The 61737-nt window shown below is 32.4% G+C and overlaps 2 protein-coding genes and 1 long non-coding RNA gene across 3 annotated transcripts; 1 reads left to right on the top strand and 2 right to left on the bottom strand.

Annotated features, from left to right (window-relative positions):
* Positions 1-6698: 6698 nt before the first annotated feature.
* Positions 6699-11694, bottom strand: LOC127724719 (uncharacterized). The gene is made up of 2 exons (XM_052231811.1): positions 11645-11694; positions 6699-8489 (listed from the first exon to the last, which is right to left on the bottom strand). The coding sequence occupies exon 2, from the start codon at positions 7797-7799 to the stop codon at positions 6801-6803; it is 999 nt and encodes a 332-aa protein (XP_052087771.1). The 5' UTR covers positions 7800-8489; positions 11645-11694; the 3' UTR covers positions 6699-6800.
* Positions 11695-28867: 17173 nt separating this feature from the next.
* LOC127724773 (uncharacterized) lies at positions 28868-45143 on the top strand. The gene is made up of 2 exons (XR_007992678.1): positions 28868-29243; positions 44379-45143. It is a non-coding gene; the product is annotated as an uncharacterized LOC127724773 (long non-coding RNA).
* Positions 45144-53620: 8477 nt separating this feature from the next.
* LOC127724739 (serine protease inhibitor dipetalogastin-like) lies at positions 53621-59750 on the bottom strand. The gene is made up of 7 exons (XM_052231835.1): positions 59645-59750; positions 59039-59136; positions 58422-58533; positions 57520-57622; positions 55806-55931; positions 54734-54847; positions 53621-53844 (listed from the first exon to the last, which is right to left on the bottom strand). The coding sequence occupies exons 1-7, from the start codon at positions 59691-59693 to the stop codon at positions 53811-53813; spliced, it is 636 nt and encodes a 211-aa protein (XP_052087795.1). The 5' UTR covers positions 59694-59750; the 3' UTR covers positions 53621-53810.
* Positions 59751-61737: the final 1987 nt, after the last annotated feature.

Below are 61737 nucleotides of genomic sequence, written 5' to 3' on the forward strand. Positions count from 1 at the left end.
ATTTTCCAAAAGACCAAAAAATAGAAAAAGCATATTTTAACAAAACGCATTTGACTAGCAGGTCAAACAACAAATGTTCTTAAACCCTGCCGACTGCCATTAGTGATTGCCAAATAAACGGATCACCAGGTGTAATAAATGGATCTTTTTTATAAATTAATACCAAATAGAAAACAATAAACTTGCGGCAAAGATGGTATACCGCAAACAAAAGGTGCAAAGATTTTTGTACACCATATCCGGATTTCGACAATTAATGTCTCTTCAGTGATGTTAGGAATCGAAACTGTATTTGGAAGGCCATATAATTTACCTCAATTTAGGATAGACTCTTGAATTTTGAGGAGTCAAAAAAGGATGAACGGATCATATAAACCCGAAGGAAAATATAATAAAAGTCCAAACGAAAAAATATAAACAAGTCTAAATTGAAAACAACGTTCAAACCTATGATTGCGTTGGATAAAAACCGCAATTTTTATACGTGTGCATGCAAAACAAATTTCTTGTTAGAGGGGTCTAAATACAGCACAAACAACATTTTCCAAAAGACCAAAAAAGTGAAAAAGTATATTTTAACAAAACGCATTTGACTAGCAGGTCGAACAACAAATGTTCTTGAACCCTGCCGACTGCCATTGGCGATTGCCAAATAAACGGATTACCAGGTGTAATAAATGGATCTTATTTATAAATTAATACCAAACAGAAAACAATAAACTTGTGGCAAAGATGGTATACCGCAAACAAAAGGTGCAAAGATTTTTGTACACCATATCCGGATTTCGACAATTAATGTCTCTTCAGTGATGTTAGGAATCGAAACGGTATTTGGAAGGCCATATAATTTACCTCAATTTATGATAAACTCTTGAATTTTGAGGAGTCAAAATAGGATGAACGGATCACATAAACCTGAAGGAAAATATTATAAAAGCCCAAACGAAAAAATATAAACAAGTCTAAATTGAAAACAACGTTCAAACCTATGATTGCGTTGGATAAAAACCGCAATTTTTATTCGTGTGTATGCAAAACAAATTTCTTGTTAGAGGGGTCTAAATACAGCACAAACAACATTTTCCAAAAGACCAAAAAAGTTAAAAAGTATATATATATATTCGAAACTATATTAAAAAAGGGAGATGAAAGATACCAAGGGGACATTTAAAATCATAAGTCTGCAATAAACTGACAAAACCATGACAAAAAACGAAAAAGACCAAAAGACGAACATCAGTATACGAAACACAACATAGAAATGAAAGACAGAGCAACACGAACCCCACCAAAAGCCGGGGTGATCTCAGGTGCTCAGACCCCACAAAACTAAGCACTTTTGTCAATCTGATTAAGAGATTGGATCTATCGTATATCGCTTTCTCGTCGGAGATGAGGATAACAAAATCAGAGATCTATATTTTAATTAGATTGCACTATTGTGTAAGCCTGTAGATGACTTAATGTGGAGAAACAATCATATACTGAGGACATCTAACTTCACATTTACCTGTCATTTGTTCCTTATTTGATTATTACTGGTTTTTGTTTTAAATTTGCCAACATTAAAGCAAAACGAAGAACTCGTCGGAGAGCAGGATAACTAAATCAGAGATCTATATTTTAATTAGATTTCAAAACTAGGAACTGATAATTATTTTTAAGAAAAGCATTTGCTTAAAAGTTTTGATATATTCTTAAATATGTACTATCCATATTGTACAAGTCTAAATTGAAAACAACGTTCAAACCTATGATTGCGATAAATACCGCAATTTTTATACGTGTGCATGTAAAACAAATTTCTTGGTAGAGGGGTCTAAATACAGCACAAACAACATTTTCCAAAAGACAAAAAAAGTGAAAAAGTATATTTTAACAAAACGCATATGACTGTCCATATTGTATACACATTAAATTATCAATAAAGTAAAAGTGTTCGACGGATGATTAACTGCAAATAACTGCAAATCAATCAATTGATACGCTATTTTGTAAAATAGCAATCAATCAACAAAAAACCGCATTAGTTGATCATTGTAGACTTATATAGACTGTTGGAAAAGAGGGCGAAAGATACCAAACGGACATTCAAACTCATAAGTCGAAAATAAACTGACAACTATGGTAAAAAAAAGAAAAAAGACCAACAGACAAACAACATTACATTAAACACAACATAGAAGCTAAAGACTGAGCAACACGAACCATACCAAAAACTGGGGGTGATCTCAGGTGCTCCGGAAGGGTAAGCATATCCTGCCCCACATGTGGCACCCGTCGTGTTGCTCATGTTAGTACAAACCCGGTGATAAGTCTAATTCGGTTGGTCACATTCAGGGAAAAGGGGACGGGAAGAGTTATGACAATTGGAACATATCCGTTGTCATCTGTGAAACGGATATTCCTTAACGGTCAACCAACTCGTGATGGCGTCCGTAAAATTTACGAAGGGATGATTTCAACTTCACCACTTGGAACTCTTGGTTTAGTAGCTTTCTTGTGAGCAGCAACCCTCTATCAAGGAAATCATGATAAGAAATCGTATCAACTGGGAGATATATACTCCGTATGCGGGCGCTGCTGAAATGTTGCTACATAGAAATGAAAAGTTCACAATTGAGAAGCTGAAATCATCTTTTTTGTCGTAAAGTTAAGTTTTCAACCGACCCTCATTGTCAATTTCTAGATGTAAGTCAAGATATGAGGCAGACTTAACTGTATCTGTAGTATCCTTTATCTCAAGTTCGATGGTAAAGTTGCGTTTAAAATAGTCACCAAATTTTGAATTATTTAGTGAGAGAACATCATCTTTTTAGCGGAAAGTGAAGTTGAAGGATACTGTTAACTTCTTTTCTTTCTTCCTAAGAAGTTCCTGTATGAAGTCAACCTTATATGAATAAAAGAAAAGTCGGCAAGAAGAGGAGCACAGTTGGTTCCTATTGGAATGCCGATTGTTTGTTGAAAAACACGTCCTTCAAACGTAACAAATATATTATCGATCAAGAAATCAAGCATCTTGATAATGTCGGTTTCAGAGAATTTTTTGTTTGAATCAGAGTGATTTGTTTACAAAGTACGATTTATCCCTCCCTAAGACAAGATGCTTGTATCCACATTGGCCATTGTTTTTTTGAAACAAAGAAGGAGCAACTCTTTCAATTTGTCTTTTAGTTTTGAATGGGGGATACTTGTGTAAAGTGTAGAAAAGTCAAATGTTTTAATACTATTGCAAGATGAAAAAGTCTTAGACTGTATGTATTCTAAAGGATCTTTGGATTTTTTTAGTATCCACATCTGATTCACTTCATCTGTAGAATATGTAGTTTCACAATAACTTTGAAGCCCAGCTTTGATTGCTGATAAATTAAAATTGATGTTAATAATTTAGAAAGAGTTTTCGTGGAGCACTCGGAAGACCCAGCAATATAACTTTGTTTGTAAAGACACTTATGTAGTTAAGGTATCCAATACAGTGAAAGAAAATCCAGTTCTTCATCTTTGGTTGAAATTCCAAAAGGAACATAGAACAGACCTATGATTATCCAGGATTTCCTCCTTTGTCAGTATCGTGGGGTTATATGTTGAGTTTTCAAGTGAATTTTCAATACCCAATTCATTTATTAAGTAGTTTATGTAATGTGATTTACACACAAAAACGATGTTGTTTGGAGCTTTATCTGCGGGACCAACAACATATTTGTCATGGAGGTAGGACAGGTGTTTTGCCACATTGGGGTCTTTAAAGATTGATGTAGCATGGGCATTCATAGACCCATTCAGTTTTTCAGAAATGATTAAATCAAATAAAACAATTTTAACATTATTTGAAATCAACCATTGGCCCATTTCATGTACAATATTTGTGAACGGCTTATACATAAACATGTAATGAGAGACTCAAATAACTTTAAATCAGAACTTTTTAAAGGTTAAATATTTCCACATTTTAACATAACTTTATATACTTTTTTCTACCTTTAATGGAAAAAAGGGATTTTTTTTTAGTGTTGCAATCATTTATACCTAGATATTTTTATTTCAAAAACTAATGCTACTTTCATTCCATTAAGACAGAAGCTATTTTATTGTCTCGCCTGCGACCTACGCCTACGATATGGAATACAACCCGCGGCAGCGGCGGCGACAGCGGCGGCGTAAACTATTTGTATAAAGCTTTATACACCAGAAGGTAAAAGCATGATGCTTCATACTTGTATGCAGATACCTTATGTTACGAAGTTTCCGTCTGTCATATGTCCATCGTCTTTGGCCTCATTTTCCGTAATGTATCCGTTTTTATTCTGTAGTTAGTCCCCACTTCGGTTTTATCATGTATATCTATTATATAGTCATTTTATAAAATTTACTGTTTGCAAAATTATAAATTATTCTAAATAATAAGGATGTTCTTGTCCCAAGCAGAAAACCCTGGCCGTGTTAGGCGCAACTTTTTGGAAGTTTTGGTCCTCGGTGCTCTTCAGTTTTGTACTTGCTTTGGCTTTCAAACTTTTTTCATCTGAGCGTCACTGGTTATTCTTGTGTGGACGAGACGCACGTCTGGCGTATTGAATTTTAAGCGTAGTACCTTTTGTTAGCTATTATTCGTGTGTTTCTTTGTCCTATATGTTCTCCCATTTATTTGTATTGTGGTCCTGTCATGTGATGTTGTCGTTTTGGTGTTGTGTTTGACGTTGCCATAAAAGCTGGAGGTTTGGCATGCCACAAACCAGGTTCAACCCACCATTTTTTTCTTAAAATGTCCTGTACCAAGTCAGGAAAATGGCCATTGTTATATTATAGTTCGTTTCTGTGTGTGTTACATTTCAATGTGTGTATTTGTTGTGTCGTTGTTCTCCTCTTGTATTTGATGCGTTTCCTTCAGTTTCAGTTTGTAACTCGGATTTGTTTTTATCTCTATCGATTTATGAGTTTCGAACAGCGGTATACTACTGTTGCCTTTATTATTCATGGTTCAGCGACTGCTTGAAAATACATTACAGTTTGTTTGTCATGTGAATTTCTCACTTAGTACGAGTAATCGGATAATTGTATTTGGTATATGGGTTCCTTGCAACGACTACATGTCCGTCAGAAAGAGTTCGCCTGACCTCGACCTCATATCATTGATCACATATCAAGGTTAAAGTTTGGTGGTCAAGTACAAATATCAGATACTATAAGCAATAGGTCAACTATATTTAGTGTATAGAATGATTGTAAGGTGTATATGTCCGACTGGCAGGTTTCATCTGACCTTGACCTTTATATCATGGTTCATTGAACAATATTTAGTTTTTGTGGTTTGATCTATTTCTCAGCTGCTATAAGCAATAGGATCACTATATTTGGCGTATGGAATGATTGTAAGGTGTACACGTCTGTCTGGCAGGTTTCATATGACACTGACCTCATTTTCATGGTTCATTGGTCAAACTAAATTTTCTATGTTTTATTCAGATTATCAGGTACATTTAGCAATAGTTAACTATATTTGGTGTATTGAATGATTGTAAGGTGTACATGTCTGTCTTCCAGTGTTCATCTGACCTTGACATCATTTTCATGGATCATTGGTCAATGTTAAGGTTTCATGGTTTTGTCAGTTTAACAGATACTTTAAGCAGTGGGTCAACCATATTTGGTGTTTGAAATGATTGTAAGGTGTACATGTCTGTCTGGCAGGGTTCACCTGACCTTGACGTAATTTTCATGGTTCATTGGTCAGTGTTAATTTTTCATGGTTTTGTCAGTTTATCAGGTACATTAGGCAGTAGGTCAACTATATTCTGTTAATGAAATGAACATGTCTGTCTGGCACGTTTTTACCTTGACCTCGTCATTATTATGCAATTATGATTAAAAAAATAAGCAGGCGCGACACTTCAGCATATACACTTTTGTTACCTAATTTGGGCTTTTGTAGGCTGGGATACAATTATTTTTACATGTTTTATATCAATTGAAAGCTGTCAGTGGTGTACACATGTGTAGTGTTATCGGCACACAGAAAAGAACTCCACTCGAACTCTCTGGTGCTAGGGCCTCTTAAACTTGCAACAAGGTTTGAATTTTAAATAAATAAGAAGATTGTGGTATGACTGCGAATAAGACAACTCTCCATCAGGCACTTAATGACACTATAGGTAACCGTACGGTCTTCAACAATGAGAAAACCCCATACCACATAGTGATATATAAAAGGCCCCGAAATGACAAATGTAAAACAATTCAAATGAGAAAACTAACGGCCAGATTAAACGCAAAATTAAAGGCGTCACTGTGACTTTGAGATGTAGAACAGAAATAAAAGCGATGTTCCTTTGCTTCGAGTTTTGTTATGTGCGTGTAAGTATTTTCTGTCATCTCTCATGATTTAATATACCATATTCCTTCTATCTAATTTCAAAAAAACCACCAGAGGTCAACTAAGCCAAAGAGAACTTTAACCTGTAATTGTATTGAAAACTTTGAAATAACAAATAACCTTCAACATTATTTTTTTTTTGGTTTCAGGTCAGATTATGCAGTGTGTCATGTTTATCTTATAGCATATTAACTATTAAGCAACTTTGTTTGACAACTACAATTCCTTCATTAAAAACAATCCCTTGTATTATAAGTAATACACATTTTTTTATTAATTCAATGTAGGTTTTACATTAGAACCAGACATGTAAAACACTATTCTTGTAATTGTTATCTTAAATTTCTTCTACAATGATTAGAAGAACTATATATATATTTAATTATTCCCACCATTTAACGATGTCATCATTGTAATTTCTTTAGATCCTCTCTCAAGAAACTTTGAAAACAAAAAGTTTTTCGTTGCCATTGGAGACAATCAATCTATTTTTATCTCTGTCAAAAAATATTGCTGACGGATAATTTAGACAGTCAGAACTCGTAAGGATTTCTCTATGTTGTTTACCATCATTGGTTAAGACTACAACATTACATGTATACTCTCCAGTTATATACAGGTTTCCATTATGGTCAAATGTAGCACCACGTGGCTGGTTCAGGATGCTTTCGTAATTGAGTTTCCATAGTGTTTCTCTAGAATGATTGGTACATATGACAAAACTTGTGTCATTCGAAAAATATATTTTGTCTTCATAAATCGCTACAAATGATTGATAAGGTAAATTCCCTCTCACGAAATTTGATATTGTATAATCTTTTTTGTTAATTTGATATATACCCATGTTTTCTACAACACAGAACATCATTTCACCAGTACTTGCTATGCTGTAAGGTTTTCCCGGTAGTTTGATAAACTTCACTCTCTTCCTGGTTGGTAAATGAATTATGTTGATTCCACAGTAGTTAGAATTACCTGATGTCACAAGAACATTGTCATTGTCAAGACATATTACATCATATGAGTCGCTATATTTCATTGGAATAGAGGCTAGACAGGACCCATGAACATCCAATAGGCTTAGTTTACTTTCTGAGTAGTGTGTTAAAAGCAAATGTTTATCTGACGTGACACAGAAACCTCGTATTACACCACCATTTGATGATGTCAATGTTTTTATTCGTTTCAATGTGATGTCTTGAATAGACAGTGGTTTTTGAACTGCTAAGAGTTGTGCTTGTTTGTTTTTCCTGTTCCTAAGCAACAACCTCTCTTGCTTTGTAAGAATCTCTACAGAACCGAATACTTTTAGTTCAGTTAAGTAATTACCTATATGTGTATCTACTGCAGATTTTACAAGTATTTGCTGTAAAAGACCATTGTCAAGTAATGACTGCATACTTTTTTCATTTTCTGATATTTTACTATGCATTTCTTTTATTCCGAGAAAAGTTTGGAGTTCTGACGCGTAAATTGAATATCATTCAAGTCTGTTATATTCTTATATATTATGTTTTCAGTTTCGTGAACCAACAATATTGTCCTTCGGATTTTTTCAGTCGTTTGCCTGACTGTTTGTTCGATTTCCGTTTTGAACTTTTCTTCTAGCTTGTCAAGGTGATTATTGGCTAGTAATCTCATTTGACGGATCTCAGAAAGTTGTTTCTCCTTTTCTTCTTCGATATCCGATATATTCGCCTCTCGGTCATTTTTAATTTCTTGAATATTTTCTAGCATATCAATCATAATTTGTTCTAAGTCCTTGTATATTTCAGAGGTTTTAATATCTATCAAAATATCATCTAGCGGAACAGCTCCACATTTCCCATGAAATTTGATACACTTGTAGCAAAAACCGATTTCGTGAGTTGGACAATACAGCTGGTAATTTTCGTTGTGTTCTTGACAACTATGACGAAGTTCCGATATAAAGGGAGGTAATTTCTGGTAATCTTCAATGGGTATCAGCTTATGATTACGTAATAATTTGGCAATGCCGTGATGCTCCTTACATTCTGAACAAAGGGACTGTTCACATTCAGAACACCAATGAGTTGATAGATTTGAAAGATGTCTTAATTCGCAGATATTACAGAAAATGGTATGGTAGCCATTTGTGTTTCTGAAATAAGAAAAACTTAACATATTCAAATATAATAGATGAATTCAAGATTCATAAAAAAAACACCTAATGAGTAATCTCAAATCAATGTCAGATGCAGATTTTATATTGTATTAGAGTGCTTTTTTTATACGAATGTTTTGAGCTGTGATTCATAGATACTATATTCATTGCTATACAGTTGAACGATAAATTAATTATTTTATTATACACACTATAAGAACCCCATTTTGCTTTCATCCGTGGATTAAGGCATTAGATGTACCTAAAGTTACAACCATTACTGTATCTTAAGGTTGAATTTAAGCTCAGATTCTAAACCCTATTATGTATTTGTATATGTTGCCTCTTCCTAAATAAACATTATTATTATTATAATTATTAATGCTATAACGGATGTGAAGGACAATATAAATCTAAGTAATTTAATAATAGTATACAAAAATCAACATATCTTATCTTTTACATTAGTATTAATATTCTTAGGTCATCATTTGTCATAATGACATGAGGTAGGATGGCGCCTTAAACTGGTTGACTAAAACTTGTAACCTGTGGTTAAATCTTTACAAAATGTTACAATTTTCGAAATGGTGTGCTTGATAAAAGTTTTTTTTTTGTAAAAATAAATAATCGAGTTGCTGAATATTTAATTTCAACCAAACACTTTTTATCTGCTTTTTAGATCTAGATGTACATTTTCATTATTAGTGTGTAGTCTATTGATTATAACTGTTGTAGTTTGTTGTTGATTGTGTACTGTATGCATGAATTCTATGTATTTGAGAGCCTCCGTGAAAGTAAGACTTATCCTAATTAAATTTCCCTCTTTAAAAAGAATTTATAAACCTTTTTTATAATAAAAACCAAGAGCCATCAATAGGAATCTGATGAGTCAAGTCTTTTTTCAACTGATTTTTACAATGTGTTCTAATGTTGTGCTATTACACCACTGTCCCAGGTTAGGGTAAGAATTGTGTCAATTCTTCGGTATTTACGTAGAGACAAGATTTATAACATACATTTCGAATATTCCCCGTTGATAAATTTACATATTATTTAGAAACTTAAGGTTCCAACTCCCTAAGGCAATTTGAGCTGTGGTGTATTTGGCTATTCTTGCCAGACCCCTTTTGTTCATACAGCTCCTAACCTGTCTATGTACTTTTACATCCCAGGCTTTCAAATGTTAAGGTTTGGGCGTTCCAGATGAAGGTTAATCCAGAAAAGGTCTTTGGACGCTCGAAACTTATAGTCTTATTTTCATTTTGTGCACTCACAAACACGTTTTTTTTTTAAATCCCGCTATATTTATATGTGTCACTCCCAAAACAAGGGGCTTGTAATCAAGTGGTTGTAGTTGGTTGTCGTCTGTCATGATTGTTCCTATGTTAATGCTGTTAGCTTGAATCAGTCCGTTAGGTTTCCCTTTTAAATCGTTTCAAAATATTTTGAAACTGTTACTTGCCTCTCTAACGCTAGAGAAGTGTAATTGACGGAAAAATATATAATCAAATTAAAAATAAGAAAAATATATTTAAAATGTGAGGTTGTAATTCTTTAATCCTTAATGTTAATGGGCCTTGTTCGAAAAAATGTACATTTTTGACAACTGGCAAATAAAAAAATACAATGTTGAGAAATAAGTGATGTCAATACTTTAACATCATTATAAGCTAAATACAAAATATGCAACCTTAAACTGAACGGTAGGCTTAACAACTCTGTAAAAGTGAGCATGGTGTACCAAGGAGTCCCAATCGCAACGATTTGTTAAGGTTCTACTATGCTAAAAAATTTGAATTTAAAGGTATTTATCTGCAGGAATCTGACAAAAAATGATTTTATACGGTGTAACTATTTGATTTGCAATTTTAACTACTAGAAATATTTACAAATGTTCACTGTGTAACGATATATGTCCCCTATGAAACGCTCTTGGTCCACTACGTCTTCTTTTTTTAAAGAAATGTTGACCTCAAATAAAAAAAACACGTGGTGTTTATGAAATAAAATGTATTGTATAAAACAATAATCATAAAAACATGTATCTGAGAAACCGCGTGTATTAACAACAATGGCTGCTAACAAGTAAATACGTCCACTGCACAACGGTCCACTACGCAACGTTTTCGTTGCGAAGTGGACACAACCACGTTTTTTATTATTTTAGATCAACATTTCTTTAAAAAAAAAAAGACGTTGCAAATTGGACAAGTAAAAAAGTACGCTATCAATAGGACTTACCAATCGATTCAATGCAGACGAACTATATCATCAGCGTCCATAGATGACCACCATTTTACTAAATGAAGTTGTATTAGTGGCAAGTAAAAGGAAAGACTACAATTTCAATAAGAAAATAATTATAGTTTTGCCAATTGTTTGTTGTCGTTGCGAAGTTGGACATTTTTTCATGGACGCCACTTAAAAATTACTAGCACAAATCTATTTGAAATTATCTAAATATTTGAATACTTTTTGTAATGTTCAGGTGTAGCTCTATGACATAACATTGAAAAAGGCGCAAAAAAAGATTGGTATTTAAAATAGTATGACATTTTGAAAATTTGAATAAACTTTCAAATGTGGACAGAGCGTTTTTGCTGTTTTTAAGCCTTTTGGTCGGATATTTTCAGAGTCCTTACCACAAATCAGACAAAAAGTGTTGCGGTTGTCTTTAATAAGTACAATTTATAGACTGAGACAAATTTATATGATTTTATTACAATTTAAGCCCTGGACAGAAAAAGTGGACATTTTTTTGAAAAACGCCCCAATACGAACTATCGTTTCCAGAGTGCTAACCATTTACAGAAATTATGTCTCAAACGGCTGTCAATACGTAGGTTTACGTATATTATTATCTATAAATAGCTTTTTATCACAAAGACTCATAGGTTCCAACTTTCAACCACTTCAATGCTTATTTTATAATACTCATTTGTAAAGCTTTTCGATATTGAAAGAGTTTTGCAGTATATAGGGACCTTCTCTCTTTTTACTGATAGTAGTCCCAGCTTTATATAAGAACAGTAATTTATCTCAAATGCATGCATTTGTCGTCGATACAGGGAGAGTAACTTATGACACTCTGTTACCTTAATGAAAGATTTTATACATTTAAATTAGAAATATTACAAACACAAACAAACCTCCTGTCCTATCGCCTTAGTTGATTTCTTGTTGATCACGTACGCGGAAGTTCGATACACCAACAAGTTTTAGTATTTTAAAAAGCTTGTCTGACCCCAGCATGGCAGCCCAATTATGACATATCTAAAAAAATATCGTAATTACGGATAGAATATGTTATGACGATTTTTGAAATTGGTTATGACGTATTTAATTGTTATCACGGGCTTTCTGGTTTTTTTATGTGATGCCGAATTATCTGCAGTTTGTGATAATTTCAAATTCTAATTCTAATTCGTAATTTATTATTTGATAAAATATTTACGATGAAAATTTTAGATTCGAATTTGAACTTATAATCCATAATTACGATTATTTTACCACAAATTTCACAATTGGTTTTCATAAATAGTACAGAATTCGTTATCAAAATATTTAGAAATTCTCTTAAAATATCGATTTCTAATGACCGTAAAACAGATTTTTAATTCCTTTATTTCATTTTAAAATTCAAGGTAGATTTGGGGATTCTGAATAAAAAAACGATAGATATCTTCAAACTTTAAAATGCTATTACAAAACTTTTTTTCACAAGTTGGGCTAAATCGTCCGATTTTGTAAAAGATTATACATAGAAAAACAGCTTTTGTATAAATATATATACAATTAAACGATAGATTAAAAAATATACGAGAAGATAAGCTTTGTAATGTGCTTTCAGAAAATAAAAAGAAAAGTTAGGGTAACTTTTTTCTTTTTCTTGCTACAAAACAAAATAGGTATTTTCACTGTTCATTCTTTTATAACATTTAATTATCTGCGTTTATTTCCCCTTATACGACTAGGTAAACAAAAATTAGAATCAAACAAAAAGTATTCTGTATTTGTAAATAGACAGTCGTTATCATAAGATAAATCACGTTATCTTATTAATTTCCTGAAACGTCGTATAAATGAATTGCATTCCTATCTAATAACTTTTCCTATTTTCATTTAAGATCCAGACGGATTGTTAACTGCTATTTTACAATTTAAGATGACGGAAAACCCCAATCTACCCTAATTCGTAATAATGAATTATCTTTTTTTGTTACGAATTCAAACCCCGTTATGACAAAATAAAGAATTCGAAAGCATTATTAGCATCGTAAACTTCTTTAACGCTACCTCTTTTGTATTATGAGACTAAGAATCTACGGATGCTGACAAAATTCCAGGTAAATGACACGTATAGAAGATACCGAACAATTATGTTTAAGAGCAAATAAAAAATTGAATCCCAGATGTTAATCATGAAGGAGACAAAGTCAAAGCAATTGGACTGTTGTACCTAACTGAAACCCGTAGTCTGACCAATTTCATTGATATTTACCAAACATCTTTGCATTTGAAAAAAAAAAAATGATGAGCAATGTGAAAATTTTAAAATGTTTTGGTTTTCAGACATAGTCACATAAAAAAAGTCTTCAAAGATACCAGGCTAATGATTGTTTACGGTAGACGTGCGTTTCGTCAACAAAAGACTCATCAAGGACGCTTGAATAAAAAAAAGCTAAAAGGCCGAATAAAGTTGAAGTTGAAGAGCACCGAGAACCTAAAATTCCGAAAAGTTTTGCCAAATACAGCTTATTGTATTGACTGAACTGGTATGGGTTTGATTTATTCGAATTGCTGCAGTTGGAACTGCAGTTACCAGTACTGAGAAATTCTCATTAACGCAGATTCTTTGTGATTGACCAAACAAAAATGGCAAAGTGATTTAGTCACTACAACGCAAGAGAAATTTTAAGCTGAACATTTAAAAAATTGATGTGCAGAGTCATATAGAATTTTGATTACAAAATTTAGAAATACAGAAATGTAGTGACAATAAATTACCTGCCCAGTAAACAATGAGAAATTAACTCTTATATATGTTTTGCACGTTCTCCTCTAGGACGATACTGGTTATAAGTTCAATAAAACGTTTTGGTAAAATGTAATAAATGAAAAGTTAAAAAATTAAACCCAAAATAACCATATCATATAATGTCCATCTTGATGTAGCAATTAATGAGAATAGCAGGCTATTATATAAATAACACATAGCTGATAGGGCGATAGGACAGATTATTACAGCTAAAACATTGTTAACCGAGGAGATATGTGTTATTCGATATTATATGATACTTAATGTTCGTTTTTTTTTGTCTTTTAAATCGAAAGCATAAACTATGACGTCTTGTATAGAGACATGTTTTTCCGATTATCTGCCTTAATTTGTGACGCGACTCCTAGGCGTCGTCGTAGTACGATCGCCATTACAACCGTGAAAAAAATATAAACAAGATATACATCTATTGCCCAGATCGCATATAATTAAATGTAAACACAAGAATGTGAAGTCGTACTTGACCTCGGCAAAATTATAAGTGCTATAAATAATAAAGTAATAAGATAAGGATTCTAAGTGTATTTCAGGACAGGTGTCGTGTCCCTAAAATATAACTCAGTGTATTTGACTACTGAACTGTCGGAATTTCGGGTTGTCGGATTATAGCTACGCTTTCGTAGGTTCTACTAAACTATTTGATTACCAAGACCTTTGAAAAATCCTTTCTACTGTATAAAATTTTATAATTCATGCACAGAATAATCTACTGAGGAAAGTTCAAATCAACAGAAGCCTGTATACGTCAGTCTTATAAATAAAATAAAGTGAATGTTTTATACAGAATTCAGATGCACTGTAGGAACTTCATCAGACATCAGTTTTCGAGTAAAATCGGGAGTTAGACAAGGCTGTGTTATGTCTTCCCTTCTATTCATAATAGTTGTCGATTGGGTAATGAAATCCACCATAAGCATTCACAACACAGGCATCAGGTGGACTCTCTTTAACTACCTAGAAGATCTGGACTATGCAGATGATCTGGCCTTACTGTCACATCTAGAAACACACATGCAAGAAAAAACCACTAAGTTACAAAAGAATGCAAGTATGACTGGATTGAATATCAACATCAAGAAATCAGAAGTCATGCCTCTTAACATCTCAGAGCCTCCTGTAATAGATTTAAACGGGACACACCTGGATTGCACTTCATCTTTCACCTACTTGGGCAGCATAGTAACATCTGAAGGAGGAGCAGACAAAGACATCAGAGCCAGAATAGGAAAAGCAAGAACTGCATTTTTAAAACTAAGTCACATCTGGAAGTCAAGCAACATCAGTAAGAACACCAAAATTAGACTATATAACAGTTGTGTACTAGCAGTGCTGCTATATGGGGCTGAATGCTGGAGAATGACAGAAAAAGACATCAACAAGCTCTCCAGTTTTCACAACGGTTGCCTTAGAAAGATCTTAAGGATATTCTGGCCACGTAAGATCACCAACAAAGACCTCCATGAAACAACAGGATCCAACAGCATGGAGACCTTATTGACGCAAAAAAAGATGGAGATGGATTGGCCATGTTCTTAGAAGACCAGCAGAGGACTTGACCAGAGTTGCCCTAAGATGGACACATGAGGGGAAAAGAAAGAAAGGACGCCCCAAAACAACTTGGAGAAGAACAGTTGAAGCTGAAATGAAAGAACATGGAATCAGCTGGGGCGAAATAGAAAATAAAGCACAGAACAGAGATGAGTGGAAAGATCTAGGCCTTGCCCTATGTGCCTCCGGGCATAATAAGGACTAGGTAGGTAGGTAGGTATATGGACCATTAAGACAATGCTTTTAGGGAAGGGCCCTTAATATTTAGTTTTGCTGGGATTTGTCTATGAATGCCAGGGGCAGATTCAGGCGGAGGCGTGGCGGGCGTGCCCCCCCTAAAATTTGCAAAGCATAGGTTGTCCTCAGCTTAATAAAGAATATTTCGATCTCGGCGAATTTATGTTTGCGTCCCCCCCCTCCCCCCCCCCCCCTAACCTAAATTCCTGGATCCGCCCCTGGATGCAGCTGTTTGTAGTACCTTTAAGTTTTTCAGCAAGAACTGCACTCAGGAATATCACAAGCCGCTTACTTTTCGAAATATGAAAGCGCCGTCCCAAATGAACAAATATCCTCACCCCACCCCACCCCCTTTTCAAAATCCTTGATCCGCATCTGATGTGTGGATCTTCTATACAAAAAGAGGCAGATTTTTATTTTTTATAACTTTTTCAGCAGTATCCATAGTAAAATAAATCAGAAAATGAAAGAAATACAAATGTAAACAGAAAATCGATAATGTTTTGATCAATACACGTGCGTTATTTTTAACGGTTGTAATGGCGGATCGGTCACGTGAGAGATTAATGGATGCGCCCATGTTTTCAAGGTCAATTACAGATAAACCCGTCTATATGTACAACCATCCGTATTAAATAAAGCGCACAACTGATCAATCGTCTCCGTGAAGGGTATTAGAATATAAGCCATGTGAAAGAGTAAATTATCATCCTCGTATTAATCAAAATCTGGCATTTGACATGAATTATAATAAATGAGTTTGTATACATTAGAACTAAAGTCACTAAGCAAATTCAAACGGACGTCGACCGATATTGACATTTAATGCAAATAATTCGAGAAGACAGCACGTTCATGTACAAACATCGAGAGACCTGTTCTTTATATTCTTTTAAAATACTGTTGAACAGGCATAACCTTTAAATCGCTATTTTCACACAAACACAATATGTAGCATTAAAAGTTCCCGTGACAATGACGTGCCTAAAAACTTAGTTGTAAAAACTTGGTAGATTTTCGATAAATTGTATTATGCTAACGATTATGTGGAACACTGTAAAATCAATCATGAAAAGAACTTTAGGTTAAGTATGTACATGATTTCTTTCCATTTTTGTTATCAATATGCCTCAACTATAAAACATTTTTTTTAAATGCCAGCATAACAACATTCTAATGTATTTATCTATAAGAAAACAAGACAAAATGCAAGTTGCCGTAATGTTTATGATATTTCATGGCCATTTGAATTCACACATTCATTCATTCTTTCTAAAAGATATTGATTTAACTTAAATTGTATGGAATTTCCTTTCATGGTGTCAGAAAAGTACATTATAACGATTATTGAAATCCGGATTCGGTCGCCATGATGTTTGTTTATGTTTTGTGAGTTGCTGGTTTCCTCCATGTGGATTTAATCTAAAGATAAGAAATGAGTTAATATATATATAGTTCAATTATATAAATATTTGAACGAATTGAACGAATTGGTCAATAATAGATTCATTACGATACCATTTAAAAGTAGGGAAAGGTAGGCAAATTTAAAGAAAATATAAAAATGTTCAAATGTGTTCATTGTTTATATCCAGGTTCATCATTTAAAATATTTAAAAGTTATACAGAGATCAATTTATACTAACATCTGTATTTTTTCTAGTTAAATTACATTTTGATTTAAGGTACTTCCACATATGTGTGTAGTAAGTATCCTTATATAGGCCATGATATATATATATATATAAACAAGTCTAAATTGAAAACAACGTTCAAACCTATGTTTGCTTTGGATAAAAACCGCAATTTTTATACGTGTGCATGCAAAACAAATTTCTTGGTAAAGGGGTCTAAATACAGCACAAACAACATTTTCCAAAAGACCAAAATAGTGAAAAAGTATATTTTAACAGAACGCATTTGACTAGCAGGTCGAACAACTGATGTTTTTAAACCCTGCTGACTGCCATTGGCGATTGCCAAATAAACGGATCACCAGATGTAACAAAATGGATCTTATTATTAATTTATTAGCAAACAGAAAACAATATATATATATATATATATATATACAAGGAGAAACATAGAAACAATATGCATGAATGAAGATATATGTGTTTATCCTTGTTTTAAAAAGAAACAAATGGAAAAACAAAAAAAGCTAACAAAACACCAAAAACATACAAAACACAAAAACATACGAAAACACACTCACAAAAATTAAAAACGTAGAATGACCTATGAATGTAAACGGTTTAAAACATGCTTTTATTTCATTGGAGCCGCAAATATGCACAATTATAATTATTTTTGTAACTCCATGTATGGATAAAACATCCTATTGTTAAATCACTTGGAAACCTTGCTGAATTTTATATATATTTATCTTTTTTTTTAGCTCACCTGGCCCAAAGGGCTCTAAATCTACTGGGCCAAATAGAATTAAACTTAGCCACAATTTTCAATAGGGTATCTTGATTCAAAAATGTATCTGATGACCCTGTCATCCAACCAACATGGCCGCCATGGCTAAGAATAGAACATAGGGGTTTTCTATAGAAGTCTATGGGAAAATTGTAAAAAAAACAATTTCAAATGGTCAAAACTTACAAACTGATTTAAATAACGATAAGGGGTCTTCAGTAACTATTGTAAATATAAAAAAGAAGATGTGGTATGATTGCCAAGAAGACAACTCTCCACAAGAGACCAAATGACACAGAAACCAACAACCATAGGTCACCGTACGGCCTTAAACAATGAGCAAAGCCCATACCGCACGGTCAGCCATAAAAGGCCCCGAAATGACAATGTAAAACAATTCAAATGAGAAAACTAACGGCCTAATTTATGTACAAAAAAGGAACGAAAAACAAATATGTAACACATAAACAAACGACAACCACTGAATTACAGGCTCCTGACTTGGGACAGGCACATGCATAAAGAATGTGGCGGGGTTAAACATATTAACGGGATCCCAACCATCCCCCTAATCCTGGGTCAGTAATACTACAATGGGATGGCCTGCTTTTAATTTAACTGCTGGGCCAAATTAAACCAAACTTGGCCTCAATCATTATTAGGGTATCTTATACTATTTATTATGATTTTAACCTTATTTTACATCATTTCCAAAACCACAGTAGGTACAGGTGAGCGACACAGGCTCTTTAGAGCCTCTGGTTTCTCTTTTCAGAAAAAAATGAAAGGCTTAAATTTTGTAGCTGTACTTAGTGAATATCTGTATTTATGTGGTGTTAAGTCTATTAATGAACATAGCTTGAACAAGTACGGTATAACTCACGTGTTAAATACAGCCATTGAACTAAAAGATTTTCAGTATCCCTCTGGTATAACTAATATTTTACGTGTGGAAATGAAAGACAGTGCTTCAGAAAATTTTTGAAATACCGTATAGCGGGTTATTTTCGTGGGTGTAAAATTTCGCGATTTAGGGGCAACAAAGTATACGAAAAATTTTGGCGGTTTTTATTTTGGTGGATTCTTAAATCCCAATTAAATATTTTGGCGGATACTGAAATTGTTGCAGTTAAAAAGTTGTAAAACTTGACAAACAAGTGTTTATTGTTATGGTAAAATGATTTGGTTTTACCTAAATGACGTCTTATTTATTGATTATATTCTGATACAGTTAATAAATAAAATACCGATGACTTAGATATTTGTTACAGGTATTCAAACGTCTTGTAAATTTTTACGCTTGATTAGTTACGAAATTGACCGGACCTTTGATGTACTTACTAATTAGGTTACAAAATTATCATGAGTGTTTACAACTTTTGTATAGTTTGACACTAATTAATAAGGGTAATTATCTGATCAGAGTACCTTACACTCTTATTATATTTGACACTTATTAATAAGGGTGTACACACCTGACAGTCATTTTATAAAATACATGTATGTACAATGCCCTTTTGGCATTTATGTTGTTTAAACTTACATATACCGCTATTGACTTGCCGACCGGGAAAAATAGATCGTTCACAAAACGCTTTAGCTATTAGAAAGTACCCAACGTATGCATACATTTTCGCGGAATTTATTTTTCGCGATTTTCGTTTGTCCGTCAAAATAAGCGAAAATAAACACCCCGCGAAAATAACCCGCTATACGGTATATAGAACAGTGTATTGACTATATTCACATGGTTAGAAACAATGACGGGAAAGTACTCGTGCATTGTATTGCAGGCGTGAGTAGGTCAGTCAGCGTCTGTTTAGCGTATCTTGTGAAATATGATAATATGACGTTGAAGGACGCATACGATCACGTGTTTAATGAAAGACTTTTTATTAACCCAAATCAAGGATTTTAGAAGAGTTTGATATCATTTGAAGAAGAAAGGACTGGAAGAAAACAGTTGATGAAATTCGTCCATATATTTGTGGATGGGAAATTAATGTTATAGAATATGAGACCGACTGTAGAATAGAAAATGGATGGATGGAAGATTTGTTTAGATTCTTATTCACGCCATTTTTTATATTAGTTATGCAAATGGTATGGATTGGATTTTATAGCTGATATAAAACATACATAAACCTTTGAATTTCAGCAAACTCTGACAGTTAGGACAATATGGGATTTTCCAAAGACTTGCTACCATTGTTGTTGTAACATGAAAATGCAAAAACAGCGATAATATCACGTGAAAAAATATAATAAAACTTTTCATTTTGAAAGTTTGAAGCATTAGTTATTTGGAACTAAAATGTCACTCATGTAGCGAAACAGTTTCGTTTTGGTTTCAACGAATTTCACAGTGCACAGACATGTATTAACTAAACTATAAAGTCATGAAAGCGTGAAATTAACAGTTCGGATGTAAAATAAGGACATGGAGAAACACTTGTATTATTGGCTCACCACCGTCTCATGCTGAGACCGTCAAATGCTTCATTCACAGTTGTAACTTTTCAAATACAGTACTGTACAGTTCTGATTGTATGAGTGGGTTTATTTCATAAGTTGTAAATAACGTGTACTACTATTTTATATTGAATACACTTTTGCATGTAATTCTTATGTTATTATTTGTTTGCCTTGTCTGCATTTAAAGTAAAAACTGTATAACTATTACTTGGGTTAAGAAGACAATAAAATGAGTCTGACTGTTGGTCGAGATGAATAAAATCAGAGGACTCACTGCATATCGTTATTCACATTTTACACAAAACTCAAAGCCACGAAACAGCACTTTTTATTGCTGTTTTTTTTTCTCTCAATACCATAGTGATGCCTTCACCAAGGATCATAAGCTCACACCTCACTGCAAGTTCAAGACAACCCAAGCTTCAAACTATTTCCATGATTTCAGCAAAAATAATAACTTGTTTGAAATGGAGACGAAGATGACAATTGCGATACTAATTTTTTTTAATTTAAGCATGTTTCGATGTCATTGTTACCGTTAAGTGGGATATAAAACCCCTCCTCTTTCCCCGCCATGTAAACAATGAGACGCTTGCCTGTTAAACAATATGCCATCATCAACAAAGTGACATATTTAAACGTCCATTGCATGAATGCTGACTTTTTTTTTCTTTCAGTTCAGTGAATCATTTAGATATTTCTTACAAATAGAAGTAAAACATAAATGCAAACTCGACTTTCCAATTTGAGCCTGAATGTGAACCCTTTTGGTGAGTGAGCGTAGTAAACTACCCAAAAAGCTTCACATAATATAGAGCGGCTGATAGTTTACTATAATATACGCAGAAAGCTCTGTCTGTCGTGCTATTTCTGGTCTTTCTCCCTCCTTCAGACAGTTTAATGCTTTACAAAAATAAGCGTGATAACGTCTCCATACACATTGTGTTGTCACTGATAACTTCTCCTCAGACATTGTCCGTTACAATATTTGCCTGTTTTACTGTTAAATACGTGGGAGTTGGGCAAACTTCTGAAAGTGACAACCAAGAAACAAGCTTTCCTATAGTCTAATATACTAGAAGTTAGTTAGTGTCCAGTTTCATTTTAATTTTTAGGGGCCAAAATGTGGGGTTGGTGGGGCAAAGACATAGACTCCCCATCCCATTTTGAAAATGTGGGTGCAATTGCTCATACGCCAGTGAACTGACATCTTTATGCTACCATTTGATTTATATGTAACGAAGTAGGAAAATATTCTCAGAATTCACCCGCGAAAATGATATTCTCGTATCGCGTGAGATTCTAGGTATGTATTTGTTGCCCGAAAATTATTTACGAATCCTCGTTTTAGGGTTAAAATCCGACAACGTTATTACTTATGTAGTGACTTGATAAATGTTTCTTCCACCTTATTAGACACCACATTTTTTGATACATTCAGGATTTTACCATGCATTATGAAGCGGAATAAGTTCATGACACGTTGATTATGTTTTGAACCTTAGTTTCAAATGATTATGGGCATGTCAGAATTTTACCGTATCAATCGTAAAAGGAAAACAAATTTTCATTTACCTGCGCAGTTTTATGACAAAGAATTAACTTTGAAGTTTACATAATGTTATCAATGTGATATATTTGACCTTCGAGGTATTCTCAACTATTTGTAGATAACATTACACTATGATGCAATTTGAATGTGAAAATGACTATTTTCTTCGAGAAAATAATTCAGGTATCTCTTAAAATGACTCCGGTTGTTTAAATGCAATGGAAAGTGTATGACTCGCAATCTTTAAAAGCCAAAAATAAAAAAAACTGCTAGTTTATTTTTCATCGACAAATCAACTGGCTAAGAAATAATTTTCTTTGTTACTTTTTAGTGCCCAAACTATGTAAAGTACTGTTGTTTAAAAAACGTTTCGCATAACACATAACACAATATAGTCTAAACTGGTATGTTAACATCTATTCTACTATACATATAATAATTAGCTCGATTTCTTTGGTCCAAAATTAGAATATTATCAGAAAATGTCTACTACATAGACGACCTTTTCGATTTACCATTCCCGGTACCCAATTTTCTTGCGACTACTAGTATTTTATTCGAGGAGTATCTTTTAAAATGTGTTCCAAACCAAATAAATTTTAAAACGAACTAAAATAATATGAAATTAAATTTAAAAATATCACCGTCACCGAGATTTAATCACCGAGACTAATATTTGGCACCGTCACCATTAACTGACTAAGATAATATTATTATTTCAAAATACTAACTTTTATACTCATAACATCAGACATAATTCTCTTTGGTTTCTATTTTTATTGTTTATCGCTTTGATTTTACTATCTCAACAAATCCGAGCAACCTCCTTTGACGCAGTCAACAACACGTATATATATGACGAATTGACCAATGACAGTTGCGCTTATATAATGACATCCAATCACACGCCATGACTCGTATGGAATTTCCTGTAATAGTGTTGCGATTGCAGTGTTCTTCACGAATAGATATAATGTATGTGTTTAAATTGCAACTACAAAGCTTTAAAAGTTTTGTGATAGGTTAAAAACGGATACAACCAATTGTTTCTTGTAACCGACACCTAACAGATAAAGATAATTATAACCAATACACATCAAACATGTAAGTATCACCCGGTGACAAACTTCAGAATTGGATTGTGAGTTATTTAAAGTCTCGAAATGCTCCGTGCAATAAGCAATCATACATAAAAGAAATCCCAACAGGAACCTCTGGTATCTTTCGTCCCTCTTTTAAAAGATGCAAAAGTAGAACAACATGAATTACAATATTATTATTATTATTTACAGCTGTAAGTAAAAATACATGGCATACTTTCAATTTCAAACAGTACGAAAGCAAACATTACATGTCTCATAAACAATGTTCCACAGGTTTAATAGTCATTCGAGTTAATAGTTTTATAAGTATGTGGATAAGTATCTCCTGGCTTATATAACACTTTTGACAACTCACGTCCACTTATAGATCATAACAACAACAAAAACGCCTATCAAAACAACATGAAAGAAATAAGGGGAGCCGTCATAACATTGCCCCCCCCCTCCCCTTAAGGATTTGGTCTCCAAACACATTGGCTTGGTGAGCTTATGTATACTGTTTAGGCAAAACTGAATAAATAAACTATATTATATTCAAAACTCAGTTAACTGTGAGTTCTCTGATTTTTCTCAATTGAGCTCACAGTACGTCATTACTATGTGAGTTTTACAACAAAGATATTTTTTTCCTTCACAAGATATTTTTTCTAATTAGATAAACAACAAACATCAAAATCAACAACAAATTTGAGAAATTACTAAGTCTGCAGGTACATATATCATTCATTCTCCTGATTATGGTAACCAGTCCAGACAATTTGTAGAATTTGGCTTCCTGGAGAAGCTCATACAAATAGATATGCTCCATAGGGAGATATCTCTTTTCAAGAGTATTGTTGTTCCTCAGATAGTTCAAGATGATTTTAAAGTGAGCTGGATCCCTGTCAAAGAAATACACATTATTTGACGGACGGAAATTGACTTAGCAGCTGGAGCATCAATGCAAACACACAGGAAGGATCAGCTCTCAAAGTGTTCTCACTGGTTTCCACCTTCATACCACCAACTCTGTCCTAGCTGAAAATTCGACAGTACTAAGGGACCCAATTTCCTTACCGAGATGTTCTTCTACCACTAAGTTCTGTGCCTTTTTGTGACTTTTTAGCCGGAGTAGACTTTTTGGCTGGTGCTGATGAGCTAGATGAGCTAGACGATCCGAATGAGGATGTTGATGAAGATGAACAGTTGACGGATTGATGTGCCTTTTGTAAATTGTTCACTTCTTTCTCTGAAACATGTAACTCTACTTCCTGTACTCTTTGATTATCTCCTTTTTGTTTGTCTTCTTACGGTTCTAGACAGGTGGCTATATAATCTCTACACTTTAACCCAATTTCCTTACTTTTAGTTTTAGTGCTTGTATCACTCATACCTGGACCTGGCATATCTATTTATTCTAGAGGTATCTTCTAATTCATTTCCATAATTGTCGACCAATTTTATCTTCTTTGGCACTTCATCCTGCTTAAATTTCTCTAAATCATCTTCTGCATCCTTACCACTATGTTCTGTGCTATTCTGGAAGCAAATTATCTGGCTTTCATGCACCTTGCATCCGAGGTTTGAAATGCGTCTGTGGAAGAGCTCTCCGCATTCTGGGCACTTCTGTGCAAAATCTGGGTACCTTTCTAAGATGTGACGTTTCAAAAACCATCTCTTTTCAAAGGTCATATCCTCACATATATCACACACGACATAAACAAATAGTCGTAAAACTTACCTAATTAGTAATACATGTCAAACCTTTACATGGTAGGACAGTTGTTAGTATTCAATACTTTCCTCATATCTAAAATATCTAAAAAACTACCAACATGCGTATATCAAAACTATTATCACGCAGTCAAAGTTCAACAAAATTTGATAAGTTATGAAGTATGAAAACCAGGTTGTACCATGATCTGCCAGATAAGGTTTAAGTTTATCATGGTGAATCACTGTTAGTTTCGTTCTTTGACCCAGCTGAATTCTATATAAAACATCAGTCAGTCGATTGGTAACAACAAATGGACCATGCCAAGGTCTCTGAAATTTAGGATTTTCACCAACCTCCCGTTGGTATTGGTAATACCAGTTTGGATCACCTGGATTGAACAGCTTTAAATGAATGTCATGGTCATAGTTTTTCTTCATAACATCACTAGCACAATTTTGATTGGGTCTTGCAAATTCATGAACCGTCAACAAAGTATGTTTAAGATCATTTACAATTTCAGAAATAGAACTTTAGGACCGTCGGGAGATTTACCAAACAATAAATCTACCGGTAGAATGATTTCACGTCCAAACACCATTCTACAAGATGACACACCCGTACTTTCATGTTTCATGATCAATATGCCATCATTAGAATGGGCCCAAATTTATCCCTATTTTTTTGATGATTCGATAGTAACGAAGACAATTCAGGGTTCCCATATACCTCTCAGCGTTGTTCTAGTTTTGTCAATATCTATCAATTTGCAAAGTTCTTGGAATAAATGGGACTCAAAATTAGCCCCCTCTTTCGTATGTAAGGGAACTCCAAAAATAGAGATAACATTATCCACTAATTTTCGAGCTACAACCTCTGCCTCTTGTGATTTCAGTGGAACGGCATGAACAAACTTAGTGAAATATTACCAACTACTAGCAAATGATTATTTCCTTGAATTGACCTAGGCAAAGGCCCCATTATATCAATAGCAACATTTTTAAGTTCTAAGTGGGCACCGACGTTGTATTACCGCATAGGTGCTTTTCGTTTTCTATTTGTTCGATTTCGCGAAGAACATACATCACATTTGATACACCCGTTTTCAATATATTTTCGTACCCCAAACCAAAAGAATCTTTGTATAACATTGCTTAAGGTTTTCTTGATAACTAAATAGCCACCAGTGACACTATTTTGTATCTGTTTGAGCACACATTCTTTTAAATTTTCTGGAATCACTTAAGCAGGTGACATTGTCCCTTCTTTCACTTTCCCATTTTCGACATAGAATACCGTCTCTTTTCTCAAATGATTCAATTCTATTCCAGAAGTATTTAATAACTGGACTACATTTTGATACTTCTGACCAGATGGGTTTCGAATTGTTTAATATTCAATCCTTAATTATCTTTAGTACTGGGTCATTTTGTTGTTCATTTTCTAAATTGAAATCTCTCACAACAACTTGTTCATCGTGCATCTGAGATGGTCCAACTGATTAGAATTTATGCTTCGAGTTTTAACTACACCTACGCGTAGGTTTATAAAGTTTTTAGGTATATTGGATTTGCAAACATCAACTGATGTTTCTGTGGCAAATCTCCTAAGAGAAGGTTGGTGAAAATTGCCATGAAAATGAAACAGTAATAAAAAGAGAAATCAATAAAAATTGTATACACATTTTCATTTCTTATTTTGAATGAGTTGATTTTTTTTAATTTCAATTTGGACTCAAATACGAAATATCGTATTGACATGTAGAATGTTTTTTTTAACAGTTTTGTTATTTGAATAGACATATTCTAACCAAATATATATAAGAAACCCATGCTCAAAGAAATTTTGAAATCATCTATCAGAATGCTATCAATTTTAACTTATGTCCAGTTGGTTTTGACGTGAGATTTTTATCGACTTAGAAGAAATTAGACTCTTACGAATCATTCTTTTAATGTCATTACCATGTATTGTAGGTAAAAAAAAGCTTACCAGCTGTGTGTAGGAAACTCCTGTAATTTTTTTAAATGGAGTTCCAAAAAGAGTTAAAATTTACATTATATTTTTTTTTCTGAAAGGAATTAACAACATATGTTTTGTGTTTTTAAACTCAGATGATACAGATGCCAAATAAATATTATTTCATGTGTTGTTGTTGTTTGTCTTTGTTTTTATTTTTTTAGAAGTCGGATATTGTTAGATGGTGTGATCTGTTGCACTGACATATAGTTCGGAAATACCATAAAATTATGCTTTTTCTGTATTTCATTATATTTTTGAATGGCCTAAATCGTGAACCCTCGTTGAAAATGAAGATGAGTGAAGGCTTCAAGAGACAGAAGCTAAACGACACAAATAACAAAGAGAAATATTTATACATTACTGCATATGTATACTCAAGTGATTATTGCTTTTAACAAAGCATATTCTACAAGTATAATTACACATACATAACCAAATGAAACTTATTTAATTTCAGACGTCTTTTATCAGCAACTCCTTCTACATGTAAGATGTGGCCGTAGTTCATCGAATTATGCTGCATAAAATGGCCTTTTGTACATCCTTATTTGTTTCTGGTCTGAAGGATATTTGTGAAGGAGCTAGGATTTGTGATCTTTATACTTTATACCTTGTTTCTACTTACAAAAGAAAACACCTTGAATAATATGAAAAAATTCCAGATTTGTGGCATGGACTACATTAGAGGTATCACATATTGCACATGGTATGATATCAGCCAAACAATTTTGAATCCAACGAAACACTAACCCACAAGTGTCAAAACAGCTAGAAGGAACTTCACCCTACAATTTAACAGTAAATTTAAATCTTGGATCAAATGGACTTTACATTTCAAAGATGCCTTGGCATCTGGGCAGGTAGAATCATTGATAGTCTTTATATCAGTCCATCAAAAGTTGTATCGACTTAATCGCATTAATTTTGGAGTCAATAGTCTCTTAATTTAATAAAATTATTATGATTGATATCTTTTTAATCTTATTTACGTACCAAAAATTAGGCGTATTTTTTTTCTTCAAAAGTGCCAACACTCGTTATGTTAGGACTGGACTGTGCATCTTTCTGTCTGGACAACCGATGTTCAGCGGAAAATTGCGGAATTTTTCATTTAGTGTACTTTGATATAATTACTTGATATCGATAGAACAAGATTCCTTAAGATTTGAATGTATTTTCTAAAATAATTTGGAAGGTCATAGCGCGACTGCTAAAATTACAACAAAAGCGATGTCATAGAATAAAATTATACTTGAACTTAATCAAACCCAAATAAGTCATTTTTTGTCCACTTTTTTTTACAGTTTATACTTTTTTCCGCCAACACTAGCCGCTTCTTTTATACAGAGATCCAACAGCTCTCAATATTTCAATTCCTTTTTAATTATTTAATAATGTTTGCAAGGGGATTAGACAGCGAAACATCATCATGAACACATTAGTCTGGGTTTAAAACGACAGCAAATAGCTAGAGCCTGTTTTTTGTTTGGTCACTATAAATATCTGGTATTAATCCAGTGCTTGTTTCAATTAGTTTTACAGTATTGGTACCGAATAACTTCCTTTCATAGTTAACTAGTTGTTCCCAGAATCCTATATTTGGGTGAATGATTCTTCTTTTACTTTTCACAAAATCATGCGCTTCTTTCAGTTTCATTTTCTTGTGTTTCATTAGGTATGCTATACATAACGTCGATGATCGACTAACTCCGCCAAGACAGTGCACAAGAACTCTTCCACCTTGCAGAGCAACGTCATTGATTTCGTCTGCTACTTTGTCAAAATATTCATCTAAACGTGACTGTGGATTGTCGCCGATTTGAAGAAAGGTTGTTTTAATATCAAGTTCATTAGGACTTGGCGCCTCTAACGTGCAATTAATGATATGGGTTATCCTTAATTCCAGTAGACGTTCGCGTGTAATGGCGAATGCACTGCTGAGGTAGAGAGTATCTGTTAGTTGTGCAATTTGAGAAACAAACGACATGCCAAGAACAACAAGATGGCAATTTAAACTAAACCAACTTTTTTCTGACAGACAATCTAAAAATGAAAAAAAACCAATCATAAATACTGAATTTTGCAAAAAAAGAAGAGATGTGTGAAAAAATATCTTGTTGTAAAAAAGTCTTTATCCGTATATTATATTCATTCGTGTAAGAGGCAAACTATCTATTGACATTCAAGTATTTTTAAAAGTACTTATAAGTCTTGTAAATTGATGCACATGGATCATTTAACATCGCTGTTTAGATACAGATAATCATGAATGGATATTAAAGTCTCATGTAGTTATTTGCATATGCAAAAGATATAATTCTATTACAAAATGAGAACGTACTTGTTGCGATATGTTTATGGTGGCTCTATTCACAAAGTAAAAAGCAAGTGATGTCGAAACATTGACTACTTAATATACACTGTATAAACTGACCCCGATTTTTACTGCTTGGGACAAATAATGTCGATATAGATAGAGGGCATTTAAATCATTAGGAGATTCTGTACTTACCGTTATGTATGTATGTCTACTTGAGCGAGAGGAATAGCTAAGCTTGTAATCGCGTGTTGCTTATTTTTAGAACTGAGAAGATCAATATGGCTGCCACTCTTTGGAATCTAACAGGATAAAAGGGTAAGTTTGCTATAGATAATTATATAACCTAGATACAGAAATTATTAGAGTGAATACCAATATGAAAAATAGATATTAAAAATTGACAAAAGCAGAATACGATAAAGATGTATTCAACTATTTGACTGTGATGGACTTCTGATGTGATACATTACTATCTGCACACGTAGGAATAGTATTACTGATGCAAAATAACATTATAGATTTAGCAGTTATTATCTTGATATATTTTTTTTATTTAATAATTCATTTTGACAGTCAACGATTATGGACAAGTGAAAGACAAGTTAAAATCAATGAAATACTTACATTCCTTCGGAAAAATATAATAGGCTATAAGATCGAATAGTTTTCGTTGTACGTAATATTTTCAAAAGCTAACGATTGTTTTACGTAGAATGTGCATAGTAAAAGTTTAAATGTTAATTTTATAATTATCGGTTTAATGTTTTCATAATATTTTATTTATTTATGATATCTATGGTGATTTTTAAAACATTCATGACAATTGCTGCTTTCAGCGATTTAATAACGTTTATAAATCGGATAAATATTAAAATATATAGCATGGGTTAGTACAATATTGGCAAACCTCAAAGCATAAAGTGTGAACTGTAAATTTAGTAAAAGATTCAAATATATTAATGTTTTAAGTTACTAATAGTGACATAGATATAGTCTTAACCCTATACTTTGATAGGATATATTAGAGTTCACACCCTTTCATATTTTACAATTGGAGAAGGAAAATCTCACCTTTAATGAGAAGATGTATGCAAAAATAATACTTATCTCCATTTTAAAAGTAAAGTGAATAAAATATATGTCTTTGAAGGCGTACAATCAGGACACATTCGAAATATATTTCAAATAACCTTATTTTTATTCGAAAATGACCAAGTACCATTTCAGTATGATAAAACTTTATATATAAAAGGGCATAAGACAAGACAAAAATATTAATGTTTACAGCTTCTGGATATTTGAATAATCATTGAAGATCATTAGAATTAAAGTATAAAAAAGCTGTGAAAACCGTTGATTGTTTAAAATCATAAGGACAAAGATCTCTAGTCTTGTTGGCATTTGTCATTGGTGGGTTTTAATCCGTTAAAAGGCTGTGACCACGCTGACCCTCTTACAAATTTAAGATTTGTGCCTTTTTATAACGATGAACATGCAGTGATTTGCACATCTGAAATGTACATACAGATAATCACAGGTATAATTGATTACCAGATCAATAGACCAGGTGGTTTACACAGGTAACTTTGACGTACACAAGTCAATAGAAAAATGTATGTAAGGTCAATAATACGTTTAGGATCAATAGTGTCTTTGTTCAAATAGAGAACAAGTGACAAATTAAAACAAAATATGGTTAACAAAATCTAAAGATATGCATATCATATTTTTCATACCCAACTAAGCAGTAACACTGACATATTTACTTAATATTTGAATTTTATTCTCATATCATGCAATATCTGCAACTAAAATGCCGTAATGTTTATGATATTTCATAGCCATTTAAATTCACACATTCATTCATTCTATCTAAAAGATATTGATTTAATTTAAAACATGTAAAAGTACATTAACGATGATTGAAATCCGGATTCGGTCGCCATGATGTTTGTTTATGTTTTGTGAGTTGCTGGTTTCCTCCACGTGGATTTAAAATAAAGGTGAGTAATATGTAAATCTATATATAATTCAGTTCTATAAACATTTGAAGAATTGAACGAATTGGTTAATAATGGATTCATTACGACACCATTTAAAAGTAGAGAAAGGTAGGCAAATATAAAGAAAATACTAAAATGTTCAAATGAGTTCATTGTTTTAATCCAGGTTCAACATTTAGAATATTGAAAACTTATACAGAGATTAATTTATACTTACATCTATATAATTTCTTGTTTGATAACAGTTTGATTTAAGCTACTTCCTCCTATGTGTGTAATATCCTTATATAGGTCATGATATATATACAAGGATAAACATAGATATAATATGCATGAATAAAGATATATGTGTTTATCAGTTTAAATTCGTCAAGTGTTTTATAAAAGAAACTCAGATGGAAAAACAAAAAAAAGCTAACGAAACACCAGAAACCTACAAAAAACACACTCACAAAAAACAAAAACTTAGAATGACCTATGGATGTAAACGATTTAAAACATGCTATTATTTCCTTTGAGCCGTGTATTTGCACAATTATAATTATTTTTGTATCTCCTTGTATGGATAAAAAACACTATAGTTAAATTACTAGGAAACCTTGCTATGCTTAATATATGTTGACATTTTCTCTCTTCAGAAAAAATGAAAGGCTTTAATTCTGTAGCTCAACTAAGGGAATATCTGTATCTATGTGGTGTTGCATCTATTAACGAACATAGACTGAACAAGTACGGTATAACTCACGTGTTGAATACAGCAACTGAACTAAAAGATTTTCAGTATCCCGCTGGTATTACTAATATATTGCGTGTGGAAATGAAAGACAGTGCTTCAGAAAATTTATTGAAATATATTGATCAGTGTATTGACTATATTCACATGGTTAGAAACAATGACGGGAAAGTGTTGGTGCATTGTATTGCAGGCATGAGTAGATCAGTTAGCGTCTGCTTAGCATATCTTGTGAAATATGATAATATGACGTTGAAGGACGCATACGATCACGTGTTTAATGAAAGGCGTTTTATTCATCCAAATCAAGGATTTTGGAAGAGTTTAATATCATTTGAAGAAGAAAGGACTGGAAAGAACACAGTTGAAATTCGTCCATATATTTGTGGATGGGAAATTAATGTTATAGAATATGAGACCGACTGTAGAATAGTAAATGGATGGCTGGAAGATTTGTTTAGATTCTTATTCACACCGTTTCTTATATTAGTTATGCAAATGATATGGACTGGATCCTATAGCTGATATAAAAGCACATATGGAAAATATGTTATACCTTTGAATTTCACCTCACTCTGTGGGATTTTCCAAAGACTTGCAACCATTGAAAATGCAATAAACAGCGGTAATATCACGGGAAAAAGAACTTTTTATTTTTTAAGTTTGAAGCATCAATCGTTTTGAACTAAAATGTCATTCATTTAAGTGAAACAGCTTCATTTTGGTTTCAACGAATTTCACAGATCACAGAGATGCAATAACTAAATTAACATGGTAGATGACGTCATGAAAGCGTGAAATTAAAATTTTCGAATTCAATAAAAAGATGAATGTCGGGGTCATCAGCAACAACGTTACGCAAGTGATAATTCCATTTCCGGGATAATTCAAATGTTTAATTTTTAAAATTTTACGAATGTTGAGAATATGAATAACAGTACTGTATTCGACGGTCACACATATTCGTTTCATTGGCTCCTACCGTCGCCACATGCGAGCGCCAAATCCTTTATACGCGGTTGTAACTTTTATTCCTAAAATACATGTATTTTCAGTGGGTTTATTTCATGTGTCGTATGTTACGTGTACTACTATTTTTTATTGAATAAACATGTTCATGTAATTCTTATGTTACTTTTTTTGCCTTGTGTGCATTGCCTTGTGTGCATTGAAATAAAAACTGTACTTGGGTTAGGAGGACAATAAAAATGGTGATGTTCATGAGTCTGACTGTTAGTCGAGATGAACAAAATCCGAGGACTACATGTCGTTATACACAATTTACACAAAACCCAAAGCCACGAAGCAACACTTTTCATTGCTGTTTTTTTTTTAGTATCACAATATCATGGTGAGACTTTCAACACGGATCATAAGCTCAATAGTTTGAAATGGAGACAAATGTGGCTATTGTGATATCATTATTTCTTGTCTTTCATCCCTCTTTTAGGCAGTTTTACGCTTTACAAAAATAAGCTTAATAAAGTCTTCTCACACATTTTTTCGTCACTGATAACTTTTCCTTAGACATTGTGACGTCGCTAATAAGTTCTACTCACGTCTGAAAGCGGTGATACGAGAATAACGGAGCGACTGATTGGAGCGATTGATAATGGCAAAGAAAAGCACGATAAATCATTGTATTGGCCATAGCACTTGCTACTGTGATGTTATTTTGAATTCAATGGCAGTTGATATTTTTATGGGTTTTTGTAGATGTTTTACCTGTCGACGTACCTCGTCTTTACTCAGTTTAATCGCTATGTTCATTACAATATTTGCCTGTTTTACTGTTAAATACTTGGGGATGGGAAAACTTCTTAAAGTGACAAGCAAAAAACAAGCTTTTCTATAGTCTTATAATCTAGAAGTTATTTAGTGTTCTGTTTCATTTAAATTTTTGTATATACAATAATTTTTTAGGGCTAAAAAGAGGGGGGGGGGGCAAAGACATAGTCCTCCCCTTCCATTTTGAAAGTATGGGTGCAATTGCTCATACGCCAGTAAACTAGCATCTTTTAATATGCTACTTTTTTACTTATATGTGACGAAGAATATCGATGACAAAGCAGGGGAAAGCATTTTAAGTTACCCGCGTAAATGATTTTCTCGTATCGTGTGAGATATTGGTAATGTATTTGTTGCCCAAAACTTGTTTACAAATCCTCGTTTTGTGTTTAAATCCGACAGCGTTATTACTCATGTATTTTGAAATGGTTAAGGATTTTTCTTCCACCTTATTAGACGTCGTATTTTGTAATTCTTTTAGGATTATATCATGCATTAACAAGGGGAATAAGTTCATTGACACTTTGTGTATGTTTTGAACCTTGAGAGCAGTTTCAAATGATCACTATAGGGCATGTCAGAATTTTATCGTATCAATCGTAAAAGGAAAATACATTTTCATTTATCTACGCAGTTTGAGGTAAAAGAATTAACTTTGAAGTTTGCATAATAGTATCAATGTGATATATTTTACCTTCAAGGTATTTTCAACTATTTGCAAATTACATTGCACTATGGACTGACTTTGATGCAATTTGAATGTAAAATGATTATTTTCTTCCCACGAGAAAATAATTCAGGTAAAGTCTTAAAATTGCTCAAGTTGTTTAAATGCAATGGAAAGTGTATGACTCGCAATGTTTAAAAGCAAAAAACTTGAAAAGCAGCTTATCTATTTTTCATTGCCGGACAAATTAACTGGCTAAGAAATAATTCTCTTGTGTTACTTTTCGGTGCCCAAATAAGATAAAAAAAACTGTTTTTTAACTCGACTATAGTCTAAACTGGCATTGGATTCTACTATACTTATAAAAAGTAACTCAATTTTTGTGGTCCAAAATTAGTATATATTGTCAGAAAATGTCAACTGCATACTGGTTAGCCTTTTTTCTATTGAACATTACCGGTACCCAATTTTCTAGCGACTATTTTATTCGAGGAGTATCGTTTAAAATATTTTCCAAACAGTGAAACAATTGTCTGCCGATTAGTAAATTAGTAAATACAATAAGCTGCTGAAAATGTGCATGCAGTCCACAATGTTCCAAAATGTATTCTAGACTATAATGCAAAATTTCATAATTCAGAATTTACTTTGATGTTCCACATGATTAAGCGCATAAAACATTCAATCCTCACCAGTTTGGCTCGAAACCAGGTTTAAGAAATGCAAAAGCATCAAAAGTCGAAGAGCATAGTAATCGCATGATGCCAATTTAAATGAGCTAAACGCATGGGTTTGGGGTGACTTTCGTCTTCAAGAAAGAAAAAATAACCAACAGCAATGCTAGGTCAATTTTTGTCAAAAATTCTCAACGTCAAAAGCGCTGAAGCTCAATGCTGTACAATATACACATGGAGAGGGTACATTAAAACATTACAAAAACCTTCCAAGGTCAATCCTGTCTAAGGGTGCCTCAACTTATGTGGTTTTCAAAGATGTCTTCTTTTGTCTGTATCACTTGATGTTACATTATTTCAATACGGAGTCATTTGTAACTTGTTAACTGTACAAAATGTGTTTTAGATTAAAAACTTGATGAAAAGCGAGATTTCTTACAAATTTTTGAATTTGACTATAGTGTGAATGACTTGAAATATATAAATTGTATAAGATATGAGATGAGCAAAGATATTGTTACCAAAGCTCAATTTCACCGAAACTATACTGTTTAAATAGTAATTATTAAGTATTTTAAATAGTTTTGGATAATGACTGAATATATTAACAAAGGACTGACGTTTATATTATAGGAAGTCATTACATTATAGAATGATCACATATTTCAAATTTTATTTTTTCAAATGATCCAAAGATTAATTCATCTAATTTTTAATAGATTGCTTTTAAATGGAAAAAATCCTTTCGGAAAATAGATTGCTTTTGATAATTTGAAGAAAAGACGTGTAATATTTCACACGTTCTCGTTATAAGTATGCTATTTTTATTTCGTCTAAAATTAATAAGGCCCAACCTTGTTTAAAAAACACACAAAGCTTTAAGCTCTTAAATGAAAATATTGAACAAAATGTTCAAAATTACAAAGCCAGATTTGTAAGACAGACCAAATTTTACGGCTAACACACATATAAAACCAAACTATCCAGTAAGATTAGAAAAATACACGAACATATTTAATGTTTATATACAGTTTGGTTTAAAAAATATGCTTTTTTTCAAATCTAAGTGTGTATTGTAACAAGAAAGTTTAAATAATCTCTACTTTTTTCCAAATCTGGACGACGCATTTATATGTTTTAATCCAGTTCGCCCCGAACAATCAACCTGTATCATTTTTATTAAAACCCGACTGATACGATGACGCACCACTGTTTATATGAAGGAAGTCCGTATGTACATTTCATTTTGTTTTCTCTTTTATCTAAAAATGCAGGAATTGACCGGAGTTATGTTTTACATTTTTATACTAAATCTAAAGGTATAGCGGTTCGGTGAAATGATATCTTGTTTTTTTTTATATTGTCATATATTGATTTGTGAAAATGGATTTCTCTGATCTTTTTGCAATAAACTTGCGCTAATATGGTCCTGATTTTCAGCAATAAGTTACTAGTACGCTATTAAGATATTGGCTGACAATTATTCAATGATTGAGCGATATAATTAACATGCCCAAAATCATTGTAATTTCATAACAGTTACCGTTTTCTTCAAAATGCATACTGAGGAGAACAAAGGATGCATACGGAGGCGTACCAAGGATGCATAATGTATCAGTGTCTTCAACCTAAGGTCTTGGAAAAGTTTAATTTTAAAAGATAATTTCTTCAATGTCAGTCTTGAAAATTGCATATACATTTGTACTATGCATAGATTATTTTTCTGCATTATTGTCGGATTTGTTGTCCTGTTAAAACGACATTGAGGATTGCTTACTGAGTGAAATATATATAGACGTTATATTAAAAACCCTAAATAAACAGGGAAAATTGCAACATATATGTTTTTCATGCATGTGATAAAAAAAAAGCTTTGATACTCTAAACATACGTTTTTCATATGCTTTTATATGAAAACTATTTGAAAACATATGTTGCAGTTTTTTCTGTGCGTGAAACAAGGAAATACACTTTATCATTATTCATTGTGGTGTTATTTCTATAATATTTAGTAAAACGAACCAATGAACTGCATATTTCATTCAAGAAGTGAAGATATACAAACCAAAAATAAAAGAAACCTTGTGGTTTAATGACAACGATGGTGCATGATCCTATATACATGTATAGGTATTCCTGCGTCGGCTTTCAAACAAAATGATTATATATAAGGAGTGTTTTATGGTGTGCAGTTGTTATTTTCAATGACAAGAGTGCATTTTACGTTAATATACGCCTTTATCATTTTTTTACGTCATCAACTTGACATTTTGTAGTATTTCATTGAAATTCACAGAAAAGTATCAAGGTAATATATATGTCACCTTCCATGTAGTTTCAAACATTTGTAAATTACTTTGAACCGAGTTGTTAAAATGACGTTTTCCTCCTGCCAAAAATCATCACTTTTCAAAATAATAACTATTCACTCCACTTCACGAACAACTTACAAATTTGATTTGAAGATAAATGTAGAAGATGAGACATGATTGAGATGAGGTTTAGATAGATATTTAGATATATTATCTGTTCATCATTCACAAAATGAGCTCATCAATACAATAGCAATAACATGTTAATAATTTAGCGCCCACGTAACGTCGTTCGAAAATCTACGTCAAAACATTTGAAACTACAAACTTCCAAAACAAATTGTTATGAAGTAAACAACAAGTACAGTACGGAGTCCGAGATCAGATGTAACAAATTATTAATATAGGCGTTTAAATGTAAAGAAAGTGTGGTTTATAGATCAATGACATACTAGATGGCTACCTGCCAGTGTATACTATATAACTAATTATAAATCATAAAGTAAAGGTGTGCTATTGAAGATGCTTGTTATGTGGATGTTACTTACCTAAGTAAATTCTTTCGCTTCTAGAATTAGGTAAGTCCGATCAACTTTAATTACTTGTTAATTACACGTTTGTTGTTTTTAATTACCTGCATATTGCTGCATATATTTATATGTAAACAATTAACAAGTAAACGGTGTAAATTGGTATGGAATAAAAGTAATTGGTAGAAACATTACAAAGAGTCTTTTCAGAATGAGAACCGTTTGTTTTTCATAAAAGACAACTTAACAATGTTTCTTTCAAACAATTTCTTATTGATTCGTCAATCATTTACAGTGTTGTAATTTGTAATTTCCTATTGTCGTAATTTTACCGTGATGATTTTTGAATTTTTTCATATATTTTGTATATTCGGTTTAGTTGCGTCAAGTTAAGTGAGAGCTGCGTTGAAGTGTGAAACATTTGTTCATTTGTTTTGTGCGAAAAAAATTTCAAACTTTTTACTTGCGGCAATAGCGTCTTATGTCCCGATCTAATATTGGGGTTAAATTTTCACCATCTTTATTATGTTTTCATATTGCATTGAATGGATTTCAAAGTTTATTTTGGACAAGTTTCAAGTACGTACATGTAGAAGTCATTAAGCAATTGATGAATCTTATCACTGGCTCTAAGTTTATATGAGTCGATATGATTAACCAAAGAAACCCATCCACAAATGTCAAATCTCTTCTTTTTTATTAAAGACATGTAGTGTTTTATGGATGCTGGACGCGTCATATTTTTAGAAGTTATCAATTCGAAATTAAATTTAAGTAAATATCCAACAAATTTCATAAAAAAAAAACTTTCTCCACGTAAAAATATCTGAACAAACATGACCTTTAACTTTAAGTTTATTCAACTGTCCTTCGATATATAATTATTGCTTTATTGAAACTTTAAATTGTTTGTAAGGGGATTTAAAGGAGTCTTTCACGTGCACAATGCTCAATACAGTACAAAACTTCCTACGAAACTTATTTCAAGGCCACTGTCTACGTCATTGCACACTCAATCTGCAAGTAAACCAGTATAATCAAGATTATTTTGCAGAATGTTCGGTTTAAACTGGTTACTGTTATTTTGATGATCGCGTGCGGATAGAGATTTCTATTTATACACCAATAAGATCAATGGTCTTTGTAACGTACTTTTCCCTCTGAATCAAACATTTTTTTTTGTAAAATAAAATTGACAAAGTTTCTCGTTTTTTATTTAGATTAGACCGTTGGTTTTCCTGTTTGAATTGTTTTACACTAGTCATTTTAGGGCCCTTCATAGCTTGCTGTTCGGTGTGAGCCAATGTTCCGTGTTGAAGAACGTACTTTGACCTATAATTGTTAACTTTTTATACATTGTGACTTGGATGGAGAGTTGTCACATTGGCACTCATACCACATCTTCTTTTTTATAAAGTCTTAAGTATTAGATGTAGTCTTCTCATTTCTGAGTGGCGTCAGCCACGAAGATCTGATCTATATTCAAATTAATGCACAGTTATAGTCCAATGTAGTTGACGACATACATGAAATTAACAAAATATCACAGTACATAATATATCACGTGAATAATTAAAGCACAAGACATAATATATGAGACGACTATATCTAATGATAGAAGTAATAATTATTTTTTGTTCTCTTTTTCTAAGAAGAGCAATTTGTTTTGGTAAAACATGAACAGCTACACTTTCAGACGATGTTTTAATATTTATGTGCTTGGAATGAAGTCTTATTTGCTTCTATATTTCTGTCGTCAAATTAATTCATATTCATTGCTTTTGTTTGGCAATATGAATCGCTGATCTAGCTTGTCTTTTCTTGTATAATTGCCAAGCCTGAACTTTTTGTGCTGATAACATATAACACTTCACTTCTATGTAAATAATGAAAGAAATTTTTGGAGTAGTAAATAATGTATGATGAAGGAGTAAGACTTGTATTTTGAAATCTAAATGAGAAGAACATTCCAAACGTATCTTTAATTGAAAGTCAAGCTATTTACTGTCTTCCTGAAAGAAACTAATTTACTTTGGGTGTTGATTTTTTTTTTTTTTGGTGCAAGATTTTGCAAAATAACATGATATTTTCAATGCTTTATCGAAATTTTGTTCTCGAGCAATCAATGTTTAGTGCTGAATGTCGTTTTGATTTTATGAACGTTTCCTAAATTGTGTAAAAATCTTTTTTAAATATATATTAGTTAGACTCTTAATATTAAGGGTGCTCCAGGATTCATCAATTTTCAGATAGTAATGAGGGTGCAGCAAAACAAGAGAAAGTGGCCATGCGTATTCAAATGGTACTAGTCTCTTTCTGATAAATATGTATACTTTAACATATTTCTTTTACATATAATCTCAGCTCTATACATGTTAAAAGGAATGAAATTACCTCAAATAAGAAAATTTCCCGGATGCATGTATCATTTGATTAATATCCGTTCAAACCAAATTTTGCTTTTACTTCGGGAGATACAAAAAGACATATATAAAGATACATAGAATTATTCATGAATAATTGATATTATATGTATTGTTACTAGATCTATACAGTCTCGTATACTATTCACTAGTTGAATCTATCTGTATAATTTATTACGTCGAATGCCTTTCAGCACATCAAAAACCATGCAATATTCTGGAGTTGATGAATAAATGAACAAAACTTTTAAATCTCTTTACAAAATTGTTTCCGTCTTCTTTACAAAAATGAGTACGGTCATGTTTGTTAAACATATATGTAATATAAGTGCATGGTTTGCTATTGACAAATTAAATTCGGAGCAGGTACGTCTCTTTTTATAATTAGCTTTTAAGGTCAGAGAGTGGCTGTCTGAAAATATTTTTGAAAGTCAGTGCAATTAAGATAATTCTCAAAATTTCCTAATATTTTATTGCCAAATCGACCTACACAGCTTTCAGTGGTACGTCAAAATCGAACATCTCAAGTATATCTATGAAAAATGTTTCCTCATTATAATCATGTTTTCTGCATTTTCCTACAATTAAACATTCATTTCACAACATACATTCGTATACAAAAAATGCGTCATTTTCTCCGACAAGAATTTTTTAAAATATGCTATTAATCTTGATTTTCGTAGCGAGATAGCATCCTTCAAATGCAATTTATTAATTCATATTATGAACAAATATAGCACATTAGTTTTACTGGCATCAGAATTTCATAAAGCATATGGTACCGTCATAACTAAACACTTTATTGGGTTATATGTTACTGTATGCCAACATTCACATTTGGTAGTTTTTAAGGATTCGAAAATTTGCATGTGAAGCAGATTGAAAGTTTTTGTAATGTCTTCTTGATAGAAGAGGGTTTGGATGAGGGGTCCTTTATTTCTATCTATACTTCTAAAATAACGAGGTCCAAGTGTTAGCGGGCATGACATAAAAACGACGAATCAAAGAATTCAACTTTATAATAACTAACAATATAGGACAATTGTGTTGTTTAAAAATTACACCATTCCAGACCCTTTTCTTTTCCACATAATTGATATTACCAATAATTAACAAGTTGCGGGTCGAATCTGATATACCAATAGTATATGTCACAGGTAGTTTCCGGTTATAGTTACCTGTTACCTTCTGTAAATCCCTCCTCTATCATAAGAACCTGGAATTCTTCCAGTAGTTGGTATATATCTATGTTACATTATAGTACACTATTTAACAAGTCTGTTTTCATCCACCTCGATACCATTATTAATTTTGGTTAATTAGATTTAGTTTGTAGTAAGTTTATTGTAGTAAGAAAACCAGGACGGGTTCAAACAGAAAGATTTTGAAAGCAGAGAAAACTGTGCACTTTACAATCAGCATGACTTTATCAGATGATAATACGAATACTAAAAATCCAGGCTAAAAATAAGGCATAGGTGCTTTAATTCAGTCACGGAACGCGGGTGTGTCCTAATATTCTTTAAATTTTAAGGGCATTTTTCTTTATCTTGAAAAATAACGCTTATTCTGTAAAATTCTCGTGAAAATGATTTTACCAATATTTTGTTCTGTTATTAGATGATTCTTTATTTTGTACCTCTTTCATTTCTGTGATCAGTATTTTATTAGCTAATTCTTTTATTTTCGACCGTTATTCTTTATTCTTTTGCACCCAATTATTCTCTATTCTTTATATTTTTTGCTCAGTTTTCTCTATTCATTATTTATTTTGGCTTTCTCTATATTGTAAACCTCACCCAGACCCCTCACACAAGAGACATTTGCAATTCCGTTATTGTATGATGTCGCACCACTGGTTACGAATCATTTACGGATTTATATATATAGGAGTAACTCGACTTAATGTCGCCATTGGAGTAAGAACTGTTGCTCATTCGGAAGTTCCTGAGTGTATCCCCTGCCTTTAGTTGGTTTCGTTTTGTTCAGTCTTTAGTAATGTGTAGTATTATGTAGTCTTCCTTGTCTTTTGTCTTTTTAATTTTTACCATAATATTTATTTTTTTTATTCGATGTTTTGTTTGTGATTGTCCTCTTAGTATCGTAATCCTTTCCCTTTTTTCGCTATGCCGAACTTACAAAATGTTGTTTAACATATCTATTTAGTGATGAACTGATATAAAATCCAATATTTTCGGCAAAGTTGAAATGTAGCGTAACTAAAATATTACATCAAGACAGTGCGAGACATAATAAAAGCAACTCTTGCACAAACACAGTGACAGTAGCCTTTAAAATGTACCTTTGTCGAGAAAGGCATTCTATCTCAGGCAACGAATTATTTCATATCTTTAGTCTAAATGTTTTCATAGCATACAAAACGAATGTAAGGTATGCAGATAGGGGCACGTATAAAATTATTGATGCATGTAACATACATAATTATCGATATCTTGCCAAAAAATCAAGCAGGTTCATTAACATGTCATACAGTGTATGTATACATATATTCTAGCTTGTCACAGTGACCTATACCTAAATAGAATTCCACTTTTGAAGAATATCTCTTCTCTGTAATTCACAGTTTAGGAATAATTATTTAAAATAGATACTTCAATCAACATGAAATAAGCATATATGCTTTGATATGTCTTATTTCATAAATATTTTTTTCATATCACTCCAAACAAGCAATTTATATTTATAAATTATATGAGGATAGATACCCCCTGGGGAATAATGACGGACAAATGATGGTGTCCTCCCAGTGGTATTGATTGCAAGTTTGAAAAAAAAGTTATTTAAATCCATACCTGCATTCAAATAAGAATTGATAAATAACTTTTAGTTTGAATGCAGTTGCCACTTTAGTATACTACATGCAGTATCATATTTACATATATATATTTCTTTAATTGTCAGTCGTCTTGAATATGCATGAAATATTTGCCACTGAACGTTAATCACGCAACCCTCAATAAACAAATCAATTATCATAGTTCCTCTTGTAGCGCAATACAAAAAAAACACTTAGAACTGTGAGCACATAAAAAATCGATTATGTTCCGCTACAGTGGAATTTGGTCACGAAAACAGCATCCACCCTACATCAATGCTTTGTTTACTTGCGTGATTTATAACCACGAAGCCTGTCTAGTCAAGCACAGACCTTTTAGGGTTAAAGTCACAGTAGTCTTTCTCTACTGGTGTTAATACTTTCTCTTCTGGTGTTAATACTTTATCTTTAGGTGTTAATACTTTTCTACTGGTGTTAATACTTTCTTACTGGTGTTAACACTTTCTTTACTGGTGTTAATACTTTCTCTTCTGGTGTTAATACTTTCCTACTGGTGTTAATACTTTCTCTTCTGGTGTTAATACTTTCCTTCTGGAGTTAATACATACAACCTTTTTGAATAATGCTTGCCCACAAAAACACACACAATATTATTATATTATCTCAGTATTACAATCTTCACTGCAACTCACAGTATCCGATTGTTTGGATTTTATACTAATAAAATATCTTATCTTATCTTATCAGTATCACAATCTTTACTGATACTAAGTTGAGTAACAGTATCACAATCTTTACTTGAAATAACAGTATCACAATCTTTACTGGAAATCGCAGTTTTAAATTCTTTAATAATATTCAAAATAAACGAGCTTACATTTAAACACCATTTTTAACCTGTAACCAACTTATAAATGACTGAAAATCCCCCAAAAGTGCATTTTATATTGATTTGGATACAGATACAAACTTATTCGCGGTTTGTGACCTTTGAGACATAATTTTGCAAAAAAGCTTTACAAATCTGTACTAATATATCATTATTGTTTCCAACAGCAAAAATATGTATATCGAACTGAATAACATTTCTATATGATGTATAAATGTAAATTTATGCAACAGTATTTTGCCGATGTTCAGATCTCATAAGTAGATTAAGAAGATACGAATCAAGGTAACAAACAAAAACTGAGGAATCGCATGAAATCCAAAAGGAGCGAGACCGGTTGTATGGACAGGGAAGACTTTTCCTGCTATGCATACATCACCCGCCATGCGAATCCACACTAATTTCAAATGTCACAATCGGGAATAGGACATATTCGGTAAAATGTAAACTGGTTGCAAATTCTTTTTTAAGTATAAATTTTGGAATTATTTGATTTTTAAATACATGACACTCTATGTGAAACAAATACAGAACCGAAAGATGATCGAAAAGGCCCTTCCCTTCATTGAAATAAACTGTTCTCATATGGTTTTTCTTATCATTTTCTTTGAAATAGTTTTTTTTCATTTTTCAGATACTTTGACATTTAAAGACCAAATCAGTAAACAGTGAGTTCTTAACCAGCTAGACACAATGGCATTTTTGACACAAATAGCAGAAATAACGGATTACTTGTATCTTTGTAGTGCAACAGCAATAACTCGTCAACGATTATCTATTCTTGGAATAACGCATATAATAAATTGCACTTTAGATGTACCAAACCTTAATGTCCCAGGGATTCAGAGTACTCAAATCCACGTCGATGATCACTCACAAGCACAGTTATATCTACATTTCGACCGAGTGGCAGACGAGATCAGTACCATAGCTTCGCGTGGAGGAAAGGTCATAGTTCATTGTGTAGCTGGCGTTAGCAGATCTGCCACATTATGTATAGTCCACCTGATGAAATATCACAGAATGACTTTAGCAAAAGCTCATGATTTTGTACAGAAAAGGAGGTCCGTGATTCGTCCAAATAATGGATTTTGGAAACAGATGATAGAATATGAGAGAAAATTGTATGGACGTAACAGTGTCCACTTGGTCAACTCCAATGTAGGCCTGGTTCCTAATCTATACACAGAAAAGGCAAGACATTCGGTCTCAGTGCCATCTACTTCATATTCCAGAGCTTATGGCCGAGCTTTTAATAGACGACCACGTTACAGCTATTGATGGCAAGCTTTGATTTATCAGAAACTACGGAATTATTTCGAATATAACCGCTATACTTTTTAGTGTTATAGGGATTGTGTGGTTATTTTATTAAGGTCATTAAATGTTTCAAAGGAAATGGTTCACTTTTGGTCAAATACGGCCCTGCATTTTGACTTTATCATACAATACAAAAAAGGTCGTACTTTGGTTCTCAAATGAATATAGTTCAAAAACCTTATTGCTAGAGATTTAACAAATAAATAACTTCATAAGGGTACATTATAGGCTCCAAAGTCAGCACATTTTGGATATATAATATTGTCAAAATACGACGATTTTCGGACCTAAAAGCATAAAGAAATACATTGGCCGCAACCTACGATCCAAAATGTTTAGTAACCAAAAGATGCAAATGATGATATCGAATTACTAGACACAAACAATATATGGATCAGGTGTTGCGGCTAAAGAGAATATTGCTAAACATAGTTTGGAATTATGGAAAAATTAGACCAAAACTGACGTTACAGCAGTATATATTAAAATTGACCTGGATAAATCTTACTGAAAAATCATATTTCATTTGTTCATATTTTCATTCAGGCGGGATTTTTTGTTTTGTTTTAATCGGCGATGGTTTTTTTTTTAATTATTTGTTCCGTTGTTTCTGATGCCAACAGCTGTAAATTGCTTGATATTTATTTTTGTTACAATGTTATGAATGTTATTGTTATTGTGCTTTATTTTTTTAATGTTCTGCAAATAATTGCTTTTTGTAGACACTATATAACTTCAAAACATGCGTATCTTTCACATTGCATTAAAATAACAGGTATTACATGCAATTATAACGAACAATACAAAATACAATATTTAAAATGTAACACCTCTGACGACGCAAAATATGCATGTTAATCAAAAAAAGTGTTTTTGTTTGTTTGTTTGATTGTATGTTAATAAGCATGAGTTAACATATTGTTAAATGACTCTGACAATTTAATCACATGATGTATGTATGTTGTTCTAGATCGTCACGTGCATTACAGTATCGAAACTTTGGTGTAGTAAGGGTATTTCTTCTCCGGCATCAATCACACTCATTTTGTCAAACTTTTATTTAACTTCTGGATTTTTGTTCGGAAAAAAATACAAAAGTTTAAAATCCTATTTGTAAATCTAGTATTTAAAAGGGAAATTTCAACCCAATAGATTTCTGCTGATTTAAAAAGGAAAATTTTCAAACATGGACCAATGAAATATTCGAGAATGATTGAAGTCCTTTTGAGCAAATAATAAAAAATTGCACGTGAGTTTTTGGGATGATAGAGTGGTAACTTTACCTCTTCCTAAAATCATTATACAAATAGATATTCTAATGCGTTGGAGTTTCAATGCAGCCCCTACTGGATACATAAAATGGAAAGACTTTTAGGTCGTTGCTCTCCATATAGTATGTTGAAAATTACACTTTCTTGATACCTTTCTTTGCATTTTCCATAAGAGAAAAGGGTGATCAGCTACAAATGACATAGTTTAACACAAAGTAACAATGTATATTCAACAGATTTAGTTATGTCAATAGTCAAAAGTTGATATGGCTTCCGACATAAAAGACCGGGCTACAATAACTCAGTATACACTGCAGTTCGAAAAGAGAGCCGTTTTCGGGATTTAGTTAAAAATTAACAGTTGTATCATCTGACTGAAATTATACGTGTGAGGATTCAGTTCCTCCTGGGTTGTTTCCGTTTCGCTTCTTTGAATTTAATTTCATTGACTAGCCTCAGTAAAATCCTACATTGTTTATAGTAGTGACCTCTATTTTTTGTATATTTATATAAGTACATATTTCTTGTTTAGTTACATCTAATAAAAAGTTTATTTACTGTTGAAATTATTGCACTTAATTTGCATAAAGCGGCGATACTATTCTTACATCTTTGATATTTACAACATTATCATGTTGCTAAGAAATTAAAGATAACAATTTCTGTTCAATCCTATAATTCCTTTTTCTAGCAGCATTCCAAATTTCCAGACTTTCTTCCCGGTCGACAAAATTTACAGGATCTATTTCTATGATTTATTGTTTAATTTTCCCTTGTCCTCAAAATGCATGAATTATTTGCCACTGTACGTTTAGCAAACGGCAACCAATCAGGATAAACAAAATTAAATAAATTCATGTATTTTTTTTTTGTACCTTTCATTCTCCTTTCCGGTTAAACTATATTGTTCGAAAGCCATTCGTATGTTTATCAATGCCCTTTCAGCCTGAGTTGAAGTACTATGCAAATTAGACCTTTTCATATTTGGTATTAATATTCATTGTATTTCGTAAACAGAATGTATTTTAAACGTTGTTTTCTTTTGTTCTAATATTTTCCAAGGTTCTTGCACATATAACTTATTCTAGTTACAAAAACTTTTGAAGACATTACTATCAAAAGTGTCGATCAGTTTCTGACTTTAACTTAACAATAATTGAAAGCAATATGAAAATAAACATTATCTCTTTTGACATTACATGCCATCTTTTGAAAGGTTATATAAGATCTCTCGTGAAAAAGGCGTTTTTTTTTCTGTAAAACATATTGTCCATCTCACTGTTGATTATCCATCTCCCTGTTGTTTCACTATACTTGATATTCTGACTTTCCTGTGTTCCCAAATTTTAGATCTTTGCGCACTTGAACCAAATATAATTATACGGAGACCGGAAAAGACTGTTTCGAATACCTTAGAAATTCATCAGTCTAAAACCTATTGGGTTTGTATTGGTCCCATTCTATATAGTCTAAGAGCAGTGATTATTAGTTTTCTCCTTATATTGATTTTTATGACATTCCAAACTTCTTTCTTCGGAAGAATAACATCAACGTGGTTTATATAAAAAAAGTATTAACAAAAAAACCGAAATCCACGGTAAATTCAAGTGGGGAAGTCCATAAAAATTGCAAACCGCCGCGTTAGACTATATCAACCAACGGAACTGTCATCTTCCTGACTTGGTACAGGCATTTTCCGACGAAAATGGTGGGTTACACCTGGTTTTATAGCTAGCTAATTTAAACATCTTGCTTGTATGACAGTTGTTTATAGTTCCGTCATAATGACAAAATTGGATGAGCAACCAAAACAGACATGATTGGTTAATGTGATAATAATTGGGATTCAGAGCCAAAAAAACGTTAAAGAAACCATATTCGATAAAGAAATAGTATAAATGCATGCTAATCAATTAAACGGTCAATTATCAATAAGTTTTTGAAATAACGTACATTCCACTCCACTTCATTTGAACTTTGATGGATAGTTGTCTCATTGGCAATCATACCACATCTCCTTATTTTTATATATGTACTTAATTGGGACATGCTTTTTTGAAGACCTAACATGACTAACTGCTGCAACTTTGTTACATGTATTAGCATTTGTGTTTACTACATGTCATTTATAATGAATCAAGTGAAAGATGAATAAGCTAGGTATACCTTGATATTGCTCATTTGTATTCTATCTATTATTAATGTATTAGGATAGGGAATGTCTAGACAAACATATCTTTTAACGTATTAGTTCTTGATGGTTTTATTCGTGCTAGGAGAGCGTCATGCATCGGATGTTCTAAATGATAATTTTTATTTTGATATAAACAAACTAAAAGTTTGTTAAGAAACCATATACGTATCAATGCAATAGAAAGCAAATATGAATCATTCATGCAATCAATTTTATATGGCTCAATTATGTAACCCTTCTCAGTGTTTTTTTTTCCGATGACAGTGAACATTTGTTGCTCCTTCTACCATATTGAGACACGTCCTAAACCCTTAAATGATATATCAACTTAAATCATCATATAATTTGTACGGTGACCATCATCGAACTACCAGATTTTTACTTGTCGTGAGCAATACGACAAATGACACATTGTGAAGCTTCTTATAAGGCTATATAAAAATAAGAAGATGTGGTACGTCTTCCAAATGTGATAAATCCCCACCAGAGACCAAATGATGTGGAAGTTAGCAATTATAGGTCGCCGTACGGCCTTCAACAATGAGCAAAACCAATACCGCATAGAAAGTATACATATCACGTATTTGGTGGTATTCGAAAATGCGTGATACCAGGGGATGAAGGATACACAATGTCATGGCCAGGAGAATTAAGACGAAAAGATTGACCCACAACAGAAAACTGATGACTGAAAGCTGCTTTAAAACTGTTAAAAGTTAGCTTTATTTTAGACATTATAGTAATCGTGGTTAAATTCAATTGGATGTAGAACTGAATCAGAGATGAGATGCGCATAGCTAACTGAAATCTGGACAAAACACATGAGACAATATAATATAAATCTTTATGAATGCAAAACAAGCAGCATACAAACAACATAAACATGACTGATTAAAGATATACAGTTAATTGATATATCTAGTACCCTCTCTTTACGGTTTTGTGGGTATAACTGTTTTAATATCGCTTTGAGTTGACGTATTCAAATGCTTTTTAAGTTCGTCAATATGCTGTTATTCAAATTATCATCTACAGTTTTAAAATATTTAAATAATTGTTAAAAAAAAATCCTAAGTTAAATCGCAAGACAGACAGACATAAATTTTCTCATTATTTCATTTCTAAATCTAACGCATAATCGGGCTACCTTTAACGGGCGCGTACAAACGAAAGTTCAAATAAGAAAGTTCAAAAACGAATTAATCGAAAACCATTTGATGCGTCAGTTCAAAACTTGGCCTGACCAAAACATAGGCTTCAAGTATGGTTCAAATTTGCCTGAGGGAAATTAAACTGTAGTTTGAGTTTGAATAAAATATCGCTTAATATACCATTTTATGAAAATGGCATCATTTTCAGATTCCTTACCTGACTTTACGAAATCTCAAAAATAGTTTTCAAGACAATACGTCGTTTGGGCAATAAACTTTTTCCAATAGTTCTGTAGGACACAGTTAACTGCTGTCCTGTTTTAAAAGATAGCATCTTTTATTTGATATTAAAGTTCCGTATTAAAAGTTTTCCATTATTTACAGGAATGTTTTCAACCCAACGCTTAAAAAGTAAGACAAATTGCTTGTTTATAAAACATCCGTTTAGTATATTGCATACGAAGACTGTGGTCATTGTGTAATGCCCAACTATTCTGTTTCGGTCAATGTAATGTATTTACATTTCGTAACGATATTGCAAGAAATGAATTGTGAAAGGAAATGAATTGTCACATTATTATAGGAACACACTAAATGTTCCCCTCACATTTGATCAACTCAACTATTCGCCTCCCTTTATGATGTGCCATATTTTACTTGCTTTTTAAATTTAAATTTCAATATTGCATCAAAAATAAAATTAGTTGATCGATAAACGTCAATGGGACAGCCAAAAATCACCCAAAATCACTAAATGTATAAGTATCTTCTATAATGTTTTAATGTAAACATGCTAAGACGAAGCAAAAAAAATCAATACGCATAAATTGAATTGCATAAATTACATCAATGTTTGCAAGAACAAGTCATGTTTTTGCAAGCAATTTCTAGCATCAGTCTTTATATTTTATGGAATTTCCATCTTTTATGGCTAAAAAATTGTGCATGAAACTTTGACCGCTGACTTCAGTAAATAATACTAAAGCGATAACTATTCGGTCAAACTTGAAAACAGAATACTTTTTAAGTTACTGTATGTGTTAAGCTATTGCGGGATTTCTCATGATCATCTTATATTCTTTTAGAATTCAATATAAAAAATATATAATTTGAATATAAGTATGTTCAAAATTCATAATAACTATAGTCATACTTATCAGTATGAATTATCTTTATTTTTACCTGTGTTACCTGTAAAATGAATGCGCGCAAACGTAAAAAAAATTATCCCCAAATGCGCGCAAACGTAAAAAAAATTAATCCCCAAATGCGCGCAAATGTAATGCGCACGCTATATTTCATATAATCTTTTTTAGTGAAACGTTATTTGAAATCAACAATTATACACCAAAAAGTATAGACAACTTATCAATTAACAAAACAAAGAAGATTTGACATAACTGATGCAGAAAGACTGTTGATAATAAGATTAATGATTGGATGTGCACTGGCAACTAATCAAGACAAAATCAAGTAAACATTGGTTCTGTAGCAAATGGAATACCATGTTTTAGCATTCTAATAAAAAAAAAACACTAAAAAGATAAAAAGTAAAATAATAAAAATACTGAACTCCAAGGAAATTTCAAAACGTAAAGTCCTTTATCAAATATGATTAATACAGATTAAATCATATTGTTGTATATATTTCCAGGATTTGTACTACTTTGTCCACAGTTGAAGAAAAGTCGCCATGAAATAAATACCCGGATATAAAAAAAGAAGAAATAACTGATGTTACCAGCATTGTTGACTGTTATAGGAAAATGAAGTGTTATTTATTTTTACTTTAAAACTCGATTTCTGGTTGTACTTTTTTTTTATTTCTCAATATAGTCCTTTTAAACAAAACAAAGCTTAACAAAAACATACTGATCAGACGTCATCAAGAGCCCGGGTATTTGGACCAAAAAGAGATAAATGTTCAATTTCAGATTTTGAAGATGTAAACTGTATAACTATGAAACATCAGCTTTGGCTGCAATACGATACCTACAAAGCCTTAATAAAATTTATAGTATTAGGATATTGCCATCGATTTTGGAAAAAAATTCAAATAGAAATACAGATTTGAACATTTTTGCACAAGAGTCAATTATAGACAAATGATATACGTTCTAATCAATTGTCGCAGTTTATGCATGGATTTTGACATTTTTGATGCAACAAAGGTTCAAACCTATTTTGGCAAAGTATATCTTAGTTTGTTGGCCGGAGCATATCGTGTTTACTGCTGAACAACATTGAAAATATAACGCGGATGATCCTTTATTTTTTATTTTGAGATTGCTGTTTATGCCCTTTAAAATTACCGTAAGATTTATGTTTTTCGTGTTCTTAACTTTTTTGTCATGTATACCAAATAAAGGTTATAGTTTAGAAAAGATATGTTTGCGAAATGGAAATCAGTATCACTGATGATGAATTCGCCATTTCGGAATCTAAATTGTTTGTACACCAAAATGTAAATAATGTTACGTCATTGGTTGAATTTCCATTATTCTGGACGATTTCAACAACCCCTAATGTTTTGGTGTACGCTCAATATATATTACCCATAATGCTTTACATTCTGAAAAGGCAAATTATCTATCCCTGAGGTCATCTCCTATAGCCATCGTGCAATTCCTTGTTACTGGCATTATTCAAATAGTATTTTTAAATTGTGATTTTAGCTCGCCTGGCCCCAAGATCCAAGTACGCTTTTCTCATCACTTGGCGTCAGTCGTCCGTCGTTAACTTTTACAAAAATCTTTTTCTCTGAAACTTTTGATCCAAATTTAACTAAAGTTGGCCACAATCAGCATTAGGGTATCTAGTTTGAAAAAAAAAAGATGACCGACATTGCTAAAAATACAACATATGGGTTAAATGCAAGTTTTGTCTATTATCTTGAAAACCACTATAAATAGAGAAAATCTGAGAAGGGAGAAATGTTTTGAATGATGAGATCTACCTATTGTGCATTTACTTCTAGATTGTCAGACGACCTTTTTATAGTTATTGCCCTTAAATCACTAATTTAACCAACTTATGCCTATTATCTTGAAAATTATAATAGATAGAGAGAAACTTTAAATAAAAAAAAATGATCAGCAAGTTAAGTTCTACAAATAAATCAAACATGGTTGAGATCGTCTGATGACCCCCTTATTCGAGTTATTGCCCTTTAATGACGATTTATACTATTTTTTTTGCGATTTTGACTAATATCTGAAAAAGTATAATAGATAGATAGAAACTTAAATTGAAAAAAATTATCAGCAAGACAAGATCTACAAATAATTCGAATAGTTGAAATCGTCTGACGACCCATCATTTGAGTTATTGCCCATTAATGACGGTTCTTACCATTTTTTTTGCGTTTTTACCTAATATCTGAAAAACTATAATAGATAGATAGAAACTTAATTAAGCAAATATGATCAGCAAGACAGAATCTACAAATAAGTCAACATGGTTTAAATCGTCTGATGACCCCTTATTGGAGTTGTTCTCTTTATAATAACGTTTTTATCATTTTTTTTTGTTATTGCCTACTGTCTGAAAAACTATATTAGATAGATAGAAATTTAAATAAGCAAAATGAACTGCAAAACTAGATCAACAAAGAAGAGATGTTGTCATGAATTCTATTCTAGTGCAACAAGGACGAAGAGTATCCATTGTTGAAGATGCACATAGACCTAGGTGAGCGACACAGGCTCTTTAGAGCCTCTAGTTTGTAAATTAGGTAATTAATCTAAAATTGGATTTAAATTCAATTGGTTTACAACTCCTGCAAACTTAAATTTGTATGGTTTTGGTTATTTTGTATAAGTACTTTTGTTTGTGATGCTCTTAATCGTTTTTATGCCTTGGCTTTTAGAACTGTTGGTGTCAAGCGCATTACTTATGAAAGAAATTCTAAAAACTTGTGTAATTCATAATAAAATAGATATTCAGGTATTATCAAAAATTAATTTTTTTATTTACATTTTTTTATTTGATGATGATGGTTGATATATATATATATATATATAGAATATTAATACATTAAAACATGATATGTTACAAAGTCTTATTTAATGCAGTCCTTGAGTGTCTATTGAGATGTACACATTTCTAGCGTTCGTTACTCATACCAGTCTTCAGCAGGCAGAATTCTTTACTTTAGTAACACCTCTGTATAAAGAAATTAAGAGGGGATAATACATAAAAATGTAGTAATAGACATGGTACGTTTTGAATGATAAAGTGTAGGTGTTTTCGCAATTTTAGATTTGGGACGATTTTAAGCAGGAAACATTGTATTGACACGTGTAAAATGTTCGATACCGCATGTTGACCAGGTATTTTGTGTCTTTTCTTGCCTGTGGTTGTTGCTTGCCTCATTGACTTATTAAAGTGCACACAATTTAAAGATACAAGCAAATATTTATCATTACGGTTTTCCAAGCAAAGCTTTCCATTGTCCTTGTGGTCATCTTTTTGTGGGTACAATGCATGTGATTTAAGAATTCTGTTTCTGATGATGATGAGGAGGATAATGAATTGGTGTTTAAAGTCTTGTGGCAAATATTACATGCATATCAGAACGAAGACAAGTTAATGAGAAATGAATATGAGCTCTGCTTTGTAATAGACCGACACGATAAGCTCGAAACGAGCTTGTTCACAAGGTAACAGTTCACATGACGACATGTCACCATAACCGGACATATTTTACTGACTCCGAGCTCTCAGAAGCAGCAAATACCAATTTTCAAGTCTTTGATTTGAAACAGCCGGGGTCGAACCTAATGCCTCCCCGCACTCGAAGCGGGCTCTCTACTACGAGACCAGCGAATTGGTTTAAGGAATCCTACGATTGACACAAGTCAAACGATTTTTTAGTATGCTACATTTAGCAGAGTGGGCCCGCCAGATTGCTATCAAAATGACTTACAAATTATTTGGTAATAATTCTGATTTTAGCATATTTTTTTTTTTATTTACAAAAAATATAACTTCGATCAGTTTGTAGTCTTATAAAATAAACAAGTAACCTTACTCTATGGAATGATATACTTACACACATCCCATGATACACTCATTTATGTAAGTCTGTCCATCATTTCCACATACGGGCTTCTCTGTCACAGGACAATTACAGTCACACATACCCTCGTGCTGCAGTGGGACACCACTGTTGAATACACATCAAAGATTAGCAAAGAAACTTATGAAAAGCATATAATATACATTAACTTTCCCATTTTTTGTATTTTAGTTTTGGATAGTCATTTTCTATCTAATCCAATTAACACTGATTGCCATAGTTTATTGTTAATGAATGTCAAAAATGTCAAAAATTGGTACAGTCATTTTGATGTTCCAAAAATCTAACATTCTGAAAATATAACTGTCATCTTTTTTAGCTACAACCAAAAGCAAATCTTAGAATTTCAATTTACCTTAAGTTTTACCGTTTATCACTCAAACAAAAAGAAAATACCCTAATCGTTTATGGTTTTAAAAAGTATGGTCTTTCAATTGTTAAGTAAGAGGAGATTCAAAGATGTTAACAAGATAAACACACGCGAAGTTACAGTCACAGGTTAATCACTTGATTCATACAGATAGCATATTGACATTTGTCCGGGGGGAAACATTCAACAGTTTTAACATTGTAAACAACACATTTCAAAACATTTTGATTTAAATGCGATATTTTTTTTTATTTATGCATGACATGAATCTTTATAAAGGATAAAAATGTTTTTAAATTTTGAAGACGTAATTGACGGGACTGAGTTTTTACAGACAGGAAATATGAATATAAGGAAAACTATCTATACCCAAGACAAGTATATATTTCTCGTTTAACGTATGCATGTTTACACGAATTGTTGTAAAACCCTTTTTCCTACTCAATATGTAACATTACCTGTAGTTAAAAGGAGGTCCATATAACATGTATACTTTTGGTAGTCTTGGCCTTGTTTATTGTGTAAGCGTTAAAACAGCATATAAAGCACAAAACTTAGGTTACTTCATGACTTTGTGTCTATTTAGATCCATCCCATTTCATTTGTCAAATGATCGAGTTGTTTTGACTCCGACCCATACTTAGTCAGAATTATGGAACCAATTGAAGCACTTACTTGCAGGATCGCCAACAGTTGTTAACAAAAGACACTTCGCCGTTTTGATCAACGCCACATACGGGATCATAGTAATCCGGACAGTCACAATGACAGAAACCATCTTCGAACTTTATGTAATGGAGTCTGAAATGTTGAATGGCAACAAACCGTTTACTGCATAAATATATAATTTACCTTGATGTTTCTATATATTTCTAAACAAAATACACACATTTTATTTGATCTTAACATATACAAATGTAAACATGAACAAAATAAGATTTGGTTAGAGGAGACATTTTGAGGTTACTAGTATATGTTTAAAAGTACCATTGAAAGTTGTTTATTTTTCGCCACTTGTTCCCAACGTCATTATGACCGAGTAGCTATTGTCTATTATTGTTGATCATTGTTGGCAAACATTTTATAGAGCTCGATTTATATATGTTATGAATATGAACCCTGCATTGTTCTAGACCAACAGGCTGAGCTGGATTTTGGACATGCTAATTGGATATGTATAATAGTCTGTAGGAAGACATTGCACCCTACCTGGACACATTATTCTGAATTCGAGCTGACCATGCAGCCTTTGTTCTTACTCTAAAACGTCGCGTGCTTGATGAGAAAGCAGCAAATACCAATTAAATTTTCAAGTTTTTGGTTTTCCCGTTCAGGGATCGAACCCGCTACATCCTGCAGTCCGACGAGACAAGACCATCGATATAACAATCTTTCCCTCGAGTGTCTAAGAATAGTTGATGGTGATATATCAGATATTCATCTTTCAATTGTTTTTTTTATACGCAGCATGATTTTGAATGCATACAAAAGTGATACAAAATACGTCGCATTTTATTACACGTACGGTTATTACACATACGGTTATTACAAAAAAAACAAAATCACAATAAACAACAATATAATTTCTGTGGAATTTTAATATATCAGTACTTTAGTATACCCTTTAGTAAAATGAATAAATTATGTGTGTAAAACATAAACATAGTGTTTTTTAACAAAATTTTATAGTTTAGGTAAAACAGAGTTTATAGCGCTTTTGACGTTATAGAAATGTTTTTGAAATGGAAGAAAGGCAGGCAAGATTTTTGCCAAAATCATTTGCATTGAGCATAAAATAGTGAAAACTCAATTTCTGCATATCAAGTATAAACCTTAGTCAATTATTATAAATTCAAAATCCAAAATCATGATTAATTGATTGATTGCTGGTTGCTTAACGTCCAGTGGCAAATATATCATGCATATTCATGACGATTATAGATTATATACAATAGGATGAAGGGCGGAAAATTTGGACTGCCACTGGAAAAGGAGGTTAGATGTGATAGGGACAGACATAAAGGCTTGCAAACAGGTCATGCTCATACGGACAAGAGTTGTCGCAAACACAAACAAACGGACGCCCCACTTTGGTTTTATACTGCCGGTCGGAAGAAGACTAAGAGCTAACATATTTCTATTCCCAAGTCACACTAGGGGTTTCGAAAATCTACGGATATTATTTTTGATTCTTTTGAACTGAAAGGGATTCTCAAAAAATATTTAATGCTGTTCAGTTTTAGATTGTTGGGTGTCAGGATTGACTAAATAAAAGACCGACTGTAGGGAGGTCTATCTTCGGGCAATCCTGACTACTCAAGTTGGCTACTCGTTAATTGTGTGAATTAATTCATATCAAAAACATTTTCCAATAAAGTATTTTACTTACAGACTACATCTCATGTTACATTCATTTGCAAAATTGACGGTGCCGTCTATAAAGTTAGTAGCGCAGACAGGTTTAAATTCATCAGTACAACCACAGGGCTGTTCTAAAGAAAAACGATATTACAATTATTATTTTTTTATTATTATTTTCATCATCAATTCATTCCTACTGATTTCATATCTTATTACCTTAGTTACAAACTCCATTGCATCATGATATGATTACTCTTCAGGGTCACATGATGATATATTTGTAACTTTTTATTTTCATGTCAAGTAGTATTGTATAAGCTTATGTTTCCAGTGTTGTCTATTGGACGAATATATCTACTGGTGGATTGTAAGTCTCCGGGAGAATCGTTGACTCAGTAGCTCAGTACTGATAGTTTGATGCGGACACACGAAAATACATCATCGTTTAAGAGAAACTAAGAAACTGATTTGGAAATTAAGAACAAATATTTATCAACCTCAGTCTATGTAGTGTTCTTTACCAGGGTGTTTCTTTACTTCTTGTTTTTCCCAGGATGTTTCAACTCTTCAAAATATTTTAGGTTCAGGATTCAGTATTATTTTCAGCTGGGCATCTCTAGGAACCTTCTCTTTACCTGAGCATGCGTGCCATTAAACCATTAAACCATTTAACAAATGTGCACTTGTGTCGTTTTTATCCCGAGGTTTAGGAGTCTTTTCTTTAGTATACTTTCATTTTACTTGTAATAAATATGTGTCGATTAAATATTATCACATTTTTGAAAGTGTTGCAGAATATGATTACTTTCCTTGTTTTTTAAATTATTTTTTATTTTGTTAATGACATATTTTGTATATTTTAGTCAAAACATTGTTTCAGACATCTAAAAAGACCTTCAGATACAAATGTATTTAAATAACTCCACATACCTCCTTTCGATACATCAGAAACACAATGGGCTCTATGTGGACATGTTTCTTGAAAATGCGGACATCTTTGTGGAATAGGTTTACATGAAAACCCTGATGGACATTTTGTAAACTTTTAAAAGAAAATAGAATAGTATAAAACAAAACAAATATCATGATGTATAAAGTATAATCAGTAATTTATATCATATATTGGTCATGTATAAGAAAAAATATTGGTGCCATTGAAATCAAATATAGTAATTCCACTAGAAGTCAGATATGTCGCTGAGATGTCATGCATCACAGTCTACTAGTATATCTAATAGTGATCGTTAGACAAAGTAGTAACAAACATTTTTTGCTGAAGTTTATCGTTTTTGATCTGATTATACAAATGAATGAAACTTTGAAATCAAAATAACAAATAAAACCTAGAAGAGCCAAAATATATAGCCACTGAAAATCTTCTAGAGTAAATTTTGAGTGGGGAGTTGCAACCTTATTTAGTTACATTAAAACTGTGTCTTTGAAAATTCAAAATTTTACTATACCAGTTTTCAGCTATATGTAAATTCCATTTTTAGAAAAAGACATAAGACAGTGTAATATCTAATGAAAGCTAAAAATCGACTCACCAAACATGGATTTGGAGCACACTGGCAACGTGGACAACCTGCAGGAACATAGCCGTACGGACATGTTTTACCCGGACATGCAAATATACAGATCTTGGCTGTAAATATTGAAATACAATAGTTTATTATTTTTGTACCGTTTTAATTTGTTTCCTTCATTACCTCTTTTAACCAAGTTGTTTGAAGTAAGAACATAAAGTCTATTCAGTTTCATGGTCGGAGGTCAAATGTAAAGTCATGGGATGATATTATAATATAAAAAGCTTTATGATACATGTATTTTGTATCTTTTTCAAACTTATCGTAAATGCATTGCCTTGTAGACGTATTTAAGTTTCATGAAGAAAAGTTGAAGATTAGTGATAAGTTACAATACGTGTATTCTATATACAAAACAAAAGTGATACATGGACATTGTTACAGTGTAGGCAACCATGCAGTTATCAAGGGTCGATTTCATGGTAACACAATAATATATAAATATGTCACACGCTCAAAAAAGTTCTGCTTTTGACTTTCCTATCGTTCTCAATTTTCTTGAATTTGAATGCCTAGCTTTGATATACATTTTAATAAAGATACATATGCTGCTTTACATCTTCTCACCTGAAGCCTTGCATTTAGGGATACAGAATATAAACAACAAAACTGTCATCAATGAAATCACGGTTAAACTGAAAAACAAGAAGTGTTTATAAAATTGAATGACAAATTCATACAATTAACCGAATGTAAGTCTTTTAATTGTCCTTTAAAATAAGAGAATGGTGAATTGATCGGGTACGTCAAAACGGTTTTGAAATGAATCGTTTTTTTTTAATAAATACTGTTTAAATGAGTCAGTTATGAAATAATTGTAATTGTCTAAGACATATCTACCATTCATCTTTTATAAGAGAGAACTAAATAAATCATTCGATTCTAAATCTTTTGAGAAAAAAAAATAATTTGTTAGATTAAATATTTTTTATTTGATTAAATATGCAAAACAGAGGAGACACAAGTTCATCAAACGTATAAAGTCTTCTTCCAGATATGAAATAAAGGAAGATGAAAACAACATGAATGGTATGTGCCTTTGCCGTGCAAGATGTATATGTTACTGGCCATCTTTAAGTGCCAATCGTTCCGTTAAAAGTTATGCTAGATGCAATGCATTTTTGGTGCTGCTGTTAAAACTGAAGACCTGACTTGAACTACTTTCCAGACTTGTATAAATCTTGTCATTCCTTTTCTGTCTCTAACTGAGACAGCCTTTTCCTATTGTTATTGTCTAAAGAAACGCGTATCTGATAACAATTTATTTTGCATATCTACCAATGGGACCATTGAAAGACAATGCATTGTTTTCCGGATTGAATTCCTAATTTCCGTGGCACGTAGTGTAACGGGAATTAATTGTCTTCTCACGTAGTAGTTCGAAGGCGTATGAATTTTTTGGGCGGGAAAAATTATTGTGTTAAATGATAGGTGTATATATGGTCATTTCTAGCCCTGCCTTACTTGAGTGAACATCAAATTTTTTAACATGTACGTTAAGAAACGTTTTTAAAATATTTTTGTTTATAAGTATGTTCAAATTAGCATTAAAGTTAAAACTTTTTGTTATATATAGGTGGTATGGCTATACAAACGTAATCGGATTTGTTTATTCAGACTCTTTTCTGTCTTCAAGTTCATATAGCCGCAGTCTTTTGACTGATAGGAGATTTTTTGCATTTAAATGTTTTCTTTAATTTTTTTTTTTAACATTCTTATATCAAGTGCGGTCCAACATTTGGGGTTTCGCCTGGCATTGACAAAAGGACACAGGTTTCTAAAAGTAGTTTTTCCTGGTCGGCCACGAAACAATTAGATATAAGTAGAAGATATTAGAAGTCATTATGATTGCCACAATTTTTAATGTGTATTGATGTGACATGTTTGTACATATTTATTGAATATAATCGGCAGCTCAGAAAATACACAAGCAGCAAGCTAGTCGACAAACATACGTTTGTGTTTTAGTTGTCTATTGGTAGAAGTGGTGCTATGTTAAGAACATAAGGTATAGAGAAGACCCAATATTCTTTACATCTTTTGAAGAAAAACATATCATCGTATATGAAAAGTGTGTTGAATCGTTTTTTTTGTTTGCCCAATATCTTTTCATAAAGGCTTTAGCCTTATATTGAAGATAAATAATAATACATTTCTCGAGGAAAAACATATGTTCAATTGTTAAATATTCTCCATTTTCTCATCCAAAATTGTTTCATAACATATATGCATTAGAAAGTGGAATGCTCGGATCTTAAATAGTGATTTTGATTAGCAATATCATACTCTCAATTCTGTGCAGCACAATTTTTTTTTATATATAATTTATATGACTTACCTCATATTTGGAGTATACTTTTAATAAACAAACTTTTAATACTTATATATTGTAATTATTCGATACGATTTAACGGTTTTCCAGAATTTTACATTTTATCATATACAACATCAAAACCTGAAGCCATTTTTTGACCGCTGTAGTTATGTCAAACATTACTACTGAAGCGAGTATTTGTATGTACATGGTCGGTAGACGTGTTATATTGATGAAATACTGACTTCGATATGTTACTGCCATTGGCAAAAGATCCGATCTGACCCCCGTGTTTATTGGTTGCGTTGTATCCGATAGTGTAATGACAGGACACGACATGTATCTT

The sequence above is a fragment of the Mytilus californianus genome, unplaced genomic scaffold, assembly GCF_021869535.1.
Source record: "Mytilus californianus isolate M0D057914Y unplaced genomic scaffold, xbMytCali1.0.p SCAF_14, whole genome shotgun sequence".
NCBI lineage: Eukaryota > Metazoa > Mollusca > Bivalvia > Mytilida > Mytilidae > Mytilus > Mytilus californianus.

Coding starts and splice junctions, on each gene's coding strand:
- LOC127724719 (XM_052231811.1), bottom strand. CDS start 7,799: ATGCATAGTAAAATATCAGAAAATGAAAAAAGTATGCAGTCATTACTT.
- LOC127724739 (XM_052231835.1), bottom strand. CDS start 59,693: ATGACAGTTTTGTTGTTTATATTCTGTATCCCTAAATGCAAGGCTTCA. Junction 58,534..59,038: donor GTGCTCCAAATCCATGTTTG/GTGAGTCGATTT, acceptor TTCTTTTAAAAG/TTTACAAAATGTCCATCAGG. Junction 54,848..55,805: donor AACTGTTGGCGATCCTGCAA/GTAAGTGCTTCA, acceptor TGTATTCAACAG/TGGTGTCCCACTGCAGCACG.